The following is a 71,601-nucleotide window of genomic DNA, read 5'->3' on the forward strand; positions in this document are numbered from 1 at the left end:
TTCATACCAATATAATATAATTGAATAAGTATATAATATAATAAGAATTTAAGATTAAAAGCAATATATTAACAAGGCAACAAGAAATATACCTTCCATAACAAGTAGTGACACATATCAAAGGCATTAATGTGATAATAAATATTTGACATAACATTACAAGCCAATGCATTAATTATTCTATGTAACATGGCATAGTAGAAGAATTATTTGTAATTTCATGTTCTTTACCAATACCTCATTTCCCAATTAAAAGATTAAATTTAAGGGGATAAATTATAGTATTTTAAAACGCATAATCTACACCATAATTGACCAAAATCCCTCCTCTAATCAATGATGATATCATGATAAAAAATATTGTGGAAATCCCTTGTTCGATGCATTCATCAATATCTTGTATGCTAGATATTTAGCTAAAGTTAACTTCTTTGGACTTTTCTTCTCCATCATATTCACATTTTAGATCAGTGTCGACACATTGTTGTGAACAAATTTCTTTCCTTCTTCACCAAGTTTTACCATATTTTTCTCTCAAAATCACTTTCATTACTCACGAGCAAGCAACAAGCCCTTGGTTTGTTTTGGCTCCAACAGGACACAGCCTAGAAACTCCCAAATCCATCTGGCTTTTCCGATCTTTCAACACTTAACACTTCAAAGGCTCTAAGCCCTCCACGTCTTCCAACAGAAATTACAGATTCTCTTTTTAACCGAGCACTTCTCCAATCTTAAACCCCACCTTATCAATAACAAACACTATCGTAATCTATCCTAAACCCACCTCCATTCCTCAAAAAAGTTCCAACCTTTGAGCAAAAGCTTGAATCTTTCATCCCAAAAACATGGCGAAAAAGCAGATGGAAGTGGTGAAGGGCCTTGATTTACAGCGCTACATGGGAAGATGGTATGAGATTGCTTCATTCCCTTCATTTTTTCAGCCCAAGAATGGAGTGGACACAAGAGCTACTTACACTTTGAATGAAGATGGGACTGTGCATGTTTTGAATGAGACATGGTCAGATGGCAAAAGAAGCTCCATAGAAGGCAGTGCCTACAAGGCTAATCCTAATAGTGATGAGGCCAAGCTTAAGGTCAAATTTTATGTGCCTCCATTTTTGCCTATCATCCCTGTTGTCGGAGACTACTGGGTTCTGTTCATTGATGATGAGTATCAGTATGCTTTGATTGGTCAGCCTAGCAGGAAATACCTCTGGGTATGTCTCTTGATCTTTCTCGGTGTTATTGCTTTCCTTTTTCATGTATTTCACTAGTCTTGAAATGGGGTTTTGTTATTTTGCTCAACTATGCTCCTTAGGATGATTTTGTGTAGTGATTTTTTATCTCTAATGTTGAACATGAATTTTGCATCTATCATCGTATACATCTGATGTTGCATGTTACAAGTTCATCGATAAACCCTTAGTATTACTAGTGAGATTGTATGTTGTCTAACTTCCGTTGATCAACTCCAAAATCCCATTTTTAATCGATTCATGGTGTTATGATTGCAGATACTATGCAGGAGGACTCATCTAGATGATGAGATCTACAACCAGCTGGTGGAGAAGGCCAAAAGTGAAGGATATGATGTGAGCAAACTCCACAAGACACCACAGACTGATCCACCACCAGAGGGAGATGCAGGCCCCAAGGACACCAAAGGCATATGGTGGTTTAAATCCCTCTTGGGCAAATGAAGAAAAACACAATAGGCTTTATTTCAAGTCAAAATAAAAGGATCAAAATCCCCTGTTTGCATTAGTAGAAAATGAATGTATCTAAACAAGTAAAATGTATGTTGCTTTTACATTTTGGGTTTCTGGGTTTTGTTTGTAAAAAAGAGTGTGCGCTTTGAATTATGAGAGTTGTCTTGTCATTGTTGTGAATGGTGCTTGCCGCTTGGTAGTAGGTGTCTGTTGATGTGAAATGGTGATGGATAAATTTCAGTAGGTGTGATTATGATGGGGTAGGAATCTTGAGGATCAGAATGGAGAAAAGGGTCCCTCCCCCTTTTGGGAACATTATCTAAGTTGTGTATTATTTTGATGTTTATCCGTTTCTTTGGGGCTAAGCAAAATGGTTCTTGTTCACTTGTGTACGCTGTTCATCTAGGATTCCTTTTATGATTCTGAATCCTATTCAACAATTGATGTGCTGTGAATAAAACAAAAGTAATACCACTCTTAAATAAAATCTAAATTTTTTTATCCTAAATAAATGCTTAGTCTCATGTGACACCGAGATATCATATAATGACGAGATATTATATACTACCTTGTCTCTTTATAATTTTCAAAATAAATGATGCAATCTTTTCTCTTTCAATATTTCTCTAACTCATATATCCTTTATCTACTCTCTCCTCATCTCCTCTCTCTATTTTTTTTCATGGCCCACATCTTCTCTCTCTCTTTCCTTATCTCTTCTCTATTAAATTATTTCAATATTTAAAACATATGTGCAGTGAGAAAAACAAAATTTTCTCATTTGTAATATCAGAGGAAAAAGTTAATTTGAGGAAAGATAAAATTGATTCATTAAAAAATATGTAAAAGTTTAAAACATAATTATATAGAAACAGAGGGAGTGATATGATCATTCTTCATTTACATGTCAAAGCCACATAAATGAACGGACGGAAGATTATAGTGGTAATTGAGCAAGACAAAATAGTTTTAACATATATGTATATATTATATATCGTTATTTCAGTAGACGGTCTCACCAAATTAGATGAAACAGTCCCATGTAAATTTTTATTTTTGCCGAGGTTTGAATATATATATATATATATTTTAGTGATCGAGTATATCTGGTTAGTTTACGCACACTCTAATTAATACTTTAAGACGCTGAAATTGACAGTCGAATAAATCTCTTTAATAACCATTTTTATTAACAATCCAAGTTGAACAAACTCATGATATCTTAACTAATACATTCAAGAATTTTAATTAACCGATAAATCATCTAATAGTAGTTAATATATTTGGAAATGATAAGATTGTTTAGACGTAAGTAATATACCGTTTATTTCTTAAATAAGCAAAAGATTTTGATATTCGTTTAATCATCATGTAAGATGACATTTATTAATTTGTATAAATATTTGGTGTAATGCTTTCATTCAATGTAATTTGGAGTCTTTCCTACTAGAGGCATCTTTCCATTTTCTGATTGAAACCAAAACATTCCCCTATTCACTACAACAGAGCCCAACAACAAACTAATATGAAATACTTTTTAGTTTTTAGTTTTTACAGAAGAGAGATCTCTCATGAAAAATATATACAAAAACTTATAAAATGAAATCTTGCGCACACCAAAATTAGGAATTTTTTTTTTTTTTTTTTTTTTTAATTTGTAATTTTGAAGAAAAAAAATGAAGAATCCATAAATTAGATAGGAAGACATAGTACAAAAAACGTCGACGTATATCGTATGATCAGAACAAGAGAATCACATACACAAGCTACATTTGAGAACGAGAAGTGTATAAGTACTAAAATATAAAAGATTTTTGGCGATAACCTTTGTTTTCTTCTTTTTCTGATCATCAAGAACACAAACACCCAGAAGATGAAAGACCACAAATCTTCCAAGCAAACAATTGATAAATGATATAAACATATATTATAATCACCCTTTTTGTCATCCATCACCTTCAACAAGTATAACAAGTGAATATGGCCCTTACAGGATAAACGTGCCTTGCCTCAATGCCCTTACAGTATGCTACAACATTGATTTGTTTTCTTCGCCTGCTTGTAGAACATCTGTTTCAACAACCATAAAGTTCTAGCATTAGCCACAAGATAAATTCCTTCTCAAAATTACATAAATTACTCCCTGTGTCGACGATCTCCTAATGAGATATTGACATGGATGTCATCAAATAAACTCTCAAAAAATTCAAAAAGCCTTTGAATTATATTGGTCTACCGGAAACTAAGCTACCAAACAACAAAAACCAATGACAAGGAAGACCAGAATAAGCACCATGCAAATCGGGGCCCTAACATGAAAGACTATGCACATATGAACCTACATATATGTTCACTGTTTCAGTAGTTCACTGTTTCAGTAGTTCACTGATAAATGAGTAAAGGCAATATGAAGTTACTGTTGGATTACCTGCGACGCTGCACTAAGATCTGAACTCTTTTCAACTAAACTGTCCAGCTTCTCACCCCGTGCAAGCACACTATCGATAGTTTTATGCTGAAACAGAGAATAAACTGCTTCAAAACTTAAAGAAAGAGAAGCCAATCTGATAAACAGGCGAGTTAACAGATACAAAGCATAAACTTATTAACCCAAAGCCTGACCCTACAAAAATTAAAATAAGAAATTCATGTATAATGTATGTCATGAGAAACTAGAAACTAAAAGCATATAGCATATCTAGTATCCCAAATGTAATTTTATTAAGATTCAGAAACTCCATCACTTGCCTCGTGTATGAAGTATAAGCAAACTATCTACATCATCTTATCTGATACAGCTTCGAGTCGAAGCTGTATCAGGAGGGCAAGACTTTTGCTCAGTTGGAGCACTTCAATAACTAGGTGCACTTAAAAAAGATAAAAAATGTCAACAAAAATGATTATAAACCCAGCCTACTTTTCAGACGAGCAAAGTTACAGGTTAATTAAAGACCCAATTTCTGATGTAGCTCATACGGAAACATTAGAATAGGAAATACCTATCAAATGGAATGCAAATTGAAGGTTGTGTAGCAACATTCGAATCATGAGGAACGAAGGCATATTCAAAGGAAACTTCGATCTTTAATTACACAAATGAAATACTTCTAGAACACCGGTAAAACATAAAATTACTTAAGAGGCAATACATAAACCAGTGCAGCAATAGCACAACACTCACAAGATAATCTGGTTTCATCCAATTCCCTTTGAATTTCAACACCTTATCAGCCTCTGCAGGGTCCTGAAATGTGGTAATCAGAGTCAATGTAAGCACAGGATATGAGATCTAAATCATAAATTCCAACTATGGTCAAGAGTGACAAAGAAATCAGAAATACCTGAAATTTGGTCAAAGCTTCATTCAATAGGGCCATGGTTGAGAGCTGTCGGCCTGTACAGTCTTCCATGATCACCAAAATTTTTCTGATACTCTTCTACCACCTGCCAGACACCTTCAATTTATCAACAACCAAGAAAACCAAGATGACATCAATATCCCCAAATGGTTTCATCACCACAAAAGATATCACAAAATCTAACATGAAACATATCTCAACTCATATAAATTACATTCACCAAGCAACTTTCTCATTCTCGCACTTCAAACTCTAAGTGAGATAGTTTCACCACGTTAGCTCACTGAACATGCAAGATATTAAGATCTAAACGTGAAACACAATAGTGAGAACTCTCCAATCAACAAATAAAATAGATAAATAATAACCCCATAACAAAATATTCCAACTATTTTTTTTTTCCTTTGTTACTTATCAACAACTTCGATAGTTTCATTTCCTTACGTCTTATAACATATATAAATTATAATACCACAAGTTTTATCACATAATAAATGAAGATAAATGATTTTAGAAACAGTAAAACATATGGAGAGCATCTTATATATCAGAAAGTTTGCAGAAAGCACTTTTAGAGAAAACACTCAAAAGAATCATTCACCATAAAACCCAAACAATATTAAAATTGATACAGGTTCATATACTATACCTGATTCGAACTGAAATGCACTCCGAACTGGATAGTGATCATCCATAAATCCTACCGCGCATAGCCCATTTTTATTATAACATGCACCTTGTACTCTACACAATCAATCAACATCCAGCAATTAACCCAAAAAGCCAACACAACAGTAAATTTATTCTTTACTTCTTCTCAAACTATCAGCTTGCACAGATACACAGATTCAACATAATTGACAATCATAAACAAGCTCAAAATGATAAAAATAGAAAAGGGAAAATGCTAACATGTTCCAAATACAAACAGAACAAATTTTCTTGTTTCAATGCATCATAAACCATAATTCAATAATCATAAGGAATTAAAGATAACTGAGAAATCATAAATCCTGAAAATTTTGAGCTGACAAAAATTACAAATTTGTTATTCAAAAACAAAGAATACCGTTACGCAAAGAAACAATAATATGTTGTTTCACAAAATATTGAGATAGTTAAGAAATCTTTAACCTAAACCAGGGCTCAAAACAATTACAAAATTTACTTGTACAAAAACAAAGAAAAATGTTAAACTCATTTGCAACTCCATCAAATAAAAAATTTTACTCTTAAATGCAATTCAAAACGCTAATCTTAAGGATAAAAAATTCACTTGTTTCAGTATATCTTAAAGTGTGTAATTCAATACAATAGGTCATAAAAGAATTCCCTAAAATGGCGTTCAATTACAGAGCCTAATTCTAAAGGATCAAAATTATACTTGCTTCAATAAGTGTGTAATTCAAACATAGATCAAAAAAGAATCCCAGATAGCTTTAAACTTACAAAAATTACATATTAACTTATTCTAAAATGGCGTCCAATTGCAGAAAAATATAACTCAATAAAGCGTAATTCAAGAAATCAAACTATATTTTTTGTCTTATTATGCACACGAATAGAACATCTAAAAAACAAACTCAAATGACGCGATTCGAGCTGAACGCCAATCGACAGAAAGCGATGCATATCAATTAAAACAGAAAAAGATGAAATCGGACCTTCGTGTTGAACCGACTGACGTTGCGACGGCGGAGTGCGTTTGGCGACGGTGCGACCGCCGAAGAGGATGAACTCCTTGACGCTGGAGCGTTGAAAGTAGCCGAAATGGCTGACGTCAGATGCGGTCACTAGAATACCGGATCGGCCCCTCAGGACGCATTTCACACCAGCACGCCGTGATCTTCATTTCTCTCTCTCTCCGTGGCGAATTTTACAGTTTCGTACGGTGCCTTCGCTTGAATTTGTGCTTGTTTTTTGATTTGATTAATTGGATTCGAGAGAAGTAACGGCAGAAAGCAGATTCGTTTTATTTGGAGAGAAGGATTCGGTGTTGTTGAGTATAGAGTAAACTTTTTGCAATCGGCTTAGCTGGCATCAGTGGGCCATGATGTTTTTTATTTGATTAGATATATACTTCCATTTCATAAAGATATGCATTTTGGTCGGAGTCGGTTGCTTTATATTCTAAATTCTTCATTGAATTATAGTGTATAAGTTAGGGTGTATCTTTGCTGTACAGCGACAATCTTGCTTTGCGTACGGCAGGGGTGTTCGACACATCAAGAGACTGTTTATCGAAGGTTGTCGTTTTGATCTAATTTTTGCATGGTGATGAGAAAATGCAAAGAACGGAACCACGAGAATGGGTGATGCGGCGAGCGGATTATTTTTAATGATTTTTCAAGATTAAAACTTTAAAAAATTATAAAAAATAAAATACTATGCATTTTGGTCGAGGTCTGACTTAAAAATTTTCTGAACAACTCCAATGTTATAATCTGTAATTGATCAGGTTGTAATTAGGTGATATGACCTATTATAGTTGATCATTGTGAATTGTCACTTTATGTTTGAGAAAAAAATTGAATTAGATTGTAAGTGTAATATTTCATTTTATTTTAGTTTAAAAGTGTGCTAGTTCATGGACCCTGTTTAGTTTGGTTTAATTTTTTATTTTTAAAGTAAAATTGAAAACCCATTTGGTTCGTTTTCATTAATTAAACTAGATTTAAGTATGCTTAAACCAAATCAAGATTATCAAATATGCATAACAAATCTTAATGATATAGCTTTTAGGTTTTAACATATTAAATCTATATAATTTTTTTTCCGTTCTATTTTTAGTAAACAAGAGAATGGTTCGATTTGGTTCAAAAGTTCTATAGTAAAATGTATATTTTGATTTGATAACGACTAAATCGATTGGTTAGAATTTGTTCTATTTGTTTTATTCAGTTGTCATGAATTATTCATCTATACTAATAAGTGATAAGTAACAACTTGTACTTTAATTGTGTTGATTTAATGCGTTATTTTAAATTATTTACTTTAATATTGACTATAATATATAATGTAGAAGAACCAAATTGGAAAGGAAGGAATTCAAACTTAAAAACTCTTTTCGATTTTCAAAGAATAAACGTTAAAAGAAATTGATTGAGTATAGATCAATTTTCTTATTAAAGATTGTGGACGAAATCAAGAAATCATGAAAATAACCTTTATAATGACTTTGTAGTAAATCTCGTGTATAATTTTCAGAAAGATTATCGAACAAGGTAAAATACTTATATGACTTTGATTTTGATAAAAGATTATTGTACGACGTTACAAAGAAAAAAAGGTTTATATAAATTTTCGAAGAAGTGAAAATTAATATATGTGAAAATATACCAGAAATTAATTTTTTTTTTTGGGGGGAAATATGATAATTTAAGAAGAAAAATTGAAAATACAGTGCAAAAATATATGAAATTTCATGTAAAAAGATGTCCAGTTGGGTCAACCCATTGACATGGTGAGTCCAGGTGGCACCGGCCAGTGATCCTTCCACTGCCAAGAGCGGGAAGTGTTCGCTGCTCTGTGAAGCCAGCCTCACGCGGGCCCTCCACTCTAGTAACCATGAGACTCTGGCCTTCGCAGAGACCCGTCTCACCTCCTGGCTTGGATTGGGCTAGCCAACCTTACCAGCCTGAGTCCGACTCAAGTGATGGAGCCAATGTTCCACCATCTTAAAGCCCCCACTTGGGTCACAAGCTCACGTTACCAAGCTCGGCGATGCTTCCACTTCTTCAGCCTTTTTATATTTCTTTAAGATGCTCACCACCTCTTCGATGTGGGATCAAGAATGCTTTATCACATCCAGAGGTCTATTTTTTCAGATCCTTGAGGATTATATAAATATAAATACAAATCTGAGTTTTTGGAAAGCATCAAAAACCCCCCTCTAAAATTATTGAATTTCACTATCTTATGGAGTTATGTTATGTGAAACAATCCCAATCAAAACTGGTTAGCAAAAACAAAATGATTCATTGTGGATCGAGTGGCAAATTGGGTTGAATCGATGTAAATAAATATTAAATTAATTGATTTGGAAGAATGTAACATGATACGTATGCATATGACAGTGAAAATCGTTAACTAATAAACGTTTATTAATAAGTGATTTTATTCATCTAGTAATAATTATTAAATATGAATTAAATGATAATAATATAAACAAGAAAAATTCTTTTCATATTTATATATCGTTTTTTATTTATGATTCAAAAATAATTCTAAAACTGTCGGATTAATTATATTAAATGAAATTTAATTAATTTGTTTAAGAGGTTTACTTGAAAAGACACAAAGATAACACATTGAATGACATAATGAAGTGTCAGTTTCTATCAAAAAACAGTTAAAAGCCGTTAAGTTTAGAGCTGTCACTCTCCCGCGTCACAGGAATGGAGCCAGAATAGCAAACAAGGAAACAAGATCTTCAACCAAGAAACCGCTCCATCTCTTAATCAATGCTATTTATGAAAGATTTGGTAGAGTTATTAGAGAGAGCTGTTAGTGTGAATTAACTTCATAACTAATTACTCTCTCCTGTCATTTTCCTTCTCTTTCCTTCACTTTCCCGAGGAAAATTCCTCACTGAAACTTCAACTCAATGTCGCTTTTTCTTCACCTCTGTTGTTAAGTTTCATGTAAGTCCATCTGGGTTCGACTCACTTTATCAGATTTTTTTCTTTCTTTCTTTGATACACTATTGAGCTCTCGGGAATACGATTTAACTCTCGCGGCTCGTTTACTCTAATTTGTAACAGGATTTGAAGATGATGATAATGTTTTGTTTTTCATTTTCTTGTTGATCAATACAAAAGCTGTCAATGCAAAATCTAGGAAGAGAAACCCTGAGGCAGTGAAAGCTGCTGAGCCTGCAAAGAAATGGCAGACTCTAAATGGTACTTGTTTTGGAACTAAAATCATACAATTTTGTTCTGAAACACAATTGAATTAACAAACAGTTGGTTCTTGAATCTGTTTGCAGGAGCTGAGCCTCTGGTGGTAGCTCGAGGAGGGTTCTCGGGGGTTCTTCCGGAATCGAGTAGTGCTGCGAATAGCTTGGTGAGCCTCCGATGAGTCTGTCCAGTGTAGCTGTGTTGTGCAATCTGCAATTGACAAAGGATGGTGTTGGAATTTGCATGACAGATATCCATTTGTAATTCAACAAATATTGGCTGATTTACCCCAATGAAGGACAACTTACAAGGTTAATGGACAGGATTTAAAGGGTGTTTTGCTTTGGATTATAGAGCTGATCAGCTTTTCAACAATGTATCATGTAAGTCTATATATGTAGTTTTTCAAAAAAAATCAGGTGCAGATGTTGGCTTTTTGTTTTGGCTTTTTTAATTCCAGCTCTTGTTTATTAGACTAAAAGACAAACAGTTTCCGATGCAGAAATTTTACTGAGTTTTCTCTTTTAGAATGAATTGATGTAGTAAACGAGACCCATCGTTAAGAAACACATTCTTATAGTAAAAATGTAACATAGACATAGCCATACCAAAAGCTAATCTGATAGCATGGTGCAATACATGTGGGCAGGTCTGGGGGACTTAAAACACCGATGCCACGAGGATGCATTGATTTGTGTTCTGATCGGTTTTATTTGATTTACTATGTGTTTGTCTTGCAGTGACTCAGATGTGTACTCCAGACCATCCGTATTGATGGAGAATTTCCAATATCTACTGTTGAAGATGTATTGGGAACTAAACCCCCTCAGTTTTGGTTAAATGTTCAGGTATTTTCTCTCTTCTTTCCTCTTTAACCTCTGTTTCAGAAATTTTTTGTTTCTTTTCCTTCTCTTCTGCTAATGCTCCCTTTGTGCAGTATGACACATTCTATTCTCAACACAACCTCAGTGTGGAAGGCTATCTTCAAAGTCTGTCAGAGTTGGAGGCATAAAACTTATCATCTCCTGAGATTGGTTTTCTGAAGGCCATTGGTGGAAGGTGAACAAGGCAAGGACAAAGCGTCGTTTTCGTGTTCCTCAACCCGAATGAAGTTGAACCAACAACCATCAAACTACAGTGAAATCTTGAAGAATCTTACTGCTATCAAATCTTTTGCTTCCGCATTGTTGTCCCGAAAAATTACATATTTCCTATTAATATAAAACAGGATATCTGGATCCTGCAACTGCTCTTGTGACTGATGCACATAAAAGGAACTAGAAGTATATGCTTCTGATTTTGAAATGATGTTCAACTAAGCTACAATTACAGCTATGATCCATCAAATGAGTACTGAAATTTTTGATAACTCGCAGTTTGCTGTTGACGGATTTATCACCCGATTTTCCTCCTACAGCATCAGAAAGCAAGGTTTGCAATTTCTTCAAGAAATTTGGCCAAGATTTTGTCTTTTAAACGTTATCTGATATGTTGTGCTTGAGAATGCTTTGAACTAACACTCCCACTATTTTCTTTGATGCAGCATGCTTTGCACTAAACAATGTCACCAAACCTGTCAGAGGAAGATACTAATCTTATACACAAATTTTAGAAGCACAAGATGAATAAGTTGCACTGTAATGTTAATGTAAATTCTATCTTTTCCCAGGGAAACCTTTGATTATATCTCACAATGGGGCAAGTGGGGTTATCCTGGCAGTACTGATTTGGCATATCAGCAAGCGATCGATGACGGAACTGACATAATCGACTGCTCAGTTCAATGTCAAAAGATGGAGTTGCCTTCTGCTTGGATTCACCAGACCTCATGGGAAAAACAACCGTGATGACCTCTTTCATGTCTCGAGTCACCAGTATTCCTGCAATTCAACAAACAAGGGAATCTTTTCGTTCGATCTAACGTGGAGCGAGATTCAATCATTGAAGCGTAATTTTTTTTTTTTTTTTATCTTTTGTTTACCTGCTAATCTTCAGCTAGCATCCTCACTTGTCAACTTTTACTGCTTCAGCGGAAATGGAAAGCCCTTTTGCAACTGAAACTGATACCTTCCAAAGAAACCCTCAAGCTAAGACCAGGAAAATTTGTGACCATTGATGAATTCCTGGAGCTGGCAAAGACCAAGGCAGTTACTGGAGTTCAGTTCAACATAGAGGTAACCATTCATTTTTCTTAACAAATTCCACTATTAATTAGCACTTCTCTAATTCAAACCTCCTTGCTCAGAATGCTGCTTATCTAGCATCAAAGAGGGTCTTGCATAGTAGATGTTGTCACCAAAGCCTTAAGTAATGCCACTTTGACAAGCAATCCACTCAGCTAGTGTTTATCTCATCTGTGACAGTTCTGTGTTGTCAAAGTTTTCCGGTGTCCGTGCTTATAAGAGAGTCTTGCACCTCAAGAACGAAGTAAGCGATGCTCCAAAAGATTCGGTGGAGGAAACAAGAAGTATGCTGACGCAGTTATTGTCCCGAACCTAGTCTCATTACAGTTAGAGACGGTTTTACTGTAACATTTACGAATGTTTTAAAGGAAATGCATAGTGCAAATATCTCAGTATATGTCTCAGGTTTTCAAAAACGAGTTCATTTCACTTGCGTTCGATTACTTCGCAGATCCTGTCATAGAACTTGCAACTTATATGGAGGATTGGGCGTAGACGGGATTGTAACTGAGTTTCCTGCTACTGCCTCCAAATATCTGAGTAAGCGTAAAACTTTTGAATAAATGATGATTACTTGCAACCCAAGAAGCAAATATTTAGTTCAGTATACTTACTTTTAAAAATTGCAGGAAGCCCATGTTCTGACCTCAATGCTGATCTGCCTTATCCAATTTTACCCATTACACCTGGGATATGCTTATAACTGAACTCAGTACTCCGAACCAGAGCCGCCGGCAAGCGCCCCAAACCCATCCCTAGTATAGCAGATATTGTTGATCCACCGCTACCTCCCGTGGCCAATGGCTCCACTCCAGATGATACTGAGTTCGACTTTGGGTCTAGTCCTACTGGTGCTCCTCCTGTTCTTGCACCAAGTTCAAGTGACAAAACCAATTTTGCCAACATTGGAATTTCTATAGTGGCAGCAATGTTGCTATTTTTGCTCTTCATGTGATATTAAAATGTTGTTTAATTGGCTGATTGTGTAAATATTTTGCAGAAATATTGGCGTTTAGAGGTTGATTTGAATGGCTTGTTTGATCTAAATATTTGTGGCACAGCCTCTCCAAGGATTGTGTCAGATTGATCCAATGAGGATTTGATCAACATGCAGATTTTATTCCTGTATTCTTTTTTGTTCGTTTTTGGTTTTATAAACATATGAAAGTGAGACTTTCCCATTTGGTGTAAAATGAAGCTTTAGGATTCGGATAAGTCAAATTTATAACTTAATCACTCAAATCAATATATTTTCAAAACCAAAATGCTTAAGCCAATTACAGATGCTTAAAGCTGCATTTTACATTAATTAACTCTGAAGAGAAAGCGAAGCAAATTATATTATGTTTCTGTGAACACTGTTTCTCCTGACTTGCATGGGTTTCCTTCTCTCAAAATCTTTCATAAACGATATCTTGGCATACCCTATAAGAATCAAAACTATTTCTACCCAAATTCGAATGGAAACTTGGAGCCTGCAAGATCTTCTTCTTTCTTTGAGGGGTTAAAATTTTGAATTTTTTTTGCTACTACTTTCCACACAATCCAGGGTTCCCATCAAATGAATCATTCACGAACGTATCAAATTTTCTTTCCTTTGGTATGGGTCTTGTGAGATGGTTATTTGAGACATTGAAGTGCGAAAGGAATGTGAGATCTTGTAGTTGCTGAGATTCTGTCTGAGAGCTTGTTATTAAGAATCCAATATTCAGTGCTGTTTGTTTTTCCATGAATGGCGGGATGGGGCCTTTGAGATTATTGTTCGAAAAAACAAGAAAACTAAGCCGTTAAATTTGCAATGGATGTTGGAATCTCTGCTTCAAATTTGCTGCTCGAGAAATAATAGCTGTGAGGAGATTTGAGATCTCCTATTCCAACTCAGCTTGTACTCACGCAACAGTAACCGTAACTCACCGGTACAGATCAGTTCTCTCATTTGATATATGAAGAGTACAGAACTGTGATGGTATATGACCAGAAAAGCCTGAATTCGACAGGTTCAAATATGATAACTTGGAAAAGTTCATATTTCGGATGGACTTTGGAGCCATAAGTCTTATCAGCTAGGCCAGCCATTCCAGATGGACAAGGTGGAAGAGACTGCTACTGGAGTGTGATAGATACTATAGGCAGCTCTTAGATTAAGATTAAGCCCGATTAAATGACCAGAACCTATTTAGGTGACGTTGTCCCATGAGCAGCAGTCTTCGGCCTTCAGGATGAAACCTTGGGATAAGCAGAAGGATCAAAAGAAGTCGACCTATCGATAACTAGGCTTTGCTTGAACTGCAAAAAGGAAGAACGCTCATCATCATGACGTAGTTCCTGCACAAAAAGAGTAAAGTAAACAATTGTAAAATGAATAATGAAAGCCAAAGAAGTAAGCGTATCAATTAGAAGAAACATAAAGATAATTTTCGTAATTTTTCTCAATAAAATGGGAAACAGCTGGCTAAACCAGTAAAATGGATTGACAAACTCACAAGATATTAGTAAATCTCACTTTCATATCAAGCCGACTCTATAAGTCAACATCTATGTGATTTACTGTGTGTTTCAAGTCACAGGAGTTCAGTTTGAAGGGAAAGTTGAATAGAAGTGCAGGATTTTCAATTTCAGTTTATTCTGTTAAAATTAGTTCAGAGGGTAATTGTTAAAAGTAAAGTTTATGGTATGATGTGATAGTGTAAAATAGTGTGTTTTACTTAGAACTAGCGTGGTGGGCCATGCTGTGTCCTAAAATTCAACCTTTGCCGTGCTAAGGCCACAAAAAATTTTGCCTTCCGTGTCATGTTGGCCTGCCAAATCTAAAGGTCCATGGCACGACCTGCTACATAGTCTCTTGTGGCCTAGCACATGGGCGTCTTGTGTGCTTGTGTGCCGACCTATGAATTTTTTTTTTAATATTTAGTTTTATTATTTATAAATTATGAATTTTGATTTATTATTAATGTTATTATAAAATATTTTTATATTTTATATTAGTGACATTTTGTATTTTATAATTAAAAAAAATTAATCACTATTAAATCAATAAAATAATGAGACATTGCAATGTAATTGAATTTAAAACGCTTTTTATTATTTATAATTATAAATTACAATACAAACTTGAAACTAGGATTAAGAATTACATTACAATTGCAAGTTCTTGCAGCTTATTTGACCTTAAGCCTAAAAGACTCGAGGAGAACAAGAAAGAAAACGAGTTCAGTCAAAACCTGTTAAAAGATTGTCGAAAGGTCCAGATTTGCAATGAATCTACGCTTAAGTTGAAAAACCATCTAGGTATTTGGCCAACCAACTTGTTTGAGGAAAGGTCTAGGTTCTCCAATGATCTTGATCCCGCAAGAATTGTGGGAACTCAATAAGGTTGCAGGACCCCAATCGAGAACCCCAAATTCGGAACTTTAGTATGGCCATTATGGGTGAGCAATTGAAAATTGTTTGAAGAGAGAGAAATAATATGTAAATTTCTAGCTTATAAAAAGCATGTCCATATCCAGTGTGCCACTCAGATTATTTCCTTCAAGGTTAATCATTGAAGATTCGCGAGTCAAAGAGAGCGCTAGAATGGCCTTGGAATTGATTTCCTTCAAGTGCAAGCGACTGAGTTTTCGAGGTTCCTAATTTGAGAAGGGATTGTACCATTAATTCGTTTGAGCCAAATATAAAGAGTAAGATTTGTTAGGCTCATAACCAAGAGGAAATTCTCCAACTATATTGTTTTTGAAAGGCTTAAGGAAGTAAGTTTACTAACTTAGCCATCCATGAATATGAACGAGAATCTTGGCTTGAAAAATTGTTTACAGAAAGTTCCAGTTCTCTAAAGAAGAAAATTCCAATAGCAGTTGGCAACTCACCTAAATCCATTTGATTTAGTAAAGAAGCTGATCTTGGTAAGATTTCCAAGTGAAGGCGGAATCATCCAAAAAAACTGCAATTACTAATCCAAGATCTGTAAGGAATTAAGATTCCCTATTGAATATGGAATCTCACCGAAAATCCGGCTCCCAAGTCTCATTTCCTCGAGGGGGTGTTGTTTCAATTCTGGCAAGGAGCCATTGAGACCTTGCATTGAACGCATGCTGAGAACCGTAGGTTGGGTAATTGGAATATCTTTGTAGGGAATTACCTTGCAATTGGCACCCTTGAGAGATAAGTCGTCAACAAGATAAATTTGCCAAGATATCAGGTATGGGAGAAGAAATATTGACATACCAAGAGCTAGGACTTTGAGGTAGGTTAACTTCTCAACTAGGCTTCTTACCGGCTTTTGGAGCTTTAAGTTAAAATTAACGTTAAGTCAAGGGTCTCCAAATTTGAGAGCTCCAGGCCCTCCATGGTATTTGACCAGAAAAACTAGAATTATCAAGCTAAGATATGATAACCTGGAAAGGTTCTTGATTGCGGACGGGATTTGGAGCCATTGAAGTCATTATCACCAAGGCTAAGCCATTCGAGTGGACCAGGTGGAAGACTGCTACTAGAGTTGATGGAACCGTAGAGGTAGCTACTGGTGAGGTCAAGCTCGCCAAATGACCAGTAATCTCACTGCAGGTGACACCGTCCCATGAGCAGCAGTCTTATCAGCCTTCCAGGATACAACCTTGGGATAAGCAGAGCTCTATAGAAGCGAACTTATTGATAATTAGCTTTCCTTGAACTGTAACAAGGAAGAACGCTCATCATCAGGACAGAGTGGCTTCACAGAAGAAGTAAATGACAGGAGCTAAGATGAAATAATGAGAGCCAAAGAAGTAAGCGTATATGAGAAGAAACATGAGGATAAACCCATAATGGAAGTAAATAAATTAGATAATGTAGATCTGGTGTTGAAGCATTGTAGGAGAATGGAGATGAATTTATAGGCGGTTTACCATAATATCGTAAAAACAGCCCTGCGCAAATAACTTCAGCTTCATTATAGAAAGGGCCAAAGACTTGTTTGAGTCAAGTGGCCTGTGCCCTCAAAGTCAGCATGATAGTGATGGGTGTTTGGCTCCCTATTTTATCCATATTCCCAATCCTATTCTTCAAATAATGTTTGGCACACTATTCCAGAAATATTACCCTATTTTTTTAATTACTTTTAGACCCCATAAGGTTATTAATTTCACTAAATGCCCCCTGAATTTTTTTAAAAAAATTAACAAAACCCCCCCATCAACCCAACTTGTCAGATTCCGACAACCACCGTCGGTGATAGCCGGAATCTGTACAACGGCCTAAATTCCGACCATAAATGTTCGGAATTACACCGATCTGCCTTTGGCCAGATCCACCACGGATCTGGTCGGAAAAGGCCAGATCTGGCCATCGTTGACCGAAACGACGGCCACATCTTTGGCCTTTCTGACCGTCGACGGCCATAACAGGCCGTAGATCGGCCGAAAAGGCCATAATGATGCTTACGGCACAGATCCGATCGGTCTGTGCCGTAACGAAATTTTTCGGCCAGATTCCGGCGGTGGCGGCCGGATCTGACACTACAGGTGGTGGGAGTGTTTGTCATTTTATATAGTAGGTTCTTTAATTAATTAATATAAACCTAAGGGCTTTTTCAAATTTTTTAAATTTACCTCGTAATACTCCCTCTATCCAACAACAACTAATACTATCCTCAAAATCCTATCCAAATACTACACCAAACGCACCCATATTGTCTTAAATATTTAGTTAAACGTCAAGCTGCGTCCTTTCTCTCCCTTCCATTGACACTCAACGTAATGGCTGAGATGGGCACACCAAACTAACTAACCCAGAAATTGGCTTTTGGTGCTCCATTATGATTTTCGTTGAATTTCTACTACTGTCTACTCTACTTTTTCATTAAGGAGAAAACGAAAAAAATGATTAGACGTGCTTCTGACAGCCATGCAGCACGCTGAACCTACTCCTTCTTCAATTTTCATCTTCACTTTTCTGGGTTTTAAGCTTGTGTGGGTTTCTGTCTACTGTTAAGGATAGTTACTTAAATATTATTATTTTGTAATATGTTTCCACATACGATACCATTTTAAGCGTCAATGATTTCATAGCTCGACTTAATGAATAAGATCATCAGCCCAAGACTTAGTAATTATGGTTTAGTGAACTTCCAAATAACTGATTTTCCTAAAAGTTTCTAAAGCTAATGTGAACTGAAAGTATTGTGAACTTAACCCACCAAAAGCAGTATGAACTAAAACCTAAAAAGCAATAAACGAAAATAGCCTACAATTATCTCACCAACATATCTGACCTTCGTAAATTTTTTCAATAAGTTGTGGTAACAAAATTGATATCAAAACAATTATCTTTGAAACTCTTTTATAGCCTTACATTTTTTTTTTTTTTTATAACAATCGATATCCTGAATATCCTTTCCTTAGGTATGAGTTTTAGACTCAAAGGCATCTGTATAAAAAGCGTAATTAAGAGATTTGGAATAAGGGAATATATATATATATATGTATTTGGAATAAATCCGATAATAAAAAAGAATAAAAAAATAGAATCTATAAAGGGTAGCCCTTCCCTCAATAGAGCCTTGGACAACCCAAGGATCAAACTGAAAAAAACACAGGGCATAACATAGGAAAAGCAATCCCCTATAAGCTAAGCCCTATTAAAAAAAGGCCCAGACATAAGCCCTAGAACTAAATATACAACATTTTCATGTAAAGAAATGCTGCAAGCCCAAAAGCCTAAATAAACCCTCCAGCTCAAATGACACCAGCCCAGGGACATCACACACTGGTTAAAGAATTTTCCTCTGAACTTTCCAGAAAAAAAAAAACACCCCAAAGCCAGCAGAAGCGGCCTTCTTGCGGTACCAAATTCCACCAAAAAAAAAAAAAAAAAAGAAACTGCCCATTTAAGTCTTTATTCTTTGTCGTCTGATTGAACTTAACACGGCATATGTACATGATAGCTAGCTCTACCACAACAAGAAGTGCAAGACATCATAATATGAACCCCAAGCAGCCTTTAAAAAATACCAGCCAGAAAAGGACAAATGCAACCATCAACAAAAACTACAGCATAAAGTATCTCTCATGCAATGGCTGAAGATAATAAAATCAAACGTTTTCTGCTTTCCAAGCTCTCCCCGCAAAACCAAATCTCCAGGGCACTGCATACTCTTACCCAAAAAAACAATACACCAAAGATAATGCAGATGGCATCCGAGGTAGAGAATAATGTAACCCTAATAAAGAAAATATATAGATACACAATCAAAGATAGCCCCAACAATACTTGAGTTGTTATGGCCTAAATAAAGACCCAAAGAGTTTTGAGGCCCAATACAAGAAAGTGCTCACAATCTGCTCAATCATTGATGCCATGGACTGGATTTCTCTTATTTAGTTGAGCCATGTGTTTCACAGAGCAGTGATCACATGCCACTCTTGGATGGTGGCAATGGAAGGACAATAGGCCAAATTTGGCTCATTGGGTTGACCCCATTGGAACCATCATCATTTTTATGCTCTATCTTGTATAAGATGTTTGCATGAATCTATTTTCATGAGGAATAAATACTCAAGGATGAATTTTTATGCTTTGAATACATTGAATATTGATGTTGAGACTTGAGAGAGGAGCTCTGCAAAATTGAACTCTCTCTCAGCTTTATATACTTATTGATAACATTTTTAAGTACAACATTTTCTTAAGTACAAAAAATAAAAATAAAAACCATAATATATTTTGTTTCTGTGAACTCTGTTTCTCTCAATTGTTTTCATGAGTTTCCCCTCAAAAATCATCATAAGCTCTTCGTGTTTTCTTATTTGAAAAGCATGCTCAAGACCATAAAAAGCAAACTTATCGATAATTATGCTCTCCTTGAATTGCAACAAAGAAAAACCATCATCATTGTGACAAAGTGGCTGCACAACAGAAGTAAACTGAATAAGTAATGGTCCTTGCAACTTATTTGAACCGAGGTTCAAATTAAGAATGATTCCATGATGAGTCCAAAAACCATTTACGAGGTAGCAAAGTTGGATTTGAAGTTCATTAGATACTATACTTCCAATAATAGAAAGAATCAATCAAAAGAGAGAAAAATTTTACAATTGTAAAACTTTTCTAATTTTTTACTGCATCACATGCTGCTATAGAATCAACTAAATAAAAGATAGAATCTTGAACTTTGGCAACATTATTCATGAACATATTTGATAAGTACCAAATAAACCCTAATGTTAAAAATCTTGAAAAAATTCCATCCTAAAGTTAATGAAGATTGTTTTGTATCCGCAGGTTCAAAGAACAAGAAGTATCAACACATAAGACTCATCATCAAAAACATCAAAGGAACTTAGGCTTCTTCTTATGTGTAGTTGCATGGCTGGAGTCGACTTGAGTGAGACATAGTGACCCCTCAAAATCAGAGTATGGATAAAGTGGCACTTTCTTTGCTCACCTTTGAGTGGATGCACTGACCCTACTGGTGCCGCAGACCCCTCCAAATTGAGAGTTAAAGGCTCTTCTATATAAATATCATAACTCTGTGATGGAGCTGTGGGCGATGCTACCACCACTTGTGGGGATGAATGTTGTGATGTTATTACTTGTTCCATTGCCTTTTGTTGTATGCCAAGTCCTTTGCCTTGACCTTTGGCTGTACCTCGCCCTCTCACTGACAGAGATTAGTTTTGGTTGGCATTTGTGATATTAGAAGAGGTAGCCCTTCCATATTATTACCTTGTAAAGGAGATGGCGGTGCCATGGTTGTGGTAGGTGCTGTTATTGTCTCAAGGTGTCGAATCTCCCCAATCATTTGCAACACATGAGTGCACATAATCTGAATATCTATCAATGACTGCATAGCACTATCACTGGTAGGTAAAAGTACCAAGGGTTGTAATGCATTGATTGTGAATATTTGTCAAGCTATGGACCTTCTGTTCCAAACATAGAAATCCAATGAATATTGATTGCAAAGTAATACAGGATCAATAGTCAAATAACTTATAATAATTCATACCAGTAAATGTGACATCCCACTAGCAGGTTGAATTCGCTTATGAGGTTTTTGAGTGAGTGGGGTAATCAAACGATGAGTTATGCTTCTATACCACTTCATGTATGGATCATGATAATGCATAGTGCTATCCTTAGGCTCAATGGTAACTATACTCTTCTCTCCAACTGCCCATAACTTGATATATTGTTGATGATATGCCTTCCAGTTGTAATAATGTCTACCCCGTCTATCAATTGCATGAATTTTCACCTCACTATCACACTGCACAGGAATTCCTTGTTGGAGACCAAATTGGCGTAGAACTCTGTCGGGACGATGCCACTCAACAATATCAAAGCAAATAAGTGGAGCAGTTGTCCTCCATACATGCTGGTCTCTAACACATACATCTGCTGGGGACACAAGTAACTCATACGTGTATGGTTGCCACATCATTTGAATTTTGATGGGGAAGATCCACTTAAAAGTAGGCACTAGCACAACCATGTGCATCTCATCAAATGTACAAGATTATAAAAGAACACTTAGTCAAAAGTAAACCTGATCATATGTCTGTTGATCAAGCTGGTCTCGATAAAAAATCAATGCCCTCTGAGGGTTATCTCAACGGATGACAGGAGACCTCCATCTCTTCTAGAAGAAAACAGTTGTAAGACAACTAGGTATATTGAAAGCATATATTAATGAAGTAGTAGCTATACTACCTGCATCCTAATGGATCTGCAGGTAATTCTCCTGACTGACCATCTCAACTTATGAACTTGCACCTCATTCTTTACAGCTTCACACATCTGGAGCAACTGGATCCTACTCTTGGCAACAAATCTCTCAAGGTGACCAATATGCAAACGCTCCCATGCCCATAACTACAAGAATAAGAATTTACATAATATCAGAGAAAAAAAAAATATTATTATGCTCTATATGCTATTATACATACCTGTAACAACATTAGATGACAAGAAATTTCACTGGCCCCCTTCTTACTAGCCCGACAGAATTCACGATAAAGGTAGGCTAGTACAACACTACCCCAGCTAAATTTCCCAGCATACTTAAATCCCTTAGAAGAGGTAAGAATATCATGCACATCCAAACCAATTTATCTGCAAGAGAGAACCCCAATAAGCCTAAGATATATGCCTTAGCATAGCACTGCATAGTTACAGCATCAGCATCTAATGGCAGATGCTGGAAATAGCCTTCGTAACCATCTAAGCTTCAAGGTTGAACCATGAAGAACACTAGATGTTCTCACCCCTAACAACTCTTCACAGAGATTGTCCCATTGGAGGTTAGCACTACTAGTCACTGGATAACCATGTATACGAGGCCTAACATCACTGTTACAATTCTCACCCACAACAAAATGAAAGGTGTGTCTTTTGTCTCCATCTCTCAACCAATGCAGTGACCAAGGGCCAGTCAATTTGAATAAAACCAATTCTGTAGACCCCATAGAACCCACCTCGACACAAAATGATGAATATGGTGCCACTCCCGCATCATTGTCCCAATCTCTATCTACATGTTAAGACACCAGGGTCTCAATCAAAGTATTGCGTTGACTTCACTTTTCTTCACTTATTTTGTATTGAACCAATCACATAGCGGATGGCTAGAGAAGGACTCAAGGATTGATACTAACCTCTCCTGCCCAATGGCTTCAGATCTATGCTAGTCTTGCAACACAACACAAACTTGTCACTTAGCCCTGGGTCCAAAAAGGTATTAGGGTTGGCATTACATTTGTCCCGATTGACTACTATCTTTAAAAGAATTGTCACAACTCTTACTTTAAGCAAAGAAAATTAATCCTATGACATCAAGAAATTTATGTATATTTACCTGATTATCATAGCAGTCCGACATTATGACTTGATTATCCACATGGATTTGTGTTGTGACTTGGCTATCTATGCTTGCTGGTTCTCTTTCCAAATACATTCCAAACAATTTGTTCCAGGCTTTTGTGCCACATCAAATACAATTGTCTAAAGATCTCATCAGTAATGGGCACAAGTATGAATTCCTGACAAGCTGGATACCTGCATATGATCTTCTTTAATATGTTGCTGGTGAAACCAGTAATCTCATACATCTTTTCCAGCACTGATTATGTGTTGTTTCGTAGCTAACCCTTGTAGGCTTTGGGACGGCACCTTATAAGTAATGCCTTGTGCTCCATTTGTTATCCTCCCATTCCAGTAACACATTAGTGTGACATTTTCTCTAGCCATCTTCTACCATTCACTAATGCAACCATATCATGGTATAATATCAGCAGCGTCTATACAAAGCTACAATAATGCACATATATTTACAGAAAAAGGAAACAGAACAACAGTTATTCACCCTACAAAAGACGGTCCATCTACCATCATCGTAGATACACAAAATCTAGTTGATTTTGAATCCCGAAACCCTGCCTACCATTCTATCAGAAGTAACTCTTAGCCACTGATAGGGTGCTTTCAATGAACTTTCAAACCATTAAATTTTTGTCAACAAAGCTTACAATTTACAAAAGTTTATGCTAAATGAACATCTATCATTTCTTGCAAGCACAATCAAGATCATTATCTTTCATCAGCTTTATTCAAGTTGCATCACTTCCGTCAGTTCAATAAATGCGCAATTAACAAAGAAGCAATCTTAAGGCCTGGGTAATCCATTTAAACTACAAAACCAAATGGTTTCTGTTCACTGAGGCAAAATAACAAACAATTACAGTGCAAATGAACAACCAAAAGAAATTAATTTCTATTAATTCTTATCGGAAATACAAACTGGGATTACAAAAAGTATAATTCACACTGCGAAAATTACTTAAACTAGAATATTTTGATGTTTGATTTGAGTTAGTAATTTTGCCACTCAATTTCTCTCTGTTTGTTGTTTCCTCGAAAGAACCGCTGGCCATTTTCACGAGTTTATTCATTGATTAAAGGTTAAGCCGAGTATACACGTGGCGTTTTATTGAAAATTTAGTCACCGTATACTGTTTTAGCGGTTTGAAATAACGGTTAGAGGATCTTCAATTGTGCTCTTTATTTTGAAGATATCTTTAACATAAAAAAAATATCTTTATTAATTTTTAATAAAGATAAATTTTTTATTCAAATCTAATAGACTCTTTAAATTTAGAAAAGAATATGAGAGATAAATCATAAATAAGTACATAGAAACTTACAATTTTATTATTTAAAATTAGGATAAAGACTGAAATTTGACTCTCTAATGTAAAGAGTCAAATTCACTCTTTAATTTATATTTAAAGAATAAAGAGTTTGTTGGACTCTTATTTCTATGAATAACTCTTTATAATAAGAGTTTAGGTTATATAAGAGTCTATTGGATATGCTCTTAAAGACCGCTAGTTAATGTCGCAAAATGGCCGTTATAGGCCTCTTCATTTAAAATAAGTAAACAAATTTAAAAAGATTTTTTTTCTTATTAATAAGGGAATGCTTTGTACAAGTAATGTAACAACTGTCACACTACTAGTTTCACATTAATCTTTTTTTTTTTTTTTTTTTTTACAAACTAATGGTGTGACGGCTGTCACATCACTTTGTGTAAAAATTTTGTAAGAGTCTTTTATATATACATTTCTCTATTAATAAACTCTTAAGTCCTAAAGAGACATTAAAACTGATAATATTATAAGTAAATATTATAAATTGTTGTCTTCTTGTTTATCAACATGTAAATTATAAGAGAAATTTTTACTATTTTTAAACTTCATGAATATTTTAATTATTTTTACATCTTATGTTATGTAAACGTGTACACTCCATCCCAAAACACGTGTCTAATCTTTCAAACCACTTATTTCATTTTCTTGCATCGTATAAGGGCGAAACATAATTTTTTAAGATAATAATGTGCTCACAAATCCTTTTTATTAACCTTCTTTCACAAACTGATTGTTAGCAATTAATCTCGTTTACCCAATAACGAATCCTACTGATCAATTACGAGTAAATTAATTACAAACTATCACATCGTACTTATAGAAAAAAGTTAATAAAAAGGTTGTTAGTTTATCTTTATTGAATTTTTTAACAAAGTTTGTCGGGAGAGGATTGTACAAACGACGTCAAATGGCAGCAGCGAGGACGCCGTTTAACGGCATAACAAAGTGCGGTTCATTCACAGTACAAACAACCAAAGTGAGCAAGAGGCCGACACGAGCTCTCACTTCAGACTCTTCAGAGTTTGCCACACCATAATCGGGTGCTGGATAAGCCCACTCTCTCCAATCAAAATTCCTTAACTCAGACAACCATCTCTTCCTACTTGTTGACTGGTTATGCAGTTGGGAATAACAAACAAAGCTCAAAAGAATTGATCTCAAACGTTTTGTGCAGTTTGGTTGTTCCTCTGCTTTTTCCATGTTTTTTCTTAGATAAACTTTATCAGTAAAGTTTCAGATCAAGAGCATGTTCAGGTTCAAGAGCTCCATGCCTTATCAGAACTATTTTCCAACCAATTCATATAGAAACTTCGAGCCTGCAGGATCTTCTTCTTTCTTTGAGGGCGGAAAACTTTATTTTAGTTTTTGTAGTGCCCATTGCCCTGATCGGGGAGGTATTCATTTTGGTCTAGTACTAGGAAGGAATCCTTAATGACGCCTTATCTCTATGCAAAGCATAGAGGTATTCATATTACATATCTACCAGAAATTTCTGCTTTTTCTCAAAGCTTGTGATCATTTAGTTTTACATCTCAAATTGAGAATCCGAAGTAAAACTTTCTGGGATCAGCCCAAGTCCTGAAAAGGTTTCATCCTATGTTGGAAGATTGGATTTTGATTTAGAAAACTTCATTAGTTAGAATTCAATATCCCAACAAAACAAAAAAGAAAAACAAATCATAATTAAAAACCAAAAAAAAAAACAAAAAAAAACAAAAAAGTAGTGGAGCAGAAATATAGGCTCAGATTCACTCTTGAGTGGACACAACTTGAAAGTGAGTTCAATGGCTGCAACATGGAGATGTATCCGGGTTGCCCCGCCAAGAAATGGGTCTCCAAGAAAGAGCCCAACACAAAGCAGAAACTTCATCACAGCCTCATTGCATTCACCTCTGAGAAAGAGAGAGAGACTTGGGATATTTATAATGAATTATTTGAAGCAAAGAGGTCTTTTGGTACATATGCATAAATGATCACACATACATAGAGAGAGAGAGAGAGAGATCGGCCATTCACTATAGCCTTAATCTGAAGAGTGTCATTACTTTGCCAGAAACCCCAGAAAAAAGAGGCTCAGATTCGCCTTTATCGACCAAGATCAAAACTTTACCACCATGGCTGAAGCAACGAGCACTTCTCAAAAATACCCAGAAGCCGCCTCGCCATGATAAGCAGGGATTCCCCACCGTCGGATCATTTCACATAGAAAACACCGTCATCATCACAGCCTCGTCACAGAGACAGAGAGAGATCAGAGCGTGTTGTGTTTGTGTTGTGTTGGGAAGCTGAGAATGGTGATGTTGCTGTTGGTGATGATGGGTAACCTTGCTGGTGCAAATCACTGGCTTCACTAACAAATCAAAGGGAAGGGACAATGACCCTTCGAGAGCAAAGCCTCATTCTTAAAGTAATGACCCTTCGAGAGTAAATTGTCGTCAAGGCAAACTTCCGGAGGAAAGAAGATGTCGTTCGGCCGTTTGGAAACCCCAAAAGGCAAAAACTTCGGTGAATTGGTGTGATGTATTTATGCTTGGTGGAACTTGGTTGGTTTGTTATTCCCAATTTACCCTTGTGTTAGTTCTGTTGCGTTATTACCAATTTACCCTTGGGTCGATTCCAAATATCTGAGTCACCTGCTAGTTACATACGTTCATACTATTTGTCTATTTCCCCGCTGTTCGCATGGGTTCCAAAAATCAACTAGAGTTTCCACTCATGGGTTCCAAAGACGAATTAGTGATTCCAGTCTTGAATTCTATGGATCAATCAGAGCTTCCACCCCTTTTCGTGAAACTTTCTTTTGACAAGAGCTCGCTTGCTCAAGCGGTACTTACACTCAAACCAAAGAAACGTTCGCTTTGAAAAATGTTTGGTAGAGCGATTTCTTTAAAGAATTTTAAATGGTTTATTTATTTATTTTTGCTACATTTTGAATAGTTCAGAATTGAGAATTTTCAGCCATGTGTTTAATATTTCTACCGTCTCTTGGCATGCAGAAAATGGGGCCGCTTGCGTTTCCTGTTTGTTTAACTTTGTTTGTTTGGGTGATCTTTGGTTTTGTATGAAAGAAGTGTGAAGATTGTATCGACTGCAATTTGCTTTGACTCGAGCTTGTTTTTAGGCATTAATCTGTGTGGCACTAGTGAAGACACAATGGAATCAGTATTATCAACTATTGTTAGCGCTCAATTTTGTTTCTTTGCTGCTTCAGATTTGGCAGGTCTGGAGTTTGATTGAAATGATTAATCGAAGTTTTGGTTCAGGGGAAGAAGGATGGTTTGAGAAGAAGCAGCTTGATGTTAAGAAAGTTGAGAATGAGAAGGCAACTTGGAATTACTACTTGCAATGTTGGTTAGAGGTAATTTTGTTTCTTCTTCTGCAAATTTGATCATAAATGAATGAAATTCATCTTATTTTCTGGTTTGTTTCAAGAACAAGATAAGTGATTCACATTAAGACAAACACTGATTGGTATTATGATGGACTGATAACAGCAAATGATTAACAATGGAAGAGAATGACTGATGTATTACTGTTCGAATGTTGTATCACCAATCCTTTTGAGACAATGTAGGCGAACCCTACATCGAATTATTGTATGGTATAATCTTATAACTTTTTCTCTTATTCTTTCTTTCAGGCTTTTTACAAACCACCTTTCGTAGTGTGTCAAGCCATTGCTTTCTTCATCATCTATTTAGTGTCATTTGTGATTGTCACATTTATACTTGACAATAAGAATCGGCTGTCATTCTCTATCCAGAAACCTAGTCCAGCTCCCACTTAAGGTGACTCTTGGTGGTGATTTCATTGACAGTTGATCCTTCTTTGTGTAGCACCTACCGAACATCTGTACTGACATCAAGATTACTATCAATTCCATATTTTTGTACATATTTTGTAATGCAGAACACAATTAGATCATGAGAATAAACTGAACACTTCAATTTTTAGCTGTTTCTTATCTACTTGACCCTTATTTACTGTGTTGAGAGCCAATATGAGAATGCATTTCACTTAGCAAGTATTTGTATTAATGTATTCATGTCCATAACCACATGGTTAACTTCAGCCATCAAGCGTTGAAACTACTGCATTCTCATGTTGAAAATTGGATTTTATTTCAGCAATTCAAGCGTTCTCTGAGAACTTGAGAAATTTAGTCCCTTTCCAAGCTTACAAGAGAAAAACAAAACCAAATTAGAGCATATAAATGCAGGCTCAAGTTCAGCCTTGAGCAAACACAGCTTGAAACTGGAACCCTGAGGAGCTCAATGGCTGCCCACATGGAGAACGGGTCTCCAAGGGCCCAACTCAAACCAGCCTCATTACACATTTTCATTCACTTCTGAAAAACGTGTTACTTTTGCTATAACCCCAGAAAAAAAAAATATCAGTAATGACGCAAAACCCCCTATTGTCAAATAGTTTTCGAGGCCAAAGCCATTCAGAGAATGGAGCTCTTGCTGCTTTCTGCCCTCAAATGGAAGATGCATCTTGTGACTCCTCTTTCATTTCTTGATCATATCATAAGGAGGCTTGGATTGAAGAACAATCTCCACTGGGAATTTCTCCGGAGATGTGAGCGTCTCCTCCTCATTGTTGTCTCTGATAAGAATTAATAACACGGTTCATTCAAGTTCTTATCTTGACAATAATAACTTAGATCTTTCGATGAGAACAAAGAAATAAATCAAGAAAAGATACAGTCTGTTTTCGATACATGAAGTAAAGTAACATTTTTCGTTTTGATTATTTTTGTTAGAATCAAGATTCATGGAGTCATAGAACTCGCAACTTATGTAGGAGGAATGGGCGTAGACGGCATTGTAACAGAGTTTTGAATAAAATCATGATTACTTGCAACCAATAAACAAATATTTATTCACTATACTTACTTTAAAAAATTGCAGGAAGCCCATGTTCTGACCTCAATGCTGATCTGCCTTATACAATTTTACCCATTACACCTGGGGATATGCTTAGTATAATACCTGAACCAGTACAGCCGCCGACAAGGGCCCCAAGCCCATCCTTGAATATAGCAGATATCGTTGACCCACCATTACCTGCCGTGCCAACGGCTCCACTCCAGATGATACTGAGTTCGACTTCAGGTCTAGTTCTACCAGTGGTCCTCCTGTTCTTGCACCAATTTCAAGTGACAAAACCAATGTTGCCAACATTGGAGTTTCTCTAGTGGCAGTAATGTTGCTATGTTTGCTCTCCATGTGATATTAAAAATGTTGGTTACTAAAACACAGACTTATTATTTGTTCTATTAGCTGATTGTATAAATATTGTTGCAGAAATAGTGGCATTCAGGATTCAGCTAAGTCAAATTTATAACTTCATCAACTCAAAATCAATATATTTTCAAAACCAAAATGCTTGAGAATTTGGTGAAATGTCAAAATTCTCCAAATCAGCGTGAGAAATTTGACATTTCACCACTATTTATACTTGTAAGAAAGTAGTCCCCGGCAAAGCAACTCATTACTTATCTTCAAGTTCTGTTCATGGGCATCCCCAGAAAATGATTTGTTTTTTAAGATGCTTGAGTCCACGCAGCCTCCATTTAGAGACAGGAATAAGTCTTTCACAATAAGCTACATATTGTGCTTTCAAATTTGAGGGCGATGCAAACTTGAATAATTGGGAAGAGACTTCAGACGGTAAAATGACAAAATTAAAAGAGACTTCAGGCTGGTATTGGGTAACCCTTCTTCTGGGAAAGCCACAAGTCTAGAGCAATTACCTAATGACAGTGGCTCGAGATTCTTGAGGCTGAACAATAGTGACACAACCCATCCCGACCCCTCCTATCACACAGGATCCGGGCGCTCCCAAGAGAATTGGGTGACCAAGACGTGCCGTGTGAAAAACCTGTGAAAATCTGTTTTTTCTCTGAATAAAACCCACATATCAATAATATTTATTCCCATAAATACATAAATAAAGTAGACGTGTTATTGGAAATCTGAAAACAATATGTCATGAGCAACTTGAAAAAAAGTCTAGAAACATAGAGTAAAATACATGGAAATAGAACACACTTGAAATCCGGAAATAAGAACATAACTGTTTTTGACAATGTCTAAAAAATCAGTCGGTTACATAAAATATAAAACTTGCCCTCAAAACAAAAACAAAATACACGAGAAATCTGGAGATGCGTGGCACAACCCTAAGCGGAAAACTCACTGTTCGGCATGATTGTCCTGGGAACCTGAGGGGGGGAAAAGCATTTCCAAAATGGGGTTAGTTGAAATACTCAGCAAGTGGGAGATTGGGATAAATCATTTGTCAAAACATTTTCAAAAAGCATGTATATAACAGTCTCAGATTTATGAAAAAAGAAACTATGCTCAATGAATATCATGTACTCTTCAAAAATACTAAAACATGCAATTAAACACATCAAGAAAATTCTGAAAACAATGTTCTATGTATATCCAACAATTATCTTAACAATGCTTATGAGCTTAAACTCTAACCATGTAATAGTTGTTTTCTAAATACTGTCCTTAAACTAAAACTGATTATGATACTAACTTCGAATCTGGAACTGAAAACTCTCACCACAACTAGTATCCGGGGAAAATATCTCAAAACCAGGTGGGCATCCCACATACACGCAGAGCTAGGAAAATCTCTCAATACCTGGCAAGATCTATCATCGCGCGGTCAAAGCCTGAAGAAAACTATCTCAATACCTGGCGGACACTGACATCCAGACAGAGGACTAATATATCTCAATACACGTGTAGAGCTTGAAGACCTAATATCTCAATACCAAGTGGAACCCTACATCGCATGGACAGAGCCTAAAGTTTGTAATCTGGGGGGTGGATACTTCGCCAGGTGGTTTCAAAACCACAACAATACTTAAATATCATCTAATAATGTCCTTATCATGGAAGCATATGACTTACTTCACTTAAATAACATGCAATCTAAAAAATGTCAATTATGGGGTTGAGACTGCAAATTTTTAAACATGTTTCAAAACTGACATTTTAACCCATTTGTGTTTTTCCTTCAATCAATTTACCAAAGATATCAAAATTCCACTTATTCATGCCTTAACCTTCAACATTTGCTGCCATATATATATATATATATATATTTTCTTCAACTACTCTTCACACAACATCAGCCACAACTCATTTCTACCAAATAAAACAACATTTCAATTATTCAATTCACACATAATTTCCAAGTGATTGAAAGGCAATAACTTAAAAGTAACATGCAAGCTTAAAAACTCAATCTTTAGTAAAGGATTTTGTGCAATTCCCACTCAGTCTTTGGTTAGCAAAACTATCTCCAAATTAAGCCAGCAACCCATTTTTGAAGAACAAAACACCAAATGCACCCTTATACACCTATAACACCTATATGTGTATAAAAATAAAGAAAAGAGTTAATTATATGATAAAGTCTCATTCTAAATAAATATATATTCCATTCAACAATTTAATAAGCCAACACCAACATTTCCCGTTACCAAAACTCCGCATAATATAAATTTTCTGCACCCTTCAACATAAGCCGAACCCAACTCCTCTCAATAGTGCCAATGACACCCCAAATCAAGCAGCCATCAACATCAAATTTCATAAGACAGCCATATACATAAATTTAAATAACATGCAGCATGAAAACTCATTACTTTGGAACAAGATCTAATTCATTATCACCCAAAAATTGGCTCAGCCGAAACATGCAAGATAAGGTTTAGCAAATAAAATAATTAACTCAAGATTTTGCACCCAAAACATTAGAATAGGAATAAATAACTTGATATATGCAAACAGGAATTAAGTTTTTAAAACACTTTTTGGTTAATCCACTCACAAAAAAATTCAGCTCAACCCGAAATGCCCAGCTGCCTCAAGCATCATCCTTCTCTTCACCTGACAAACCAAATTGACAAAATTGAATTAGAATTACACAAATTGAAGAAATGGTGAGATGACTCACTCTAAAAACTACATGCATGACACAATTTCTGCAAAAAATTCGTGTGATCTCCCTTCATCTTTACTTGGCCAACACTTACCTCACTTTCCCTCCCTCATTTGTCTTTTTCTTTCCCTTTTTCTCTCCTCTTCCCTTCCTCCTCTCGGCCGAACGTTCTATCTTCCTTCTTTCTTCTTTTCTCCCTTCTCTCTCTTCCCTTCTCTCTTTCTTTTCTTCTCAGTTTTCTTCTTTCTTCACCCGGGCAAAAATCAGCCCTTTTTATAATTTAAACTTTCCAAAAGTTTTAAAATTCACCCTTGAATTCTCTTATTTCTAATGTAACCCCGTAACATCAGCTTTTTCTCCAAAAATGTCTAGTTTTCTCCCCTTCGTTAATGCAAACCCAACATTTCCATTCTTTCGTTTTCAGCCCCGACGAAACTTTAAAATGTGACTGAAATGCCCTTTCTGAAAAACAAAACCACAAAATATACACATAATCTATAAGAATTAAAAAAGGGGTTTTACAAATAATGTGTTACATGTTAAAATTACTTAGTGAGCTATTATTGGGGAGGTTGAACAATAATGTCTGCATATAAACTGGAGTATCAAATTTCCTCCACCTTCTGGTGACACTTTCTTTTGACAAGAACAAGCTCAATGATGGGGTACTTACACTACAACAAATTCAATTTTGCCTTTTAGTTCTTGGAGTGAGACGCTATGCTTAAGCTTTCAAGGTTTAAATTTCCAAACCTGGTTTGGGGCAAGAACTTAACAAATTAAAGCGAGCAATCATAGAATCTATGGCAACAAAATGTAAAGACACTGCTAGAAGAAAAAATGACTACGTGAAAAAGTAGATGATCCTTAAGGCTACATTTATTAACTCTGTGAACAAAAAATAAATAAAGCTACTTACATCGTGCTTCTGTGAGCTCTCTTTCTCCCGAATGTATTCATGAGCTTCCTTTCGAAAATCTTCATGAACAATACCTTTATCCTTGGAGAAAAAGCATGCTCAAGAGCCACTCCAGCAATTATCCCACTTGCAAACCCTGTTAGAACTATTTTCCAACCAAATTCAAGTGGAAACTTCGAGCCTGCAGGATTTCCTTCTTTTTCTGAAGGCTGAGAATCTTCACATTTTTTTGCTATCTGCTTTCCACACAATCCTGGGTTCCCATCAAACGAAAAACTCTCAAATGTATCAAATTGTTTTCCTTGTGGTATGCGACCAGTGAGATGATTATTTGAGACATTGAAGTATGAAAGGAATGTGAGGTCTTCCAGTTGTTGAGGAATCTGTCCTGAGAGCTTGTTATTGGAAAGGTCCAATGATTCCAACTCTGTTAGGTTTGCCATGGATGGTGGGATGGAGCCTTTGAGATTATTGTTCGAAAGAGCAAGAAAATGAAACCCTTTTAAATTTGCAATGGATGCTGGAATCTGTCCTTCAAATTTGTTGCTCGAGAAAATAATGGTTGTGAGGAGATTTGAGATCCTTCTGTACTCCAACTCTATGCCTTTGGTACTCAATTGCATTGAGTAACCATAAATCAATGGTAAAAGATCAATCCTCTCATCAATACCTGTGTCGAGTTCACCAAACACCTGATCTTGCATATATGTTAGTGAGCTTCCATTGACAACTTTCATGGCATCCCAAGATTGAAAGTATTTTGATGGAAGATGACCTGTAAATCTATTATGGGAGATATCGATGATTTGTAGTTTCGGAAAAGCATAGTTTGTTTCAGGCTCTTTTATGGCACCCCTTAATCTATTAGATTGTAAGATAAGGACTTTTAAATTTGGAAGAGTTTCCAACCAAGATGGAAAAGTATCACTGATTTGATTGTTTCCAAGATCAAGAAATTCTAGCTTTGTACAACTGGCCAGTGATCTCGGAATTTTCCCTTGTAATTGATTTTGGCTTAAATTGATCATCTCCAAGTTTTCTCCATTCACAAAGTTTTCAGGAATACCTCCACTAAAGTTGTTATTTTTCAGATTTAGTAGTTCTAGGAAATGACTGAAATTTCCCAAACACTGTGGAAGCTTGCCACTTAAGTTGTTGTGAGATAGATCGAGAATTTCCAACTGATTCAAATTGCATAAAGCTGGTGGAATTTCCCCCGTCAGATTATTGTACGAAGCTAAATAACGCCAGGTGGATAGTGGGGGAACTGGAAGTGGTCCTTGAAACTTATTTAAACTTAAGTCTAAACTTCCTAGTCGAGTCCATGAAAAACTAAGAGGATGTTGGTCAAAGCCCGTTAAAAGATTGTTGGAAAGGTTCAGGTTTAGCAAAACCACACTTGAATTCAAAAACCATCCAGGTATTTGGCCAGCTATCTTGTTTGAGGAAAGGTCTAGAATCTCTAATTGATCTTGGTTCTGCAAGAAATTTGGGAACTCAATAAGGTTGCACGACCGCAATTGGAGAACTGAAAGTTTTGGAAATTTTGTATGAACTTTGGTGTCGGTGAGCAACGATAAATTGTTTGAGGAAAGAATTAAAAATTTTAAACTTCTGAGTTTATAAAAAAGCATGTTCATATCTACTGTGCTATTCAGATTATTTGAAGCGAGGTCAAGCGCAAGAAGATTCTCGAGGTCATAGAGAGCGATAGGAAATGCGCCTTGCAATATATTTGAACCAAGTGCAAGAACCTGCAGTTGCATTAGGTTTCTAATTTGAGAAGGGATATTGCCAATCAAACGATTAGATGACAATGATAGTTGCGTTAATTGGCTGAGGTTCATAAGCCAATATGGAATAGGACCCTTTAATTCATTCTGGCTCATATATAAATGAGTAAGATGTGTTAGGTTCATGAGCCAAGAGGGAATTTCACCAAACAAGTTGACTTGTGAAAGGCCTAAGTAAGTAAGTTTACTATACTTGGCCATCCACGACAACGAACGAGAATCTTGGCTTGAAAAAGTGTTATGCGAAAGGTCCAGTTCTTGTAAAGAAGATGGATTTCCAATAGAGGTAGCTATGGTGAGGTCAAGCTCGATCAAATGACCAGTAATCTCACTGGTGACACCGCCCATGAGCAGCAGTCTTTATCAGCCTTCCAGGATACAACCTGGGATAAGCAGAAGGCTCTATAGAAGCGAACTTATTGATAATTAGGCTTTCCTTGAACTGTAACAAGGAAGAACGCTCATCATCATGACAGAGTGGCTCACAGAAGAAGTAAAATGAGCAAGGAGCGTAAGATGAAATAATGAGAGCCAAAGAAGTAAGCGTATAAATGAGAAGAAACATGAGGATAAACCCATAATGCAAGTAAATAAATTAGATAATGTAGATCTGGTGCTGAAGCATTGTAGGAAAATGGAGATGAATTTATAGGCGGTTTTCAAATATTATCGTAAAAACAGCCCCATTGAAAATAACTTCAGCAATATAGAAAGGGCAAAGACTTGTTTGAGTCAAGTGGCCTGTGGCCCTCAAGAGTCAGCATGATAGTGATATTGTCTAATAAATTTAGTTAAACGTTAGCTGATCCTTTCTCCTTCCCTTCCATTGACAGTTCAACGTAATGACTGAGATGGGCACACCAATGATAATGATAATGACTTTTTGCTCAAGATTGGAGGAACGTATAAGATGGGTCGAACTTGTAAATCAATTGAAAGCTCAAGATGGTGTCATAGACAATAATGTAAAACAAGAGGAAGTGGACAAAGTATCAGAAGGGCAAACGTATAGAAGGAGGTCTTGCTCAAAGTGGAGGAACATTTAAGAAGGGACAAACGTAAAAGAAGGGCCAAAGGCTTTTTTTGCTTCTATGGCTCCAAAAGTCAGCATGACCGTAGACTTGGTTTCTCCGCAATTAACGAGAAAATGAGAGCCATTGCCTTGACCGCCGCTGGAACAGTTGCATGTTTTTTATTTTTCAGTTGAAAATTCTGTACGGAAAGTGTGTAAACAAAAGACTACTATTTTCCTTTGTTATGTATGAAAATGACATTTAGCTTAATTTCTACTACGTTCTACTCTAGGACGAAAAGCTTTTTTCCTGCACCACACACTGTCTACTTTAGAAAATTGTCATTTTGTTAATCACAGCTTCAGTTCAATTAGAAAACCCAATTGATCAATCATACCCACTAGAATTCTAACCTATTTTGTACAAAACCTTTTTTGTGTCTCCCAGTGAGAATTTTCTAGTAAACTTGAGAAATTGAACGAATAATAGAGAGAACTTGATCTAGCGCTCAAATTGTACCACTTTTCATTAAGGAGAAAACGAAAACAATGAAACAATACTTCCGTAAAACTTGGCAAGATTAGACTGCTTGACAGCCATGCAACACGCTGAACCTGCTCCCTTCTTCAATTTTTAAGTGTTCACTTCTCTGGGTTTTAAGCTTTCTGGGTTTGGGTATACTATGAAGAACAGTTACTTGAAATACATTATTTAGTAATATGTTTCTACATACGGTACCATTTTAAGTGTCAATTGATTCACAGCTCGACGTAATGATAAGATCGGCAAGCCCAAGACTTAGGAGTCATGGTTCAGTGAACTTCCGGATAACTGATTTTCATGAAAGTTTCAAGTTACCATGTGAAAATTTATCTCACTGCCAAAAAAAAACCCCAAAACCAGCAGAAGGGGCTTTACGGTACCAAATTCCACAAAAAAAAAAAAAAAAACTGCCCAAATTGGCCTAGGCCAGTGGCAGCTGGACCCAAATTTGGCTCACTGGGTTGACCCCATTGAACCATCACATCACTTTTTGCTCTATCTGTATAAGATGTTTGCATGATATTTTCAGAGGAAAAATACTCGAGGATGATTTTTTTTTGCTTTGAATCCATTGAATACTGATGTTGAGAGGGACTCTGCAAATTTGACATCTCTCTCAGCTTTATATACTTATTGATAAAATTTCTTGAACGTGCCATCTCAATTTAAATTTTGTCCAAACACTCAATACAATTGACTTATACTTTTGGCTCTAATCCATACACACGCTAGTGCTACAAAACAAATGCAAATTTGGCTCAAATTGAGAATCCAAAAAGAACCCTCTTGACTCATCTCAGTCTTGAAAGATTTCATCCATATGTTGAAATAGATTGGATTTAATTTAGAATACCAGAAAAAATGAAACTCCTTCAAAGCTTAGTTGCTAAGAATTCAATTTGGCAACAGTACAAAAAAACCTCACTGAAATCAAAGGGAAGGGAGGGTGACCCTTGAGAACAAAGCCTATTCTTAAACTACAGAGTTTGGAGATATTTATTTATGTGTATCGGACCCTTCGTTCTTGTTCTTTGTGGTTTAGTGGAAAACTTTTTTTTTGCACTTGTTTCAATACAATCAGTTTTAGATAATCTTTGTATATAATATTGTTAATAATCGATAATGAGATTATATCCGTTAATATGAGTGAAATATTGCAATACTGATGGTTGTTGGAGTTGTCGACTACTTAGCATTAATGGGTAACGGAGACGCATCGGGGGTCCCGCTGACAGGTCAGCGGGCGGGGTGCTCCCGGTGAGAGCGGGCGAGGGTCGCGGGGTAGCGCCCCCGAGCTCGTAGGCGGTTTTGGGCTTTTTCATGTATAACCACTGTAGGATTCCTTTTAAGTTATTAATTCCTTTTGGGTTGGGCTTAGGAATAGGAATTCTTGTAAAATGGTTTAATCTCTTAAACCTAGTATAAAACATTTTTTCTCTTGTTATGAGTGTGAGAGCATTCATTCATTGTAAACGAGAGAGGTGAGGATATTTCAATATATTGACTCAGCTGGACGTAGCTCATATTGGGTGAACCAGGGTAAATCGCGTATAATTTTTGTTTACTGTTTGTTTTGACTATTATTATTTTGTTTCCTGTTGCTTCTATTCGTTCAATGGTAAACCACCTTAGTATGAGTGTACAATACAATCGACCGCCGAAAAGTAGTCTCATCAGACAAACAACTGCTTTATCATTTGTTAATTTACTGCATAGTTCTCAGTTTTATCTTGTATCTAAATCTCTTTATTTTAGAAGAGTTTAGTTTAGGATAGATAAAACTTGAGCAATTCACGGATAACAGAGAGAACTTGATCTAGCTGAAATTGTACTACTTTTCATTAAAGAGAAAACGAAAACAGTGTAAATAAATACTTCCGTAAACTTGGCAATGATTAGACGTGCTTTTAACAGCCAAGCAACACACTGAACCTGCTTTCTTCTTCAATTTTCAGTCTGCACTTTTCTGGGTTTTAAGCTTAAAACCCCTGTTTTTTTTGTTCTTTCTTCAACGTTTCTGGTTGGTGTTTGTTGATGGAACGCGCGTATAACTGAACTAAAAACGCTGCGTTTCAGTTAAGCATTTTACACCATCCAGCATTCGTTAACACTCGTAAGACTAATCTGAACTACGTAATGGAAACCGTTTAAGTGAATTTCGAAGACCAGAATTACGTCTGCTCCTTTGTTCCTGTATACCAGAGCTTATCTACCTTTTAATCTTCTTCTTTATTAGCAACATGCCCCAGAGGCGGAACTAACCAGAAAGTTTCAGTTGCAACAACATCGCCCCTCAAATTAGACGCTGAGATAAGATTTAACTTGCTACGAAGTGTACAAAACCTGGCTGCAGAAAGAGGCTTGGTTAAAATATCAACTGTTTGATTTTCAGTACCTACATACTGAACTACTAGGTCTTGCTGGTTACTACTCTCTGACATACTGCACTTCAATCTCAATGTGCTTGGTACTGGTACAAAACACAGATTAGATGACAAAGAACCAGCACTGAGATTGTCGCACCATAAGATTGGAACAAAATTGCTTGATATCCTTAACTCTTGAAACAAATTCTTATCCAACCAACTCAGTTGATGCTTGAGCCAAGGCTCGATACTCAGCTTCGGTGGAACTCACTGCAACTACTTTCTGTTTTCTTGAAGCCCAACTAATGAGATTTCCTTCAAGAATTTGCAGTACCATAGTGGATTTTTTATCCATTAGATCACAAGCTCAATCTGCAACAGCAAATCCTTCAAGGAGTAGTCTGAAGCTAAGTGTGAACATAATTCCATAATTAATTGATCCCTGAATATATTTCAAAACTCTTTTACAAGCAGTCAAGTGTGCAGTGTGCTTCAGTAGGGCTTTGGCCGATCTATGGTGCCGATGGTGGTGGCTGGGATTTGCCCAACTCATAAGGGTGCGATGGATAAGTTTCCATCTTCTGGGAGGTTTTTGATATTTCAGGGAGGTTCTGATATTAGGGTGGGAATTGACAATTTGTGAAACCATGTGGGAACTTGCAAGGTCGCCAAACCTTGGGTGGAAAAATGTCGTTTACTCTTAATAATAATAATAAAAACAGAATTTATAGTCATTTCCTTTCTCCTTCTCCTTTAATTGATGGCTGAACATAATGAATGCAATTGGAAGACCAAGACTTTAGAGCCTATTTGATTTCATCACTTAAACAATTAGAGTAATATTTGGTTTGTTTCTATCAGACCGAATTTTCAATGCTAGAGCACTTATATTAAAAAGTAAAAAGAGCCTCACTTTTATCTCAAGTTTGAATGGGATTATACAACACTTAATCTAAATACCAAAAATCCCCCCAGAGAAATCGGATCATATTATTAGGGCCAATAATTGATTTTCATTGAAAAAGTATGAACAAATCCTCAAATATGGGGACGAAGTTACCACAACAATCTGCTCAACCATTGATGCATGGGCCGGATTTCTCTCGTAAATTGAGCCAGTGTGTCACAAGAGCAGCAATCACATCCACTCTTGATGGTAGTGGAAGGATAACAGGCCTAGGCCAGAGGTAGCTGGTCCCAAATTTGTCATTGGGTTTACCCGCCATATGAACCATCATCATTTATGTCTATCTTGTATAGATGCTTGCATGAATCTATTTTCATGAGGAATAAATGCTCGAGGATGAATTTTTATGCTTTGAATACATATATTGATGTTGAGAGAGGAACTCTGCAAATTTGAAGGCTCTCTAGCTTTATGTACTATTGACAACATTTTTAGTATAAGATTTTCTTGACCATTGCCATCCCATTTCAATTTTGTCAAACCGATCAATCAATTGACTTACAGTTTTGGCCCCAATCATGCCAGTGCATAAAAACAATGCAAATTTGGCTCAAATTGAGAATTCAAAAAGAACCCTTGACTCAGCTTCATGTCTGAAATATTTCATCCATATGTTAAAACGGATTGGATTTTAATTTAGAATACCACATAAATTGAATCTCTTTCAAAGCTTACTCTGCAAAGAATTCAATTTGGCAATGTTGGAGTCCCACACCTATAGATATGCTCAAGCCCATTGGTTTACAAGAGGGGTAATCCTCCTATTCAATAAGGCCTTATGGGTGAGGGACCAGACTCACCTCAGATTCTATATGTTACAAAGCAAGGCCCAGTTGAGTGAGTGCTTGACTAGTGGGTGAGGAGTTAGAGCGGAATTAGAGCCAACAACTACCTCCATCAATAGACTAAACCAACATATGTGTTGACCGTGAGAGGAGGGGGGGGGGGGGGGTTGGATTCCTACACTGACTAGACACGCTCAAAGCTGGTTTATAAGAGGGGAATCCTCCCATTCAACAAGGCCAACATGACCCAACATATGGGCTTGACTCTCTCACTGACTGACACGTCAAGCCTGCTGGTTTATAAGAGGGGCAATCCTCCATCAACAAGGCCAGTATGACCCAACATATGGGCTTGACTCTCCCACACTGACTAGACACACTCAAGCTGCTGGTTTATAGAGGGATAATCCTTCTATCAACAAGGCCAACATGACCAGGATGGCAAGTACTAGAGAGGTGAGTTCGATCAAATGACCAATAATCTCATTGCAGGTGACACCGTCCCATGAGCAGCAATCTTTATGGGAATTCCAGGATGAAACCTTCGGACAAGCAGAAGGATAAGAAGAAGCTTACTTATTGATAATTAGACTTTCCTTGAACTGCAACAAGGAAGAATGCTTGTCACGTGACAGAGTGGTTGCACAAAAGAGTGCAGTGAACAAGTACTGTAAAATAAAGGAATAAGAGCCAAAGAAGTAAGCGTATAAATGAGAAGAAACATAAGGATAACCCCATAATAGGTAACTAGATTAGATAATGAAGAGCTTGTACTTAAGCATTGTAGGAGAATTGCGATGAATTTATAGGCAGGTCTTAACATACAATATGTATGTCTTGCTCAAACCTAAACACGCATAAGACTGTCAAAGACTTGTGAAATCAAATGATTAACTTAAGATTGAACGAAATAGAGAAGCAACAGGAACAAAATAATAATAATTAAACAAAACAAACAGTAAACCAAGAAAGTAATACGCGCGATTTACCCTGGTTCACCCAATGTGGCTACGTCCAGCTGAGTCAATATTGCAATATGCCTCACCTCTCTCGTTTACAATGATGAATTGTTCTCGACACATAACAAGAAAAGTATGTTTATAACTAGGTTTAAGAGATTAAACCTAGTTTTACAGAATTCCTATTCCTAAGCCCAACCCAAAAAGGAATTAATAACTTAAAAGGAATCCTACAGCGGTTATACATGGAAAAGCCAAAACCGCCTACGGGCTCAGGGGTGTGCCCCGCGACCCGCCGTCACCGGGGAGCGGGGCACCACCGCTGACCGGTCAGCGGAACCCCCGAGTGCGTCTCCGTTACCCATTAATACTGAAGTAGTCGACAACTCCAACAAAGATGGTGTCATAAGATATTTGTAAATCAAGCTTCATGAGTCAAGCCGCTCTAAAAGTCAGCATTAATTAGAACCTCAATCTGCCTCCTTTCTGCTTGCCCTTTTATTGAAGTCACGTTGTGAAAGCGATGGGCAAGACCAAGTCTTAATAATGAAAATAGGATTAATATGTTACTGGTGCTCCAAATTAACGATGAAAATGATATGTTTTGATTTATTTCTCACTTTAATTCTGGCCGAATGTGTGTAAGCAAAAGACTACTATTTTGCCTTTAGTTATGAAAATGCCATTTAGCTTATGACAGGACCTGACCCTCCCTATCCCACAGGATCCGGCGCTCCGAGAGAATCCGATGACCAAGAAATGCGCTGTGAAAATCTGTTTTTTCTCTTAATAAAACCACATATCAATAAATTTATTCCCATAAGAAACATAAATGAAGAAGACACAAAATTGGGAATCTGAAAACAATATGTCATAAGCATCTTAAAAAAAAGTCCAGAAACACAGAGTAAAATACATGGAAATAGAACACACTTGAAATCCGAAATAAAAAAACTAACTGTTTTTGACATGTCCGAAAACATGAGTCGGTTACAAAATATAAAATTGTCCTCCACATAACATAAACAAATACACACGTGAGAAATCTGGAGAGGTGGCCACACCTGAGCGGAAAACTCACTGTTCGACACGAAGTCCTGAGAACCTGCGGAGGGAGGAAAGCATTTCTAAAAAGGGGTGAGCTAAAATAATGAGGGAGTGGGGGATTGGGATAAATCGTTTGTCAAAACATTTTCAAATGTATTAACAGTCCAGATTTATGAAAAACGAAACTATGCTCAATGAGTCATGTATTCTTCAAAAATACTAAAACATGCAATAAAACATCAAGAAAATTCTGAAAACAATGTTCTATGTATATCCAGCAATTATCTTAACATGCTTATGAGCTCAACTCTAACCATGATAGTTGTTTCTAAATACTGGGAACGAATATTAATTCTCTTCCTTAAACTAAATTGATTATGATACTAACTTCAAATCTGTATTGAAAACTCTCAACACAACTAGTATCCGGGGAAAATATCTCAAAACCAGTGGGCATCCCACTTACAGTTAGAGTTGGGAAAATCCTAATACCTCGCAAAATCTATCACACGCGGTCAAAGCCTGAAGAAAACTAGCTCAATACCTGGCGAACATTGATGTCCAGACATAGCACTAATATATAAATACATATGCACAGAGTTGAAGACCGAATATATCTCATACCTAGGGGAACCTTACATCGCATGGACAGAGCCTAAAGTTTGTAATCTGGGGGGTCGGTACTTCGCCAGGTGGTTTCAAAACCACAACAATACTTAAATATCATCTAATAATGTCCTTGTCATGGAAAATATGACTACTTCTTAAATAACATGCATATAAAAAAATGTCAATTATGGGGTGAGACTGCACATTTTTAAACATGTTTCAAAACTGACATTTTAACCCATTTGTGTTTTTCCTTCAACCAATTTACCAAAGATATCAAAATTCCACTTATTCATGCATTTCAACACTTCCAGTTGAATCTACCAGCCAATTTGAAGTCAATTCCACCAACAACACATTTAACTCAATAGTTTAGCAAAATAATTTAAAACAAAATGTACTAGAATTTGGAATACAACGTGTATCACATGCTATTAAAAAATTCACCAATTTTAACACACACCACACCACACACACCCACACAACACACACACATATATATATATATATATATATATATATATATTCTCAACTACTCTTCACACAACATCACAAAAACTCATTTCTACCAAAAAAACACATTTAATATTCAATTCACACGAATTTCCAAGTGATTGAAAGGCAATAACTTTAAAGTAACATAAGCTTAAAAACTCAATCTTAGTAAAGGATTTTGTGCAATTCCCACTCACTCTTTGATTAGCAAAACTATCTCCAAATTAAGCCAACAGCCCATTTTGAAGAACAAAACACCAAATGCACCTTACACCTATATGTGTATATAAATAAAGAAAAGAGTTATTATTGATAAAGTCTCATTCAAATAAATAATATTCCATTCAACAATTAATAAGCCAGCACCAACATTTCCCGTTACTAAAAATCGCATATATAAATTTTCTCCACTCTTCAACATCAGCGAACCCAACTCTCTCTAGTGCCAACCACACCCCAATCAAGCAGCCATCAACATCAAATTCATGAGACAGCCATATACATATATTTAAATAACATGCAGTATGAAAACTCATTATTTGGAACCAGATCTAATGCATTATCACCCAAAATTTGCTCAGCAAAACATGCAAGACAAGGTTTAGCAAATAACATACTAACTCAAGATTTTGCACCCAAAACATTATAATGAATAAATAAATTGAATGCAAACAGCAATTAAGTTTTAAAAGACTTTTCGGTTAATCCACTCACAAAAAATTTCAGCTCAACCGAAAAGCCCAACTGCCTCAAGCATATCCTCTCCTTCACCTGACAACCCGAATGACAAAATTAATTAGAATTACACAATTAAAGAAAAGTGAGATGACTCACTCTAAAACCACAGGTATGATACAATTTCTACAAAAATTCGTGTGATCCCTTCACTTTCCTTGGAGCACTTACCTCACTTCTCTCCCCCATTTCTCTTTTTCTTTCCCTTTCTTTTCTTCTCTTCCTCTTCTTCTCCTTGTCTCTCCTCTTCCCTTCCTCCTCTCTGCGGTCGGCCGAAGTTCTTTTTCTTCTTTCTCTCTTCGTCTCCCTTCTTTTTCTTCTCTCTCTTTCTTTTCTTTCTCGCGGTTTTTTTCTTCTTTCTTCATCTGGGCGAAAATCAGCCCTTTTTATATTTAAACTTTCCAAAAGTTTTAAAACTCCCCTTGAATTCTATATTTCTACTGTAACCCCGCAACATCAGCTTTTTCTTCAAAAATGTCCAGTTTTTCTCCCTTTGTATGCAAACCCAACCATTTCCATTCTTTCGTTTTCAGCCCCGATGAAACTTTAAAATGTGACAGAAATGCCCTTTCTCAAAACAAAACCAAATATACACCTAATCTATAAGAATTAAAAATGGGATGAAACCTTGGGATAAGCAGAAGGATCAAAAGAAGTCGACCTATCGATAACTAGGCTTTGGTTGAACTGCAAAAACGGAAGAACGCTCATCATCATGACGCAATGCCTGCACAAAAAGAAGTAAAGTGAACAATTGTAAAATGAAATAATGAAAGCCAAAGAAGTAAGCGTATCAATGAGAAGAAACATAAAGATCTGGTGCTTAAGCATTGGAAGAGAATTGAAATGAATTTATAGGCATTCCGTAACTTTTGTCATAAAACAGGGAAACAGCTGGCTAATGACTAGGGAAATGGATTGACAAACAAACTCACAAGACATTAGTAAATCTTACTTTCATGAATCAAGTTGGCTCTAATAAGTCAACATCTATGTTGATTTACTGGTGTGTTTCAAGTCACCAGAGAGTTCAGTTTGAAGGGAAATGTTGAATAGAAGTGCAGGATTTTCAATTTCAGTTTATTCTGTTAAAACTAGTTTAAAGGGGCAAATTGTTAAAAATGAAAGTTTATGGACTATAATGTGATAGTGTTAAATGGTGCGTTTTACTTAGAGCTGGTGGTGGGCCATGCCGTGCCTAAAAATTCAAGGCCCGTCGTGCCATGCTAAGGCCCACATAAATTCATACCGTGTCGTGCCATGCCATGCCGGCCTGCCAAATTTAAAGGTCCACGGCACGACCTACTATATAACCTCTCGTGGGCCTAGCACATGGGCTGGCTTGTGTGCCTTGTGGGCCAACCTATGAATTTTTTTTTTAATATTTAGTTCTTAATATTTATAAATTATGGTAATTTTGATTTATTATTAATGATTATTATAAAATATTTTGATATGTTATATTTAGTGACATTTTATATTTGTATTAATTATAAAATATATAATCATTATAAAATATAATAAAATAATGAGACATTGAAATATTAATTGAATTTCAATACTTTTTATTATTTGTAATTATAAATTACGAATACAAACTTAGAAACTAAAATTAAGAATTAACATTACAATTGCATGTTCTTGTAGCTTATTTGACCTTAAACCTAAAAAGACTCGAGGAGAACAAGAAAAGAAAACAGGATGTCAGTCAAAACCTGTTAAAAGATTGTCGGAAAGGTCCAAGGTTTGCAATGAATCTACACTTAAGTGGAAAAACCATCTAGGTATTTGGCCAACCAACTTGTTTGAGGAAAGGTCTAGGTTCTCCAATTGATCTTGATCTCGCAAGAAGTGTGGGAACTCAATAAGGTTGCAGGACCCCAATCTGAGAACCCCAAATTTCGGAACTTTAGTATGGCCATTGATATGGGTGAGCAATTGTAAATTGTTTGAAGAGAGAGAAAATAAATGTAAATTTTTGAGCTTATAAAAAAGCATGTCCATATCCAGTGTGCCACTCAGATTATTTCCTTCAAGGTAAATCATTTGAAGATTCGCGAGGTCAAAGAGAGCGCTAGGAAATGGGCCTTGGAATTGATTTCCGTCAAGTGCAAGCGAACCGAGTTTCGTTAGGTTCCTAATTTGAGAAGGGATTGTACCATTTAATTCGTTTGAGCTCAAATATAAAAGAGTAAGATTTGTTAGGCTCATAACCCAAGAGGGAAATTCTCCAACTATATTTGTTTTTGAAAGGCTTAAGGAAGTAAGTTTACTACACTTAGCCATCCATGAATATGAACGAGAATCTTGGCTTGAAAAATTGTTTACAGAAAGTTCCAGTTCTTCTAAAGAAGAAAGATTTCCAATAGCAGTTGGCAACTCACCTGAAAATCCATTTTGATTTAAGTAAAGAAGCCTGATCTTGGTAAGATTTCCAAGTGAAGGCGGAATCGATCCAAAAAAACTGCAATTACTTAAATCCAAGATCTGTAAGGAATTAAGATTCCCTATTGAATATGGAATCTCACCGGAAAATCCCGTGCTCCCAAGTCTCAATTCCTCGAGGGGGGTGTTGTTTTCAAATTCTGGCAAAGAGCCATTGAGACCTGCATTGAACCGCATGCTGAGAACGCGTAGGTTGGGTAATTGGAATATCTTTGTAGGGAATTTACCTTGCAATTGGCACCCCTTGAGAGATAAGGTAGTCAACGAAGATAAATTTGCCAAGATATCAGGTATGGGAGAAGAAATATTGACATGACCAAGAGCTAGGACTTTGAGGTAGGTTAACTTCTCAACTAGGCTTCTTAGACCAGGCTTTTGGAGCTTTAAGTTAAAATTAAACGTTAAGTCAAGGGTCTCCAAATTTGAGAGCTCCAGGACCTCCCATGGTATTTGACCAGAAAAACTAGAATTATACAAGCTAAGATATGATAACCTGGAAAGGTTCTTGATTGCGGACGGGATTTTGGAGCCATTGAAGTCATTATCACTAAGGCTAAGCCATTCGAGATGGACCAGGTGGAAGAGACTGCTGCTAGAGTTGATGGAACCGTAGAGGTAGCTACTGGTGAGGTCAAGCTCGATCAAATGACCAGTAATCTCACTGCAGGTGACACCGTCCCATGAGCAGCAGTCTTTATCAGCCTTCCAGGATACAACCTTGGGATAAGCAGAAGGCTCTATAGAAGCGAACTTATTGATAATTAGGCTTTCCTTGAACTGTAACAAGGAAGAACGCTCATCATCATGACAGAGTGGCTTCACAGAAGAAGTAAAATGAGCAAGGAGCGTAAGATGAAATAATGAGAGCCAAAGAAGTAAGCGTATAAATGAGAAGAAACATGAGGATAAACCCATAATGCAAGTAAATAAATTAGATAATGTAGATCTGGTGCTGAAGCATTGTAGGAAAATGGAGATGAATTTATAGGCGGTTTTCAAATATTATCGTAAAAACAGCCCCATTGAAAATAACTTCAGCTTCAATATAGAAAGGGCCAAAGACTTGTTTGAGTCAAGTGGCCTGTGGCCCTCAAGAGTCAGCATGATAGTGATATTGTCTAATAAATTTAGTTAAACGTTAAGCTGCATCCTTTCTCCTTCCCTTCCATTGACAGTTCAACGTAATGACTGAGATGGGCACACCAATGATAATGATAATGACTTTTTGCTCAAGATTGGAGGAACGTATAAGATGGGTCGAAAACTTGTTAAATCAATTGAAAGCTCAAGATGGTGTCATAGACAATAATGTAAAACAAGAGGAAGTGGACAAACGTATCAGAAGGGGCAAACGTATAGAAAGGGAGGTCTTGCTCAAAGTGGAGGAACATTTAAGAAGGGACAAACGTAAAAGAAGGGCCAAAGGCTTTTTTTGCTTCTATGGCTCCAAAAGTCAGCATGACCGTAGACTTGGTTTCTCCGCAATTAACGATGAAAATGAGAGCCATTGCCTTGACAGCCGCTGGAACAGTTGCATGTTTTTTATTTTTCAGTTGAAAATTCTGTACGGAAAGTGTGTAAACAAAAGACTACTATTTTACCTTTAGTTATGTATGAAAATGACATTTAGCTTAATTTCTACTACTGTCTACTCTAGGACGAAAAGCTTTTTTCCTGCACCACACACTGTCTACTTTAGAAAATTGTCATTTTGTTAATCACAGCTTCAGTTCAATTAGAAAACCCAATTGATCAAATCATACCCACTAGAATTTCTAACCTATTTTTGTACAAAACCTTTTTTTGTTGTCTCCCAGTGAGAATTTTCTAGTAAACTTGAGAAATTGAACGAATAATAGAGAGAACTTGATCTAGCTCAAATTGTACCACTTTTTCATTAAGGAGAAAACGAAAACAATGATAACTAAATACTTCCGTAAAACTTGGCAATGATTAGACGTGCTTTTGACAGCCATGCAACACGCTGAACCTGCTCCCTTCTTCAATTTTTAAGTGTTCACTTCTCTGGGTTTTAAGCTTTCTGGGTTTGGGTATACTATGAAGAACAGTTACTTGAAATACTATTATTTAGTAATATGTTTCTACATACGGTACCATTTTAAGCTGTCAATTGATTTCACAGCTCGACGTAATGAATAAGATCGGCAAGCCCAAGACTTAGTAGTCATGGTTCAGTGAACTTCCGGATAACTGATTTTCATAGAAAGTTTCAAGTTACCATGTGAAAATTTATCTCATCTGCCAAAAAAAAACCCCAAAACCAGCAGAAGCGGGCTTCTTACGGTACCAAATTCCACCAAAAAAAAAAAAAAAAACTGCCCAAATTTGGCCTAGGCCAGTGGCAGCTGGACCCAAATTTGGCTCACTGGGTTGACCCCATCTGAACCATCATCACTTTTATGCTCTATCTTGTATAAGATGTTTGCATGAATCTATTTTCATGAGGAATAAATACTCGAGGATGATTTTTTTTTGCTTTGAATCCATTGAATACTGATGTTGAGAGGGACTCTGCAAATTTGACATCTCTCTCAGCTTTATATACTTATTGATAAAATTTTCTTGAACGTGCCATCTCAATTTAAATTTTGTCCAAACTACTCAATACAATTGACTTATACTTTTGGCTCTAATCCCATATCACACTGCTAGTGCTACAAAACAAATGCAAATTTGGCTCAAATTGAGAATCCAAAAAGAACCCTCTTGACTCATCTTCAAGTCTTGAAAGATTTCATCCATATGTTGAAATAGATTGGATTTTAATTTAGAATACCAGAAAAATTGAAACTCCTTCAAAGCTTAGTCTGCTAAGAATTCAATTTGGCAACAGTACAAAAAAACCTCACTGAAATCAAAGGGAAGGGAGGGTGACCCTTTGAGAACAAAGCCTATTCTTAAACTACAGAGTTTGGAGATATTTATTTATAGTGTCATCGGACCCTTCGTTCTTGTTTCTTTGTGAGTTTAGTGGAAAACTTTTTTTTTGCATCTTGTTTCAATACAATCAGTTTTAGATAATCTTTGTATATAATATTGTTTTAATATAATCGATTAATGAGATTATATCCCGTTAATATGAGTGAAATATTGCAATACTGATGGTTGTTGGAGTTGTCGACTACTTCAGCATTAATGGGTAACGGAGACGCACTCGGGGGTCCCGCTGACAGGTCAGCGGGCGGGTGTCCCGCTCCCCGGTGAGCGGGCGAGGGTCGCGGGGGTAGCGCCCCCGAGCTCGTAGGCGGTTTTGGGCTTTTTCATGTATAACCACTGTAGGATTCCTTTTAAGTTATTAATTCCTTTTTGGGTTGGGCTTAGGAATAGGAATTCTTGTAAAACTAGGTTTAATCTCTTAAACCTAGTATATAAACATTCTTTTCTCTTGTTATGAGTGTGAGAGCAATTCATTCATTGTAAACGAGAGAGGTGAGGCATATTTCAATAATATTGACTCAGCTGGACGTAGCTCATATTGGGTGAACCAGGGTAAATCGCGCGTATAATTTCTTTGTTTACTGTTTGTTTTGTTTTACTATTATTATTTTGTTCCTGTTGCTTCTCTATTTCGTTCAATGGTAAACCACCTTAGTATGAGTGTACAATACAATCGACCGCCGAAAAGTATGTCTCATCAGACAAACAACTTGCTTTATCATTTGTTAATTTACTGCAATAGTTCTCAGTTTAATCTTGTATCTAAATCTCTTTATTTTAGAAGAGTTTAGTTTAGGATAGATAAAACTTGAGCAATTCAACGGATAACAGAGAGAACTTGATCTAGCTGAAATTGTACTACTTTTTCATTAAAGAGAAAACGAAAACAGTGATAAATAAATACTTCCGTAAAACTTGGCAATGATTAGACGTGCTTTTAACAGCCAAGCAACACACTGAACCTGCTTTCTTCTTCAATTTTTCAGTCTGCACTTTTCTGGGTTTTAAGCTTAAAACCCCTGTTTTTGTTCTTTTCTTCTTCAACGTTCTTGGTTGTGGTTTTGTTAATGGAACGCAGCGTATAACTTGAACTCGTAAAACGCTGCGTTTCGGTTAAGCTTTTTAAAGCCATCCAGCATTCGTTAACACTCGTAAGACTAATCTGAACTAACGGTAATGGAAACCGTTTAACTGAATTTCGAAGACCAGAATTACGTCTGCTCCTTTGTTCCTCACATACGCCAGCAGCTTATTCTACCTTTTAATTCTTCTTCTTTAATCTTAGCAACATCGCCCCAGAGGCGGAACTAACCCAGAAAGTTTCAGCTTGCAACAACATCGCCCCTCAAATTAGACGCTGAGATAAGATTTAACTTGCTACGAAGTGTACAAAACCTGGCTGCAGAAAGAGGCTTGGTTAAAATATCAACTGTTTGATATTCAGTACCTACATACTTGCTGGTTACTAGCTCTCTGACATACTGCACTTCAATCTCAATGTGCTTGGTACTGGTACAAAACACAGGATTAGATGACAAAAAACCAGCACTGAGATTGTCACACCATAAGATTGGAACAAAATTGCTTGATATCCTTAACTCTTGAAACAAATTTCTTATCCACACTAACTCAGTTGATGCTTGAGCCAAGGCTCGATACTCAGCTTCGGTGGAACTCACTGCAACTACTTTCTGTTTTCTTGAAGCCCAACTAATGAGATTTCCTTCAAGAAATTTGCAGTACCCACTAGTGGATTTTTTATCCATTAGATCACAAGCTCAATCTGCAACAGCAAATCCTTCAAGGAGTAATCTGAAGCTAAGTGTGAACATAATTCCATAATTAATTGATCCCTGAATATATTTCAAAACTCTTTTACAAGCAGTCAAGTGTGCAGTGTGCTTCAGTAGGGCTTTGGCCGATCTATGGTGCCGATGGTGGTGGCTGGGATTTGCCCAACTCATAAGGGTGCGATGGATAAGTTTCCATCTTCTAGGGAGGTTTTTGATATTTCCAGGGAGGTTTCTGATATTAAGGGTGGGAATTGACAATTTGTGAAACCAAGTGTGGGAACTTGCAAGGTCGCCAAACCTTGGGTGGAAAAATGTCGTTTACTCTTAATAATAATAATAAAAACAAGAATTTATAGTCATTTCCTTTCTCCTTCTCCTTTAATTGATGGCTGAACATAATGAATGCAATTGGAAGACCAAGACTTTAGAGCCTATTTGATTTCATCACTTAAACAATTAGAGTAATATTTTGGTTTGTTTTCTATCAGACCGAATTTTCAATGCTAGAGCACTTATATTAAAAAGTAAAAAGAGCCTCACTTTTATCTCAAGTTTGAATGGGATTATACAACACTTATATCTAAATACCAAAAATCCCCCCAGAGAAATCGGATCATATTATTAGGGCCAAATAATTGATTTTCATTGAAAAAGTTATGAACAAATCCTCAAATATGGGGACGAAGTTACCACAACAATCTGCTCAACCATTGATGCCATGGGCCGGATTTCTCTCGTAAATTGAGCCATGTGTTTCACAGAGCAGCAATCACATCCCACTCTTGATGGTAGTGGAAGGATAACAGGCCTAGGCCAGAGGTAGCTGGTCCCAAATTTGGCTCATTGGGTTTACCCCGCCCATATGAACCATCATCACTTTTATGCTCTATCTTGTATAAGATGCTTGCATGAATCTATTTTCATGAGGAATAAATGCTCGAGGATGAATTTTTATGCTTTGAATACATTGAATATTGATGTTGAGAGAGGAACTCTGCAAATTTGAAGGCTCTCTAAGCTTTATGTACTTATTGACAACATTTTTTAGTATAAGATTTTCTTGACCATTGCCATCTCCATTTCAATTTTGTCAAACCGACTCAATACAATTGACTTACAGTTTTGGCCCCAATCCACTGCCAGTGCAATAAAAACAATGCAAATTTGGCTCAAATTGAGAATTCAAAAAGAACCCTCTTGACTCAGCTTCATGTCTTGAAATATTTCATCCATATGTTAAAACGGATTGGATTTTAATTTAGAATACCACATAAATTGAATCTCTTTCAAAGCTTACTCTGCAAAGAATTCAATTTGGCAATTGTTGGAGTCCCACACCTACTAGATATGCTCAAGCCCATTGGTTTACAAGAGGGGGTAATCCTCCTATTCAATAAGGCCTTATTGGGTGAGGAGCCAGACTCACCTCAGATTCTATTATGTTATCAAAGCAAGGCCCAGTTGAGCTGAGTGCTTGACTAGTGGGTGAGGAGTTAGAGCGGAATTAGAGCCAACAACTACCTCCATCAATAGACATAACCCAACATATGTGTTTGACCGTGAGAGGGAGGGGGGGGGGGGGGGTTGGATTCCTACACTGACTAGACACGCTCAAGCATGCTGGTTTATAAGAGGGGGCAATCCTCCCATTCAACAAGGCCAACATGACCCAACATATGGGCTTGACTCTCTCACATTGACTAGACACGCTCAAGCCTGCTGGTTTATAAGAGGGGCAATCCTCCCATTCAACAAGGCCAGTATGACCCAACATATGGGCTTGACTCTCCCACACTGACTAGACACACTCAAGCCTGCTGGTTTATAAGAGGGAATAATCCTTCTATTCAACAAGGCCAACATGACCCAGGATGGCAAGTACTAGAGAGGTGAAGTTCGATCAAATGACCAATAATCTCATTGCAGGTGACACCGTCCCATGAGCAGCAATCTTTATGGGAATTCCAGGATGAAACCTTCGGACAAGCAGAAGGATAAGAAGAAGCTTACTTATTGATAATTAGACTTTCCTTGAACTGCAACAAGGAAGAATGCTTGTCATCGTGACAGAGTGGTTGCACAAAAGAAGTGCAGTGAACAAGTACTGTAAAATAAAGGAATAAGAGCCAAAGAAGTAAGCGTATAAATGAGAAGAAACATAAGGATAACCCCATAATTTAGGTAACTAGATTAGATAATGAAGAGCTTGTACTTAAGTAGGAGAATTGCGATGAATTTATAGGCAGGTCTTAACATACAAATATGTATGTCTTGCTCAAACCTAAACGAACGCATAAGACTGTCAAAGACTTGTGAAATCAAATGATTAACTTAAGATTGAACGAAATAGAGAAGCAACAGGAACAAAATAATAATAATTAAACAAAACAAACAGTAAACCAAGAAAGTAATACGCGCGATTTACCCTGGTTCACCCAATGTGGGCTACGTCCAGCTGAGTCAATATTATTGCAATATGCCTCACCTCTCTCGTTTACAATGAATGAATTGTTCTCGCACACATAACAAGAGAAAAGTATGTTTATATACTAGGTTTAAGAGATTAAACCTAGTTTTACAAGAATTCCTATTCCTAAGCCCAACCCAAAAAGGAATTAATAACTTAAAAGGAATCCTACAGCGGTTATACATGGAAAAGCCCAAAACCGCCTACGGGCTCAGGGGTGCTGCCCCCGCGACCCCCGCCCGCTCACCGGGGAGCGGGGCACCCACCCGCTGACCGGTCAGCGGAACCCCCGAGTGCGTCTCCGTTACCCATTAATACTGAAGTAGTCGACAACTCCAACAAAGATGGTGTCATAAGATATTTGTAAATCAAGCTTTCATGAGTCAAGCCGGCTCTAACAAGTCAGCATTAATTAGAACCTCAATCTGCCTCCTTTCTGCTTGCCCTTTTATTGAAAGTTCAACGTTGTGAAAGCGATGGGCAAGACCAAGTCTTAATAATGAAAATAGGATTAATTATGTTACTGGTGCTCCAAATTAACGATGAAAATGATATGTTTTGATTTATTTCTCACTTTAAAATTCTGTGCCGAATGTGTGTAAGCAAAAGACTACTATTTTGCCTTTAGTTATGAAAATGCCATTTAGCTTATGACAGGACCTGACCCTCCCTATCCCACAGGATCCAGGCGCTCCCGAGAGAATCCGATGACCAAGAAATGCCGTGTGAAAATCTGTTTTTCTCTTAATAAAACCCACATATCAATAATATTTATTCCCATAAGAAACATAAATGAAGAAGACACAAAATTGGGAATCTGAAAACAATATGTCATAAGCATCTTAAAAAAAAGTCCAGAAACACAGAGTAAAATACATGGAAATAGAACACACTTGAAATCCCGAAATAAAAACATAACTGTTTTTGACAATGTCCGAAAACATGAGTCGGTTACATAAAATATAAAACTTGTCCTCACAACATAAACAAAATACACACGTGAGAAATCTGGAGACGTGTGGCACAACCTTGAGCGGAAAACTCACTGTTCGACACGATCGTCCTGAGAACCTGCGGAGGGGAAAAGCATTTCTAAAAAGGGGTGAGCTAAAATAATGAGTGAGTGGGGGATTGGGATAAATCGTTTGTCAAAACATTTTCAAATGTATATAACAGTCTCAGATTTATGAAAAACGAAACTATGCTCAATGAATGTCATGTATTCTTCAAAAATACTAAAACATGCAATTAAACACATCAAGAAAATTCTGAAAACAATGTTCTATGTATATCCAGCAATTATCTTAACAATGCTTATGAGCTCAAACTCTAACCATGTAATAGTTGTTTTCTAAATACTGTGAACTGAATATTAATTCTCTTTCCTTAAACTAAAATTGATTATGATACTAACTTCAAATCTGGTATTGAAAACTCTCACCACAACTAGTATCCGGGGAAAATATCTCAAAACCAGGTGGGCATCCCACTTACAGTTAGAGTTGGGAAAATCTCTTAATACCTCGCAAAATCTATCATCACGCGGTCAAAGCCTGAAGAAAACTAGCTCAATACCTGGCGAACATTGATGTCCAGACATAGCACTAATATATCTAAATACATATGCACAGAGTCTGAAGACCGAATATCTCAATACCTAGTGGAACCTTACATCGCATGGACAGAGCCTAAAGTTTGTAATCTGGGGGGTCGGTACTTCGCCAGGTGGTTTCAAAACCACAACAATACTTAAATATCATCTAATAATGTCCTTGTCATGGAAATATATGACTTACTTCACTTAAATAACATGCAATCTAAAAAAATGTCAATTATGGGGGTGAGACTGCACATTTTTAAACATGTTTCAAAACTGACATTTTAACCCATTTGTGTTTTTCCTTCAACCAATTTACCAAAGATATCAAAATTCCACTTATTCATGCATTTCAACACTTCCAGTTGAATCTACCAGCCAATTTGAAGTCAATTCCACCAACAACACATTTAACTCAATAGTTTAGCAAAATAATTTAAAACAAAATGTACTAGAATTTGGAATACAACGTGTATCACATGCTTATTAAAATTATTCACCCGAATTTTAACACACACACACACACACACACACACACACACACACACATATATATATATATATATATATATATATATATATTCTTCAACTACTCTTCACACAACATCAACCACAACTCATTTCTACCAAATAAAACAACATTTCAATAATTCAATTCACACGTAATTTCCAAGTGATTGAAAGGCAATAACTTTAAAGTAACATGCAAGCTTAAAAACTCAATCTTTAGTAAAGGATTTTGTGCAATTCCCACTCACTCTTTGATTAGCAAAACTATCTCCAAATTAAGCCAACAGCCCATTTTTGAAGAACAAAACACCAAATGCACCTTATACACCTATATGTGTATATAAATAAAGAAAAGAGTTAATTATTTGATAAAGTCTCATTCTAAATAAATATATATTCCATTCAACAATTTAATAAGCCAGCACCAACATTTCCCGTTACTAAAAATCTGCATAATATAAATTTTCTCCACTCTTCAACATCAGCCGAACCCAACTCCTCTCTAGTGCCAACCACACCCCAAATCAAGCAGCCATCAACATCAAATTTCATGAGACAGCCATATACATATATTTAAATAACATGCAGTATGAAAACTCATTACTTTGGAACCAGATCTAATGCATTATCACCCAAAAATTTGCTCAGCCAAAACATGCAAGACAAGGTTTAGCAAATAACATACTTAACTCAAGATTTTGCACCCAAAACATTATAATAGAAATAAATAACTTGATATGCAAACAGCAATTAAGTTTTTAAAAGACTTTTCGGTTAATCCACTCACAAAAAATTTCAGCTCAACCCGAAATGCCCAACTGCCTCAAGCATCATCCCTCTCTTCACCTGACAACCCGAATTGACAAAATTAAATTAGAATTACACAAATTAAAGAAATAGTGAGATGACTCACTCTAAAACCTACAGGTATGATACAATTTCTACAAAAATTCGTGTGATCTCCCTTCATCTTTCCTTGGCCGACACTTACCTCACTTTCTCTCCCTCATTTCTCTTTTTCTTTCCCTTTTCTTTCTTCTTTCTCTTCCTTTCTTCTTCTCCTTTGTCTCTCCTCTTCCCTTCCTCCTCCTCTCGGTCGGCCGAACGTTCTTTCTTCCTTCTTTCTCTTCTCGTCTCCCTTCTTTTTCTTCCTCTCTCTTTCTTTTCTTTCTCGCGGTTTTTTTCTTCTTTCTTCATCTGGGCGAAAATCAGCCCTTTTTATAATTTAAACTTTCCAAAAGTTTTAAAACTCCCCCTTGAATTCTATTATTTCTACTGTAACCCCGCAACATCAGCTTTTTCTTCAAAAATGTCCAGTTTTCTCCCCTTTGTTATGCAAACCCAACCATTTCCATTCTTTCGTTTTCAGCCCCGATGAAACTTTAAAATGTGACAGAAATGCCCTTTCTCAAAAACAAAACCACAAAATATACACCTAATCTATAAGAATTAAAAATGGGGTTTTACAAATAATGTGTTACATGTTAAAATTACTTAGTGAGCTATTGTTATGGAGGTTGAACAATAATGTCTACATATAAACCGGAGTATCAAATTTCCTCCACCTTCTGGTGACACTTTCTTTTGACAAGAAAAAGCTCAATGACGGGGTACTTACACTGCAACAAATACAATTTTGCCTTTAGTTCTTGGAATGAGATGCTATGCTTTAGCTTTCAAGGTTTAAATTTCCAAACCTGGTTTTGGGGCAAGAATTTAACAAATTAAAGCGAGCAATCATAGAATCTATGGCAACAAAATGTAAAGACACTGCTAGAAGAAAAAACGACTACGTGAAAAAGTAGATGATCCTTAAGGCTACATTTATTAACTCTGTGAACAAAAAATAAATAAAGCTACTTACATCGTGCTTCTGTGAGCTCTCTGTCTCCCGAATGTATTCATGAGCTTCCTCTCGAAAATCTTCATGAACAATACCTTTATCCTTGGAGAAAAAGCATGCTCAAGAGCCACTCCAGCAATTATCCCACTAGCAAACCCTGTCAGAACTATTTTCCAGCCAAATTCAAGTGGAAACTTCGAGCCTGCAGGATCTTCTTCTTTCTTTGAAGGCGGAAAATCTCCACATTTTTTTGCTATCTGCTTTCCACACAATCCTGGGTTCCCATCAAACGAAATACTCTCAAATGTATCAAATTGTTTTCCTTGTGGTATGCGTCCTGTGAGATGATTATTTGAGACATTGAAGTATGAAAGGAATGTGAGATCTTCCAGTTGCTGAGGAATCTGTCCTGAGAGCTTGTTATTGGAAAGGTCCAACGATTCCAATATTGTTAGGTTTGCCATGGATGGTGGGATGGAGCCTTTGAGATTATTGTTCGAAAGAACGAGAAAATGAAGCCCTCTTAAATTTGCAATGGATGCTGGAATGTGTCCTTCAAATTTGTTGCTCGAGAAAATAATAGCTGTGAGGAGATATGAGATCCTTCCGTACTCCAACTCTATGCCTTTGGTACTCAATTGCATTGAGTAATCGTAAATTGATGGTAAAATATCATACGTCTCATCAATACCTGTATAGAGACTTCCAGACGTCTTCAGAGCTTGCATATATGTTAGTGAACTTCCATTGACAACTTTCATGGCATCCCAAGATTCAAAGTATTTTGATGGAAGACTACCTGTAAATCTATTATGGGAGAGATCAATGATTTGCAGTTCGGGAAAAGCATAGGCTGTTTCAGGTTCTTTTATGGCACCCCTTAATCTATTAGATTGTAAGATAAGGACCTTTAAATTTGGAAGAGTTTCCAACCAGGATGGAAAAGTATCATTGATTTGATTGTTTCCAAGATCAAGAAATTCTAGATTTCTACAATTGGCCAATGATCTCGGAATTTTGCCGTGTAATTGATTTTGGCTTAAATCAATCATCCTCAAGTTTTCTCCATTCAAAAAGTTTTCAGGAATACCTCCACTAAAGTTGTTATTTTTCAGACTTAGTAGTTCTAGGAAATGACTAAAATTTCCCAAACACTGTGGAAGCTTGCCACTTAAGTTGTTGTGAGACAGATCGAGAAGTTCCAACTGATTCAAATTGCATAAAGTTGGTGGAATTTCTCATGTCAGATTATTGTACGAAACTAAATAAGACGCAGTGGACAGTGGGGGAACTGGGAGTGGTCCTTGCAACTTATTAGAACTTAAGTCTAAAACTAATAGTCGAGTCCATGAAAAACTAAGAGGATGTTGGTCAAAGCCGGTTAAAAGATTGTTGGAAAGGTTCAAGTCTAGCAACAAATCCACACTCAAATTCAAAAACCATCCAGGTATTTGGCCAGCTATCTTGTTTGAGGAAAGGTCTAGAATCTCCAATTGATCTTGGTTCTGCAGGAAATTTGGGAACTCAATAAGGTTGCATGACCGCAATCCGAGAAATGAAAGTTTTGGAAATTTTGTATGAACTTTGGTGTCGGTGAGCAACAATAAGTTGTTTGAGGAAAGAATTAAATAATGTAAACTTTTGAGTTTATAAAAAAGCATGTTCATATCTACTGTGCTATTCAGATTAGTTGAAATGAGGTCAAGCACACGAAGATTCTCAAGGTCATAGAGAGCGATAGGAAATGCGCCTTGCAACATATTGGACCCAAGTGCAAGAAGCTGCAGCTGCGTTAGGTTTCCAACTTGAGAAGGGATATTGCCAATCAAACGATTAGATGACAATGATAGCTCCACTAATTGGCTTAGGTTCATAAGCCAATATGGAATAGGACCCTTTAATTCATTCTGGCTCATATATAAATGAGTAAGATGTGTTAGGTTCATGAGCCAAGAGGGAATTTCACCAAACAAGTTGATTTGTGAAAGTCCTAAATAAGTAAGCTTACTATACTTAGTCATCCACGACAACGCACGAGAATCTTGGCTTGAAAAGTTGTAAGAAAGGTCCAGTTCTTCTAAAGAAGATGGATTTCCAAACAAAGTTGACAACTTGCCCGAAAATTGATTTCCAGATAAGTAAAGATTAGTGATCTTGGTAAGATTACCAAGTGAAGACGGAATTGATCCTGAAAAACTGCAGTCGTGAATATCCAAGAGAATTAAGGAATTAAGATTTCCAATTGAATATGGAACCTCACCAGAGAAACTCGTGCCTGCAAGTTTCAAATATTGAAGAGGATTACTCTTTTCAAATTCTGGCAAGTACCCAGAGAGGCCTTGATTGTCCTGCACACTGAGAAAGTGAAGGTGGGGTAATTGGAATATCTTTGCAGGAAACTCTCCTTGCAATTCACAATGCGTGAGGATAACTCAGTCAACGAAGATAAATTTGCCAAGATATCAGGTACTGAAGAAGAAATGTTGACCTGGGAAAGATTTAGCACTTTGAGGTGAGTTAACTTGTCAACTAGGCTCTTTAGACCTGGCTCTTGGAGCTCCAAGTTACGATTCAATGATGTGTCAAGGGTCTCCAAATTTGAGAGCTTTAAGAACTCCGATGGTATTTGACCAGAAAAGGCAGAATAAGATAGGTTCAAAAATGTTAACCTGGAAAGGTTCATGATTCGGGAAGGGATTTTGGAGCCATTGAAGTGATTATCAGCCAGGCTAAGCCATTCCAGATGGGCAAGTTGGAAGAGAGTACTGGTAGAGTGGATATAACCATAAAGGCAGCTACTAGTGAGGTTAAGCCTGATCAAATGACCAGTAACCTCATTGCAGGTGACGCCGTCCCATGAGCAGCAGTCTTCATCTGCCTTCCATAATGCAACTTTCGAATAAGCTAAAGGATCAAAAGAAGCAAACTTATTAATGACTAGACTTTCCTTGAACCGCAACAAGGAAGAACGCTCATCATCATGACAGAGTGTCTGCACAAAAGAGGTAAAGTGAGCCAGGACAATAAGATTAAATAAAGAGAACAAAAGAAGCAAGTGCATAAATGAGAAGAAATTTGAGGATGGCGTCATGATGTATGTAAGTGCTTAAGCTAATGAAGATATGGTGCTTAAGCTACAAGAATTGAGATGAATTTATAGGCAGTTCATAATTGTTGTAAATGACTTCATAAAAGCAAAGCAGCCCCACTACGTGAACATCATCTATATTTGCTATTGCAGCTCCAGTCAAAAGTATTATACGATAATGATAATGACTTTTTGCTCAAGATAGGAGGAACGCATAAGATGGGCCGAAAACTTGTGAAATCAATTGAAAGCTCAAGATGGTATCATAGACAATAATGTAAAACAAGAGCAGTGAACTGGACAAACGTATCAGAAGGGGCAAACGTATAGAAAGGGAGGTCTTGCTCAGAAGTGGAGGAACATTTAAGAAAGGACAAACGTAAAAGAAGGGCCAAAGGCTTTTATGGCTTCTATGGCTCCAAGTAGTATTGATAATGATAATGACTTCTATGGCTCCAAAATCTTCGTAGTTCGGTCTACTATTAAGGACACTCACTTGAAATACAGTTCTTTTGTAATACATTTCTACATGAGACACCAATTTAAGCTGTCAATTGATTTCACAAATCTTTGACCCATCTTATACGTTCATCCGCAAACACAAACTTACGTTAAGATCGATGTAATTAATAAGATCGGCAAGCCACTTTCATGGACAGCTCAAAATGTCCGGTTGCTTCTAGATAACTGATAAGATCGGCAAGCCCAAGACTTAGTAGTTACGGTACAGTGAACTTCTAGATAACTGATTTTCATAAAAGTTTCATGAACCAAAGCCTGAAATAAGTGGGATCAATTTACCATGAGAAAAATTATCTCATGTGTCACAATAATATGCACAACCATCCAATCAGTGGGTGAAGTTAAAGGTGGAAAAGTAACCCGCCCAGCTCGGCCCGCGACAGGTTACGAAGGTTGGCGGGCCGGGCCTAACCCGCCTGCCAACAAAGGCAGGCCGGGTTAGGCCCACCATTATGGAGAAAATGGCTGGCCCAGCCCAAACAGCCAACCCTAACCTGTCGGGTTAGGCGGCGGTCCAGGCCGGGTTAGCCAGATTTTCTTATTTTTTTTGTTTTTTTATTTTTTTTGTTTTTTTAATTTAACTTTTCAAATAAATAATTATAAATATAATTGTTTTTAGTTAACTTTTCAAATATCAATAATTCAATTCAATTCAATTTTTTGTTTTTGTTAACATTTCAAATATTAATTCAATTTTAATACAATAAAATTGTAATATAAGAAAAATTAGACTTATTCATTTATCAAAAAATAAAATAAGAAATTACAATAATTATTGTCTCGTTAAAAACCTCACCAAGAAAAACCCAATGGGAGAAAAACTTGGTAAAGAGAAAAGAGTTCAATAATTGACAATTAATTTACAAATTACATTTTACAAAACAACTAATTTGGGGGTGGTTCACTAAGACCTCCCTCATCTGTATCATCTATATTACAAAATTGAAATGATTCTACTAAAGTATTGTCGATAACCTCGTATTGATCTTGATGGCGCGATCGTTCCCAATCTCGAAGACATGTGAGGACTTCAATCATTTTTGGAGCAAGTTTAGTCCTCCTTTCATTTAAAATCTTTTCACTGCACTAAATGTTTGTTCGGATGAGACGGTTGAGACAGGAACAGGAAAACATCGAAGCAAGTCTTGATAATACCAAAAATACATTTTCTGGCTCTCCAATACTCTAAGATATCAAAGTGACCTGTTGAAACATTTCGGGGGTTGCCAAATATTGTTGAAGTTCATTCTCTCTGCGACTCCATGGAGGACAGTATATTATTGTTGTTGGTGGTGGTGGTGGTGCTTCTGAAGAGGAGGTTGTGCTTCGGATTCGGGTTCTCTTCGACCTATTCAGTGCATTCCAGAGTATAAGTCTTCATTTGTTGTTTCTTCTGGATACAGCTTCTCTGGATATTTGCCTCTTTGCGACTGCGGTTCCCATACCTGTTTTCATATTAGAAATACACTTCGAAAAGACTATTTTTTACCTCTCCTATTTGTTAACATATGATTCGGTTTGTAATTTCACTTAAATTGTCAAAACTATTTTCTAAACTGCTAATTTAATTCTAGGATCAAATATAGCACCTAAACAATAAAGAAAAGAATGGCTTCCCAATATTTCAAAAAAAAATTTTGCATTGCCTTTATTGGTGCATTTAAAATTTCATTGTCTTTGTTTTTTGTAAATAACTCGGAAATTTTTATAATTGTATGTATTCCAATGGACTAGTAGGATAATACACACCAGAAAGTTGTAAAGTGGATTGGTAAAAACGTTTGAGAAAGAATGAAATACTTTAACTATCTTCCAATTATTTTCATCAAATAATGAGGACCTCTATTATTTGCACAAAATAACTAATTATATTAGCATAGGTAAACATGAATCAAGTATTAAATAAGTATTATTCCATCTAACAGACATATCTAAGCAAAAGTTCTAGGAGACATATTTGATTTTATACAAGTTTCTTGAATTCAGCATTTCTTTTATTACTACCAGTAATCCAAGCTAAAATTCCCTATTCTATCAATATTTTGTTTATTATTTTCATACCACTTTCACAATTAAATTAATACATGACATGCACAACGTTGGTGAAAAAACTTCAAATTGTTTATAAAGGATAATTAATTTGAAAAAAAATCTATACTTTACTATTAGAACTTGCATTACTAAAGTTAAACTTATTACTTATCAATAATCATAATCTTCTAAAACTTCAACATTTTATATAGATTTCTAAACCACTATGATTCACATCCATTAATCTAAATCCTAATAAAGATTTATTTAATTTAAATTCATTATCAAAATAATGACTAACACACAATATAATCTTGTTTAGCTCTACCACTCCAAATATCGGCAGTTGAGCCACACTAATATGACAAGTATGAAATTTATTTTTAATTCTAATTTCATTTTTCTAAACAATTTTATTAAATCATTTCGATTGCAGTTTAGAATAACTTTAAATCCTAGAAAAAATGAATTTTGAACAAATCTTTCAAAATATTTATCTTCTGTCATATTAATAGGTTGATCAGCTACAGCAATATATAAAGCTAACTGTTCCCTATATACATTAGAATATAACGCCAAGTAGTACCCCTATTAGTTATTTGAGTTTGATGCTTCTCTATTTCCATGTTATTATAGTTTATTAGCATGTGGTTTAAAGTACTAGTACCATTACCTGAATCAGCTTTATAAACATTTCCACAATATTTGTATCTTGCTTTCTTGACTTGAACGCAATTTTCTATCTCGTAAAACTTGTCAAAATGCGCCAAAACGTCAATGTGTGCCTATCTTCAGTTTCGATGGCATTTGATGAACCCGTCTCAACTTGAGATGGAGTTGGACGAGGACGATGATTATAGGACGACTTCTAGAACCACCGGAGCTGTTGGAATCGACGGCATATTTTGAGGTGTTCGGATTCTGAACGGGGATTGGGACAGCGGGACTATTTGAATCTCCTGCATTCATAGTAAAACTCAGTGGGACTAGGACTAGGATAGTAGTTTTCTTCATCATTGAAATTGATGGGAGAATATATATCCATTATAGTTGAAAAAAAATTGATGTAGAAAATAAAAATTAAAGAAAGAGAATTGGAATATGGAAATTGGAAATTTGGAAAATTGGAAATATGAATTGAAAATTGCAAAAACTAATAAAAATTAAAATAAGAGCAAATTGATAACAAAAAGATTAAGAGAATAAATGAATAATTGAGAGAATAGAGATTAGAGAATATGAGAGAATGAGAGAATTTGAGTTGTGAGAAAAATATAAGAGTTTAGGGCCAATTTATAGAAAAAAAATGGGGAAAGAAAATGACGAAAAAGACCCTTCCAACGGCTATAAAACGGCTACATTTCAAGGGTAAAAGGGTAATTTAAAAAAATAAATTAATTTTACTTTTTTTTTAATTTATTTTTTGGCCAACCCGCGGGTCAACCCTCATGCAACCCGCCGGGTTGGCGGGCCTCCTGCAGAGAGGACAAAATAGCAACCCGCTGGCCGCTGGGTTGCCATTTTGCAACCTGGCCCGCCCTGGGGTTGCTGGCGGGTTGGGTTCAACCCGAAGGCAGACCGGTTTAAACCCTCTTTATTACAGGCCAGGTTAGGGTTGACCCGCCTAACCCGGCCCATTTGTTCCACCTCTAGGTGAAGTCAAGAATTCAAGAAAGTGGCGAATTTCAAAAAGTGAGATAATTTATAATTTTCAACATCATGATAAATATTATAACTTTAATAATTATTGATAAGTTTTTTATTCAATACAATTGATCATCGGCACGTTTCAATGTTTGAAAATGATCATTGTCAATACTATTAATCACATCAAATAAAAGAAATGATATTAATATAGAAATTCGTATGAAAAAAGTTCTAATTTCTTAACAGTAAATTAAATTAAAAACCATTTAGAAAGAAATTATCTGGTAATAAGAGATTTGTCCTATATCAAAATCATATTTATCAAGTTTAAAGAAATATATTGCCTTTATAATGGTTTTACTTGTAATGAGTTCAATTAAATTTGTATAACATAGACTATACTTATTTATAATCTACCTAATTTCTTTATTTTTCACAAAAATAAAAATTAATTAATACTATAGATATATTATAACAATCACTATTTTCTCAATGGTTGGCCATTTGGAATAGAATGAAAAGCAAGATTAAAAAAAAGCCAAAAAGTGTTGCTTAGAAATATATTATGTTACATTTAAAAATTATTTGTAGTAATAGTATTGCATAAAATAAAGTTTTATATTCATTTCTTTACAAGTAAAGTATTACTCAATAATTTGCAACTTCAGCTTCAGTATAGAGAAGGGCAAAGACTTGTACGAGTGAAGTGGCCTGTGGCCCTCAACAGTCAGCATGATAGTGATATTGTCTTAAATATTTGGTTAAGGTCAAGCTGCGTCCTTTCTCCTTCCCTTCCATTGACAGTTCAACATAATGACTGAGATGGGCACACCAAAACTTACTAAACCTGGAGCATTGGACTTTTGGTGCTCCATTATGATTTTCATTGAAATTTCTACTACTGTCTACTCTAGCTTACAGTTATGTATGAAAATGACATTTAGCTTAATTTCTACTACTGTCTACTCTGGGACGAAAAGCTTTTTACCTGCACCGCAAACTGTCAAATTTAGAAAATTGTCATTTTGTTAATCCAGTTCAGTTCAATTAGATAACCCAATAGATCAAATCATACCCACAAGAATTTCTAACTTATTTTAGCCACAACCTAGGCTGTGATGACTTAAATTTAGCCATGGTTAGGGTTACGGTGGAAACTATTAGAGCATTTTTATCAGTTTTTTTTTTTCCTTTTTTACTTATGACTCTTTTGGGTATTTAAGTATAATTGAGATTAGTTGTCAGGGAACGAATTTTGCATATCTTTTACAGGAGAAGACGCATTCTTGAGGCTTAAAAAGTGAAGATCAGATTTAAGAGTTTGATTTTTGTTTATTTTCAAGTCTGAATATATTTTCTTTATTCTGTATTTATTTCTTTGTTCTTAGGATGGAGTAAATCTTTTTTGTTATAGGAGGATGGAACTCTAATTATGTTTTGAACAATTTTTATTCTTAATACCAGATTTATGTTTATGAATTTGTGCAAAAGTTTAGGTTTAATGCTTTATGAATTTTTGATTGATTCAATTACCTTGATGATGTTTCGAATAGAGAAGTTAGGGTTTATTGTTTAATTCATGTTCATAATTGTTTTATGGGAATGACATTGCACAACATATTAAAACTAGAAGTAATCGAATAGAGATTCTAGGATTAATTTGTGGTCCATCTAATTAATAATCGAATAGGGCGAATTAGTCGTAAGGGATTGATGAATTTATGCTTCTCAATTTCAGAGTAACCGAATAGGGATCTGTATTAAGTTGAATATTATGTCTGAATAAAGATAATTAGCCTTAGAAGAATCCTACCAATTCATAGCACAAACGGGTATTAAGAGTAGTTGTCAAACATAATTAGGAGGAAATCTGTACCCTAACTTCATTAATATTGCAAAGCTCGTTACATTATTTATTTGTTTAATTTAGTTATTTTTTAATTCGTTTCTTTTACAGTCTAAATTTTTGTTTTCTCAAATAACGTGTAGTTAGTTTTAGGTAATTACAAATAATTGCTTTGAACTCTGTGGAACGATACTCAACTCATTACTTTATTACTTAAACACGACTAGTATACTTACTAGAATTGATTTAGTCGCATCATATAACATAGACTATACTTATTTAAAATCTACCAAATTTCTTTATTTTTAACAAAATAAAAATTAATTAATATTATAGATATATTATAACAATCACTATGTTCTTAATGGTTGGCCATTTGGAATAAAATGAAAAGCAAGATTAAAAAAAAAAAAAGCAAAAAAGGGTTGCTTAGAAATATATTATGTTACATTTAAAATTATTTGTAGTAATGTATTACATAAAATAAGATTTTATATCATTTCTTTATAAGTAAGTATTACTCAATAATTTGTTTGAAATACTATATTTTAAGTAATAATATTTCATAGTCTTTGGGCCGTCGTATACGTTCATCTAATTCTGAGCAATCAGAAGACATGTTTTTGTGGTAAGATTCCAATGAGTAACAATATCAAAGAGAATTTTGTTTTCATCTCTGTAGTTTTGGTTTACTAACAATGAAGGACATAACCAAAGATGATGTCTACTTGCTCAGAATTGGACGAACGTACAAGTGAGGTAAGACTTGTGAAATCAATTAAAAGCTCAAGATATTGTCGTATATATTTGTATAAACAAGAGGAGTGAGTTGAACCACTTTTGCTGGTATGTGATGTGTCCTTGAGATGTAAAACAAGTCAAGTCGCCTAATACAATTCAGCAAGAGGAGTTAATTGTAATCATTCATATATTACTCTTTCTCCTTCCCTTTTCATGGACAGCTTGACGTAATGAATTAGATCGGAAACGACCAGACTTAGTGCCAGTGTCACATTGTCCTAATTCGGCTCATGATCAAATGAGAAGCAACATGAGGATAAACCCATAACGTTAAGCATATAAATAATGAATAATGTAGATCTGGTGCTTAGTATTCTAGGAGAAAGGAATAAATTTATAGGCGGGTTACCAATATTATTGTAAAAACAGCCCCGCTGCAAATACGTATTGCAATTGGCAACTTCACTTCAACAGAAAAGGGCCAAGCTTGTTGAGTGAAGTGGTCTGGCCCTCCAAGTCAGCATGATAGTTCACATAATGACTGAGATGGGCACACCAAAAGTTACTAAACCCGGAGCATTGGACTTTTGTTGCTCCATTCTGGTTTTCATGAAATTTCATAACCCAAAGCCTTATTTCCAATTGCACATCTCAAACATGGAACAGTAGACTTTGTTGCTCCACATTAACGATGAAAATGAGAGCCATTGCCTTGACAGCCGCTGGATCATTTGCGTGTTATGTTGACACACATGTATTGATTTAATTCTCAGTTGAAAATTCTGTGATGAATGTATGAAAATGACTTTAGCTTGATTTCTACTCTAGGACGAAAATCTTTTTTCCTGCACCGCACACTGTCTAATTTAGAAAATTGTCATTTTGTTAATCACAGTTCAGTTCAATTAGAAACCCATAGATCAAATCATACCCACAATTTCTAACTTATTTTTGTACAAACATTTTTTTTATCTCCCATGAGAATTTTCTAGTAAACTTGAGCAATTGAAACTGTACTACTTTTTCATTGAGGAGAAACAAATACAATGATAAATAAATCTTTCGTAAAACTTGGCAATGATTGGACGTGCTTTTGACAGCCATGCAACCACGAACCTCTCTCTTCAATTTTTCAGTCTGCGCTTTTTCTGGGTATTAAGCTTAAGCCCCTGCTTTTGATTTGTTCTTTTTCAACGTTCTTGGTGTGGGTTTGTTAATGGGACGCAGCGTATAACTTTAACTCGTACAACGCTGCGTTTTAGTTGAGTTTTTTTAACACCATCCAGCTCCGTTAACACTGGTAAGAATAATCTCAACTAACTGTACGGAAACCGTTTGATAACCTTTTAACTGAATTTCAAGGACCAGAATTGCATCTGCTCCTTTGTTTTTCATATACACCAGCAGCTTATTCTACCTTTTAGTTCTTCTTTCTTAATCTTAGCAACATCGCCCCACAAGATTTTTGAATAAAATTTTATGATATATATATTATATATTTTTTTTTTTTTCCTTGTTTATTTGTTCATCGTATGTTGTTTTTGTGAAAGATTCAAAAAAATATTAAATTCAAATGGTGGTTAATTATAAATTTTAAACGCCAGATGAACATGTATCGTGGGCTAACTTAGAGTGTAGTGTAGCTCGGCATGAATCCTGGACTCAATCTGGGGGCGCCGAAGAGATAAATGAAGATGCAGTTTCATTCAACTACAAGCTAAACGACACTTCTATAATCTTGCAAAATAAGACTTCTGGACTCAATCTGGTAGTCCTGGACATCTACCAGCCTCTCTATGATCTTGCACCAAGCCTTATGATAATGGTACGCGATATAATAAAACAAATTCACTTAATGAGCTTGTTGTGTTCAGTTGTAGGATTCATTGAGTGTTTATAACCGTTGTTTTACAGGGTTTGCCGAGGCGAGGAAGGCTTGTTGCGGAACTGGGTTGCTGAAACATCATTTTATGTACAACGAAATCAGGGAACGTGTGCAAACGCAACTGAATATGTGTTTTGGGATGGCTTTCATCCTTCCGAAACTGCAAACAAAGTTATATCAGATAGTCTGCTGCTGTGGCCTCTCTTTGATTTCTTAGTCACCATTTAATTTACTTATCTGTAATAATCTCCATCCGTTGTCATGTCTTGTTACTATGTTTCTATGTTAAACAGTGTGGTTGAGTTATGAATGAGGAAAGGCTTGTTATATGACCTCCGATTGTTTTGTCTATGAATAACCCATATTCTACTATATGTAAAATCAATAAAATCTCAATTGTGATTAATTAAACTTGATTTTTTTTTTTTTTTTTTAAATGATGACTTGGATGTCCGGGTCAATTTATAATCTACCTAATTTCTTTATTTTTTACAAAAATAAAAATTAATTATATTATAGATATATTATAACAATCACTATTTTCTCAATGGTCGGCCATTTGGAATAATGAAAAGCAAGATTAGAAAAAGCCAAAAATGTTGCTAGAAATATATTATGTTACATTTAAAAATTATTTGTAGTAATAGTATTGCATAAATAAAGTTTTATATTCATTTCTTTACAAGTAAAGTATTACTCAATAATTTGCAACTTCAGCTTCAGTATAGAGAAGGGCAAAGACTTGTACGAGTGAAGTGGCCTGTGGCCCTCAACAGTCAGCATGATAGTGATATTGTCTTAAATATTTGGTTAAGGTCAAGCTGCGTCCTTTCTCCTTCCCTTCCATTGACAGTTCAACATAATGACTGAGATGGGCACACCAAAACTTACCATTGGACTTTTGGTGCTCCATTATGATTTTGATAGAAACTATTATGATATTTTTATTAGTTTTTCTTTTCTTTTTATTTAGGACTCTTTTGAGTATTTAAGTATAATTGAGATTAGTTATCAGGGGATGAATTTTATATATTTTTTAGAGGAGAAAACGCATTCTTGAGGCTTAAAGATTGAAGATCAGATTTAAGAGTTGATTTTTATTTATTTTCAAGTCTGAATATGTTTTCTTTATTTTGTATTTATTTCTTTGTTCTTAAGATGGAATAAATATTTTTTGTTAGGGGAGGATGAAACTCTAATTATGTTTTGAACAATTTTTATTCTTAATACTAGATTTATGTTTATGAATTTGTGTAAAAGTTTAGGTTTAATCTTTATGAATGTTGGATTAATTCAATTACCTTGATGATATTTCGAATAGAAAAATTAGGGTTTATTACTTAATTCATATTTATAATTGTTTTATGGGAATGACATTGCACAACATATAGAAGTAATCGAATAAAGATTCTAGAATTAATTAGTGGTTCATCTAATTCATAACCGAATAAGGCGAATTAGTCGTAAGGGATTGATGAATTTATACTTCTTAATTTCAGAGTATCCGAATAGCTAATAGGGATCTAGATTAAGTTGAATATTATGCCTAAATAAAGATAATTGGCCTTAGAAGAATCCTATCAATTCATAGCACAAACGGGTATTAAGAGTAGTTGTCAAACATAATTAGGGGAAAATTTGTACCCTAACTTCATTAATATTGCAAAGTTTTTCACATTATTTATTTGTTTAATTTAG

At 35.9% G+C, this 71,601-nt stretch overlaps 6 protein-coding genes and 2 pseudogenes across 9 annotated transcripts; 3 read left to right on the forward strand and 5 right to left on the reverse strand.

Annotated features, from left to right (window-relative positions):
* The first annotated feature begins 506 nt into the window (after positions 1–506).
* On the forward strand, positions 507–2,093 carry LOC116131079 (temperature-induced lipocalin-1). The gene is made up of 2 exons (XM_031416721.1): positions 507–1,217; positions 1,515–2,093. The coding sequence occupies exons 1-2, from the start codon at positions 846–848 to the stop codon at positions 1,698–1,700; spliced, it is 558 nt and encodes a 185-aa protein (XP_031272581.1). The 5' UTR covers positions 507–845; the 3' UTR covers positions 1,701–2,093.
* A 1,277-nt stretch (positions 2,094–3,370) lies between these two features.
* On the reverse strand, positions 3,371–6,920 carry LOC116131085 (annotated as a pseudogene).
* A 1,715-nt stretch (positions 6,921–8,635) lies between these two features.
* On the forward strand, positions 8,636–13,104 carry LOC116131057 (annotated as a pseudogene).
* A 7,226-nt stretch (positions 13,105–20,330) lies between these two features.
* LOC116131081 (serine/threonine-protein phosphatase 7 long form homolog) lies at positions 20,331–21,937 on the reverse strand. Its single transcript, XM_031416725.1, has 3 exons — positions 21,834–21,937; positions 21,130–21,759; positions 20,331–21,046 (listed from the first exon to the last, which is right to left on the reverse strand). The coding sequence occupies exons 2-3, from the start codon at positions 21,619–21,621 to the stop codon at positions 20,978–20,980; spliced, it is 561 nt and encodes a 186-aa protein (XP_031272585.1). The 5' UTR covers positions 21,622–21,759; positions 21,834–21,937; the 3' UTR covers positions 20,331–20,977.
* A 5,078-nt stretch (positions 21,938–27,015) lies between these two features.
* On the forward strand, positions 27,016–28,316 carry LOC116131082. 2 transcript variants are annotated; one of them, XR_004128199.1, is made up of 3 exons: positions 27,016–27,154; positions 27,592–27,686; positions 27,969–28,316. XR_004128199.1 is itself a non-coding variant. In XM_031416726.1 (3 exons), the coding sequence occupies exons 1-3, from the start codon at positions 27,044–27,046 to the stop codon at positions 28,113–28,115; spliced, it is 405 nt and encodes a 134-aa protein (XP_031272586.1). In that variant the 5' UTR covers positions 27,016–27,043; the 3' UTR covers positions 28,116–28,316. The 2 variants fall into 2 exon arrangements, 1 of the variants encoding a protein (XP_031272586.1); XM_031416726.1 differs by having other exon boundaries at positions 27,540–27,686.
* Positions 28,317–28,432: 116 nt separating this feature from the next.
* LOC116131080 (receptor like protein 22-like) lies at positions 28,433–35,281 on the reverse strand. Of its 3 annotated transcripts, none has more exons than XM_031416723.1 (5): positions 33,219–35,281; positions 32,394–32,761; positions 32,189–32,247; positions 29,323–30,557; positions 28,433–28,936 (listed from the first exon to the last, which is right to left on the reverse strand). In XM_031416723.1, the coding sequence occupies exons 1-2, from the start codon at positions 35,210–35,212 to the stop codon at positions 32,737–32,739; spliced, it is 2,019 nt and encodes a 672-aa protein (XP_031272583.1). In that variant the 5' UTR covers positions 35,213–35,281; the 3' UTR covers positions 28,433–28,936; positions 29,323–30,557; positions 32,189–32,247; positions 32,394–32,736. The 3 variants fall into 3 exon arrangements, with proteins under 3 accessions (XP_031272583.1, XP_031272582.1, XP_031272584.1); XM_031416722.1 differs by having other exon boundaries at positions 29,227–30,557; XM_031416724.1 differs by lacking the exon at positions 32,394–32,761 and having other exon boundaries at positions 29,227–30,557.
* A 9,910-nt stretch (positions 35,282–45,191) lies between these two features.
* On the reverse strand, positions 45,192–47,890 carry LOC116131058 (receptor-like protein 7). Its single transcript, XM_031416701.1, has 2 exons — positions 46,859–47,890; positions 45,192–45,257 (listed from the first exon to the last, which is right to left on the reverse strand). Exons 1-2 carry the CDS (start codon positions 47,888–47,890, stop codon positions 45,192–45,194), a joined length of 1,098 nt encoding a protein of 365 aa, XP_031272561.1.
* Positions 47,891–56,367: 8,477 nt separating this feature from the next.
* LOC116131059 (receptor-like protein Cf-9) lies at positions 56,368–61,234 on the reverse strand. Its single transcript, XM_031416702.1, has 4 exons — positions 60,472–61,234; positions 59,817–60,418; positions 58,165–59,348; positions 56,368–57,146 (listed from the first exon to the last, which is right to left on the reverse strand). The coding sequence occupies exons 1-4, from the start codon at positions 61,232–61,234 to the stop codon at positions 57,143–57,145; spliced, it is 2,553 nt and encodes an 850-aa protein (XP_031272562.1). The 3' UTR covers positions 56,368–57,142.
* Between the last annotated feature and the right edge of the window lie 10,367 nt (positions 61,235–71,601).

The sequence above is a fragment of the Pistacia vera genome, unplaced genomic scaffold (assembly GCF_008641045.1).
Source record: "Pistacia vera cultivar Batoury unplaced genomic scaffold, PisVer_v2 Contig228, whole genome shotgun sequence".
NCBI classification, from domain to species: Eukaryota; Viridiplantae; Streptophyta; class Magnoliopsida; order Sapindales; family Anacardiaceae; genus Pistacia; species Pistacia vera.

Bases quoted from the DNA above. Each gene is read 5' to 3' on its own strand.
- LOC116131079 (XM_031416721.1), top strand. From the start codon at position 846: ATGGCGAAAAAGCAGATGGAAGTGGTGAAGGGCCTTGATTTACAGCGC. The intron at 1,218-1,514 runs GTATGTCTCTTG...TTATGATTGCAG, and splicing joins CTAGCAGGAAATACCTCTGG to ATACTATGCAGGAGGACTCA.
- LOC116131081 (XM_031416725.1), bottom strand. From the start codon at position 21,621: ATGCACATGGTTGTGCTAGTGCCTACTTTTAAGTGGATCTTCCCCATC. The intron at 21,047-21,129 runs GTATGAATTATT...TGTTTGGAACAG, and splicing joins GTGGGATGTCACATTTACTG to AAGGTCCATAGCTTGACAAA.
- LOC116131059 (XM_031416702.1), bottom strand. From the start codon at position 61,234: ATGACGCCATCCTCAAATTTCTTCTCATTTATGCACTTGCTTCTTTTG. The intron at 60,419-60,471 runs GTACTTGCCAGA...TGAAACTTGCAG, and splicing joins GACAATCAAGGCCTCTCTGG to GCACGAGTTTCTCTGGTGAG. The intron at 59,349-59,816 runs GTAGATATGAAC...AATTTGAATCAG, and splicing joins CAACTAATCTGAATAGCACA to TTGGAACTTCTCGATCTGTC.
- LOC116131058 (XM_031416701.1), bottom strand. From the start codon at position 47,890: ATGGGTTTATCCTCATGTTTCTTCTCATTTATACGCTTACTTCTTTGG. The intron at 45,258-46,858 runs GTAAACAATTTT...CTTTTTGTGCAG, and splicing joins TAGAAGAACTGGAACTTTCT to GCATTGCGTCATGATGATGA.
- LOC116131082 (XM_031416726.1), top strand. From the start codon at position 27,044: ATGGGTTCCAAAGACGAATTAGTGATTCCAGTCTTGAATTCTATGGAT. The intron at 27,155-27,539 runs GTACTTACACTC...TTGCTGCTTCAG, and splicing joins AGAGCTCGCTTGCTCAAGCG to ATTTGGCAGGTCTGGAGTTT. The intron at 27,687-27,968 runs GTAATTTTGTTT...TCTTTCTTTCAG, and splicing joins ACTTGCAATGTTGGTTAGAG to GCTTTTTACAAACCACCTTT.
- LOC116131080 (XM_031416723.1), bottom strand. From the start codon at position 35,212: ATGGCCAAGTATAGTAAACTTACTTACTTAGGCCTTTCACAAGTCAAC. The intron at 32,762-33,218 runs GTAAGTAGCTTT...TTTGTTTTTCAG, and splicing joins AGAGCTCACAGAAGCACGAT to AAAGGGCATTTCAGTCACAT.